This window comes from Camellia sinensis, chromosome 6 (genome assembly GCF_055761805.1).
Source record: "Camellia sinensis isolate YWXY chromosome 6, ASM5576180v1, whole genome shotgun sequence".
Classification (NCBI taxonomy): Eukaryota; Viridiplantae; Streptophyta; class Magnoliopsida; order Ericales; family Theaceae; genus Camellia; species Camellia sinensis.
Genome location: NC_138966.1, coordinates 44,636,061 through 44,708,149, shown reverse-complemented (window position 1 = coordinate 44,708,149; position 72,089 = coordinate 44,636,061). Strand labels below are relative to the sequence as shown.

The following is a 72,089-nucleotide window of genomic DNA, read 5'->3' as shown; positions in this document are numbered from 1 at the left end:
AGTGGCCAAAATGCTAAGTGCATGGAGGCAAATGACATGCAAACATGCATAGATACATGGTCCAAGACTTAAGCGTAATGAAGCAACTTTTCGACGCATTTGAAAGGCACAAACATGGACAATTTGCATGCAAATTTTAGAGGCGATAGGTGATGCAAAACAGCCCCGAAACATAACGAAACGAAACGACACGACACTCAACGCATGGAATGAATCCCGAAGTGCAAGATTAGGCACATGAAATGGCTTACAGCTATACAAAGCATGCACAATATGGACATGGAGCATGAAGACAGAAGCAAGACAGCTCTGAGACAAGCATTTTTACAGTTTATGACATGGCCAAACAGCAAGCAAAGATAGGGCTAAAATGGCATACAAAAACGGCCCTAAACATGAGATTATGAAGCAACTCACAGCTGCTGACCCCGAATAGGTTAGGTACCTTCAAAAACATTGAAGAGGGGCCAAAAATAAGCCACTTTACAGAACTGTAAAAACCCTAAAAGCAAACATAGGTATGGCTAAGCTTTTGTGCAAGAAAAAGGGCCAAAAGGTGGCCAAAGAGGCAAGTGGTAGATACAAAGCCCAAACTGAAAAATTCCCTTCTACAACATTGAAGAGGGACCAAAAATAAGCATATTTACAGAACTGTAAAAAGGCCAAAAACAGAAGCATGATAGGCTGCCAAAGCATGCAAAAATGGGGACCAAAGAGAGGATATAAAGGCAAGTATAACATGGAGGTCCCAAACAGTGTTGATCCCTTCTTCAATGTTGAAGAGGGGCTCAAAATAAGCCTATTTTTAGTTTACATCAGGCTCTAAAATAGATCACACGCAAGACAAAAATTCTATGCAAGATTATGGCATTCAAGGAGGATATTGAAGCAAGTGCAAGCTACTGTCCTCAAACAGTAAGAGGTCCTCAATCAAACATGAATAAGACCTCAAAATATGATGAGTTACAGTTTGGGTCGGAGCCCAAAGATGCAAGAAACTATGGCTTAGATATGATGCAAGAATAGGCTAGAAAAGGGAAGAAGAGGACTCACCTTTGTAGACCAATGAACCAGCACCTCTTGGACCAAGTTTAGGTGCTCCTAAGCTCTGGAGAACAGCCTCAAGCTGCTGGAATGGGCGTTGGATGCCTTGTGCTATGAGTTGATGAAGAAATGGCCCAAGAACAAGGGTGTTTGATGGTTGAATGGGAGAGATATAGTGAGAGATGAAGGGATATATGTATGTATATATCAGATATATCTATATATCTCTGGTTTTTTGTTCCAAAAATCCAACCTAGACAAAGGGAGAGGAATGGTGCTTATATAAGGCAAGGGAAGCACTTAACTTACAAGCTAAGTAAAGGGAAAGGGTCAAAGGGGTTCAAGGGGGGTGCAAGGCTTCTAGAGGAAGCTAAAACAGCTGGCCAAGCTTCTCCAAGAAGCTTGGCCAAAGGGTTCAAGCTTCTAGAAGGTTAGGGGGTTCAAAGACTCACAAGGTGCAAAACAACCACACATGTGCGTGGGGGATCGATTCTGTGCATTCCAGCTGGCACAGCTGGAATCCACTCAATCTGCAGAATGCTCCGGAAGGTCGTCGGCTAGCAAAAATTTCCGGTCAGCACAATAAAGTGCCGGTCGGCACAATAAATTGCCGGCCGGATAAATATAGTGCCGGTGGATGGCCGGTAAGGTCAAAAAATGGCCGGTTGCTGTCCAAATTGAAGCCCCGGAAGTTAGCTTTCCAATGGCGCAAACCTTGCATTAAAATTCCTCCTGTGGAAAAAGTTATGCCCATTTTGGTGAAGCCGCGCAGATTCGATCCAACCGGGATGATACCCAACTTCAACCAATCATATCTCCCCCACCCCAACTTGGCTTTAAGAGATTCTTGAGTGCAAAATGAAACCCCGGAAGTAAGCTTTCCGACGGTGGTGGCCTCATAGCTAAACTCCAAGTGTACAGATAGATAAGCCCGATTCAGCGAGGGCTGCTCAACTCGCTTCTACCCGGATTCATGCCGAACTTTTCCCAAACTAGTTTTCTCCTCTCCTTTCCTCTCTTCTTCAACTCCAAACCCCTAAACAAAGTGTTTTGAAGGATTTACCTCTCTCCTTGCCGAAGAAACTGAACATTTGCCCTGCACACCTTTCTCCGCCAAGCAAACCATCAGTGGTGCCCAAGTCTTAAGGGCGGTCAAAAATGGGGTGTCTACAGGTATAATCAATGCTGGAGTAGTGGTGAGTCTAATCTTGAGCTCTTGGAACGACTTTTCACAAGTCTCACTCCACACAAACTTGATTTCCTTTCTCGTCAACTTAGTCAAAGGTGAAGCTAGTCTAGAAAAATCCTTTACAAACCGACGGTAATACCCGGCCAATCCCAAGAAACTACGAATCTCGAAAGCATTCTTAGGTTGTGCCCATTCTTGCACTACTTCTACCTTGGATGAATCTACAATCACCCATTTCCCTTGACACTACATGCCCTAGGAATTTAACCTTTTCCAGCCAAAAGTCACATTTCCCAAACTTAGCATACAACTTATGGGCTCTAAGTAACTCAGGTACTACTTGTAAATGTTCCTCGTGTTCCTCCTCAGAATGTGAATAAATCAAAATGTCGTCCACAAAGACAACCACAAAATGATCTAAGAATTTACGAAAGATCTGATTCATTAAATCCATAAACACAGCTGGAGCATTAGTTAGCCCAAAAGGCATCACAAGAAACTCATAATAGCCATACCGCGTACGGAATGCCGTCTTCGGGATATCCTCCTCCCTTACCCTCAACTGATGATAACCCGATCTCAGGTCTATCTTAGAGAAACAACAAGACCCCTTCAACTGTTCAAACAGATCATCTATACGAGGCATTGGGTACTTATTCTTAATAGTAACCCGGTTCAACTTTCTATAATCAATACAAAGCCATAATGCTCCAGCTTTCTTTTTAGCAAAGAGAGCCGGCGCTCCCCAAGGTCAAGTACTAGGGCGTATAAAACCCTTATCTAACAATTCTTGGAGTTAAATCTTCAACCCAGTCAATTCAGCTGGTGCAAATCTATATGGAGCCATAGAAACCGGTGCCGTGCCAGGCACTAAATTAATAGAAAACTCGATCTCTCGGTGAGATGGTAAACTGACAAGATCCTCGAGAAAAACATCTGAGTATTCACAGACTACCCTCGACAATTCAACCCAAACTTCATCGCACTCACTACTCAAAAAGTTAGCAAGGAGACAACTAAGTTCACTCTGCCCACGCGGATTATACACCGGTGATAAGGCTCTATCCATCCGGTTCCCCAAGAAATAAAAACAATCACTGCTCAAGGTACATACAGTAACCTTCTGACAGTAGTAATCTATAACAGCCCGGTATGACGATAACCAGTCCATACCCAATATGACATCAAAACTTTGCATGTCAAGCAATACAAATGCAAATGGTAATCGACGACCAGCAATCTCAATGTCACAACCCCGACATCCTTGTTTTAAGATAATCTGACCACCAATAGGTGACTCTACACAAATAAGAGATGCTAACTGTGCCAACTCCAAACCCAAAACTGATGCAAACGCATACGAAATAAAAGAATGCGATGCACCCATATCAATCAACATATTAGCAACTTAATTACAAAACAAAAAGGTACCTCTTACTACAGAAGGAGCAGGTACAAGATCTGGCCCTACAACTGTATACATACGTCTCGTAGGCCTCTGCTCAACTTACTCACCCCTCGGAGCATAAGCCTGATGCACAGACTGAGCCGAATAGACTCCCTGATTGGCCCTCGAGGCCTGTGCTGACTGTCTGGCTGGTGACTCTGTGTCTGTCTTGAACCAGACGTAATAGGTGTACCACCTAATTGTGGGCAAAACCTCTTCAGGTGCCCCCCCTGCCCGCACTGATAACAAGTGAGCGGCTGGCCTCTTCCCTAACTCTGGCTCTGAAAACGAGCCGAAGATGATGCTGCTCGCTGTCCTCCTCCTCTCTGAGGACAAGCTAGAGACTTGTGGCCCAACTGACCACACTTAAAGCAAGTAAAAACTCCCTGGCCACCTCTCTTAGAGCCTGAACTCGATATTGAAAAAGTGGACCTCGACTGAGTTCCCTGAGACTGCTGAGGGTAGGAACCCCTCTGCCTCTTACTGTCTCCCTGACTATCTTGACTCCTCCTAGAGCCCTTCATCCTTTCATCTTCTGCTTGCATAATAGTTTCAAGATGGGCTGCAGCCTGCACAAGGCGCCTATAATCTCTAGTCATGGAACCGGCAACTCTATAAATTAGCCCAGTCCTTAACCTCTATTTAAACTCCAAACAACGGCGCTCTTCAGTTGCCACCAACTTAGGTGCAAACCTCTACAGACTAGTAAAGGTTGCCTCAAACTCAGCCACTAGCGTGTTCAATTGCAACAATTTAGAGAATTGATCTCTCAACTTCTCCCTAACCGTGGGAGGTAGAAATTTATCTTGGAAAGCCTCAACAAAAGCCTCCTAAGTTCCTCCAATACGCCCACACACATACTTCTACCACTGACCCGCATCCCCCTTCAATAGGAAAGACGCCAAGGTCACTTTCAACTGATCATACTCGATGCTAAGCATCTCGAATGTCTTCACTAACTGTTATAGCCACTCATCTGCCTTCAGTGGCTCCCTGGGATCACCCACAAACTCATCCGGATTCGACCGAAAGAACTCCTTCTTCAGAAAAGATGGCCCTGCTTCAGCTTCTTAGGCCTGGACCTGATTCTCAGCCCTGAGAATGTCCATAGATTCCCTCAGTGCTCCGGCCATTTCACGGGCTAAGGCACCCATGGCCTGATGACCAACCGGTTCAGCCACATTGGCATGACCAATTCTTTCCTCTTGTACCGGAATGTCATTCGGTATCGACATTTCATGCCATGTAGGTCTACCACGTCTACCACCACCACGTCTACATCCAGACATCCTAATGAAGGTAACAACAGGAGATTAGCACATTCACACATGTGATGACGTTAACTTACTTGTGTTCTAATACAATGGACAATAGTAAATCACTCCATGTAAGCACATAGTCACAGAAACACACACGAAATAGCAGCGATCAAGTGCTCTTCCAATAGGACTTCCACAAACCCGTAGACCGAATCAACATCTTAGGAACCAAATCCCATACCCACATAAGCACATAAGCATGTTATCACATAAGCGTACAATACATGTTAACGACTCAATCAAGTGAGACAAACTCATTGTGGTACTAACCACTTCCCACGTACCCAAAGTATTCAAACCCGGTACGCTTTGATACCAAGTTGTAACGCCCCCAAAATAATATGGTAAATATAGCTCATATGCAGAATAAATATGAGAAACAACATACTTTCATACATCAGAGTTTACAGTTTAACAAACAATTAAATGCCATATAGGCTTATATCTTTCCAAGTCATTACTTGGTTACACAAATTGAGTCTCGCTCATTACATCTTAAGCCCTTGGCTATACAAATAATCAACATCAACACAACAAGACATAGATAAGACGCTCTTGCTTCCTGAAATCCATCCACGCTATTGCCTTGGAGGAAACACCTCATCTGCACCTGAAAAATGGTATTTCCATATAGGATGGGCCAACAGCCCAGTAAAAATAATCTAACACAATTTATGAAATTTAGCAAAGGTATAAATACCATGTATATAAACAATACCGATATGGAAGCATCCACAAGGCCTACATATCCATATGCCACTAAAGCCAATCTTATTCCATTTTCCATCAGTTCATTTCCATTTTATATATGCTACTCAAATCATGAGTTAAATTTATTATCTTTCAACAACCAAAATGAGACTACAACTCAATGGTTCTCCAATTATGCAAAACATACACATAAACACTTTAAACTTGTCATTTTACTGATATTTCGCCCGAGGGAATCGGCACCCATTTATATAAGAGATTTTGGGTCTTTTACCCAGAACACTCAGGCCAGCTTGCTTCAAATGGAGTCCATACCCTTTCTCGTCCCCAAACAAATATACATATGCAATGCATTTATAAACATAATCATATATGGAATACATCCCCTTTCTCCTCCCAATAAATATACATATACAATGTATTTATGACATCATCAATTATGGAGTACATCTCATTTCTCCTCCCAATAAACATACATATGCAATGTATTTATAACATGGTCATATTCAATGACAACCAACAATAGATTAGCATTATATCGCCTAATCCTCATACAATTTCTACAACAATCATAACTATCATCCACCGATAGCCCAATGTAATTATTTCCAAGAAATGTTCAATTTCGGAATAAATAGATTTTTCAAAACTTTCATAGGTGAGATAATACATATCCAATATCACTGTCTATATCAATAACCATCCAATTTAACATATTCAATGCTATATCCAATTATTTATACAAAATAATCATTTTATCAAATTAGGGCAAAAATCTTCATTTTTCCAATATTGACCCAAACAACCAAAATCAACTATTTTGGTACACCAAGATCTTATATTCAAACCCCATACTCATTCATCTCTTATAAATCAAAAACCCCTCTTTTCATTTCACACCCAAATCTTAGATTTGTCCAAAACACAACCAAATCTCATCATCTATACACAATAGCAAATAACTAAGCTAAAAACCATACTAGAGTGTAGAAAATCCCTACCTTAAGTGTAGAAAACCCAAGCAACAAGGTTGAACTCCAAAGATGACGAAACAAATTTCTTCTTGGATCAAAACGAAGCTCTTGACACCATCTACCTTATTCTCGAGGACACTAGGGTCAAGAACACAATGGATCTAGATGAAACCTTAGAGAAAAGGTGAGTTTTAGAGAGAGAGACAGCCAGATTAGGGTTTTGGGGAAGAAAGGGAATCAAAAGTGATATAAAAGATCACTGCTATGAACTGATACGCACAGGCTCGCTTGAGCGAAGGAAGCGTTGCTCATGCGAACAATGCAAAGCTTCAGGTCTGCAACACAGAAGCACGCTCGAGCGAAGGAAAGCTCGCTCGAGCAAAGAACACCAACCTTCAGGTTTTACAAAGACGCAAACGCATGCTCAAGCGAAGGAAAGCTCGCTCGAGCGAAGAAATATTTTCGCAGAGCTTGCTCGAGCGCAAGAAGCCTCGCTCGAGCGAAGAGGCAAATTTCTGGGCAGTAAAGTTTTGGAAAAACAACCAACCAACCTGTTCCAAACGCACAACTACAACCCAATAACCAACATTAAGGGGAAGACAAGGGAAACAAGACGCGAACCACCATCCAAACATACAAACCCGAGTCCGGAACACTACAAGAGACGGGTCAAAACCAGAGTCGCTATAATTTTGGTGTTTAGAATGAGATTAGGAAAAAAATGGGTTTTGCCCTAAAATGTCTTGAATAATTATTTTGTATAAATGATGAAATTGGTATTAGAAATATGAAATTGGATAGATGATAATATAAATGGTGGAATTAGATATGTATTATCTCACACCTATGGAAATATGGACATTTTATCTGTTATAAAGATTGTATATCTATTTAGAAATATCTATGTTGGGCAATTGGTGAAGGATAGCTAGGATTGTTGTAGAAATTGCATGTGGATTAGGCAAATTGAAACAAATCCCTTAGCCATTATCATTGAATATGATTATGATTTATATACATTGTACATGTATGATGTTTGAGAGGAGAAATGAGATGTACTCTTTGTTTGGGAGAAGAAAGTGGCTGGACTCCATTAAACTAAGTTGGCATGTGTATTCAAGGTGAAAGTTCCAAAAACCACCCGTATACATGGATGCTAATTCCCGTGGACAAAATTTTAGTAAAATGGCAAGTGAATGTATTTTGTACGATAATTATGTTGGTTGGAGGCCTATGGGGTGTATCCTCTATTGAGTTGATTAAATGAAGTAGGTATAACTAATGGATCAAGATGTAAGTCTGACATAATATGGTTTTGGAAAAGATGGTAAAAGATTAGTTATTTGGGAATTGAACATGTGCATTATACTTATGTTGTTGTTAATATTCATATATTATGTTAGATTGTTTCTACTAGGTTTTGGCTCACCCTACTTAGGAAACCATTTTTAGGTACTAGTGACATGCCTCTTCTAAGGACGTAGCTTGGGAGGTTCTGGGAGCTGAAAGCCCTTTTTTTGTTGTTTTGTATTTAATATTTGTACAAGCCTAGGGCTTTATATGTAAAGAGCTTAAGACTCTATCTTTTGTTGTAACCAGGCATAGTCTTGGAAGGATGTAAGCCTGCAGGGCATTTTTTTTTGTTGATCTTTAAATTGGTATCACATGCTATAGATTCAGGGTAGAGCTTATGAATGTATACCACATGTGCCATTTTGTAAATTAACTCCAATTAATGAAAGATAACTACTTTATTTATGTCGTTGTGTATATATTGTTGGGAACTGATTTATAGTATTTATTTCAGGGCGTTACAACTTGGTATCAGAGCATACCGGGTTTAAATACTTTGGGTACGTGGGAAGTGGTTAGTACCACAATTAGTTTGTCTCGCTTGCTAGAGACCTAGGAAGCATAGATACGGACACGAGATATGGATACGACACGATACAGGTATGACAATACGACAAAACCTTAAAAAATAGGATACCGCTACAGCTAGGATACGTTTGTGAAAAATATATTTTTTAAAATTATTAATAGTGATTTACACATAAGTTAATGAACGTTGAGAAACCACAATACAATTTTATAATACAAAATACTAACCTTTAAGAATTTTGTATTAATTTAAGCTAGTAGCTTGTTTACTTTTTAAATTTTTAATAGGTCTTGCAAATATTTCATTTCAATAGCAAGTTTAATATATTTATATTACAATAATAGAACAATTCACAACTTGTCCTTATGCTTTTTCCTTTGACACTAGTGAAAAATATATTGTATTCAAGTTTACTTGCTTATTTATTTATTGATATTTAATTTTACCATTGTTATATTCTCTAGTTAATTCTTACTTTCTATGTAGTTATAGGGGACATGCATGAAATAATTAGGATACATCAATTTGATAAATTATATCATTTAACTCACTATGCTCTTCTTATCGAAGAACTTAACAAAGTATTAGAAAAATATTCTTATATTTATACTTGCAATTATATTATATTATATTACTATGCAAGAAATCTTACAATTCTAATTTCATAAAACAATTCGATACTCCAAAATTAAGTATTCGATACTCCAAAATTAATAAAAAAATAATTAAGAAGTATCCGATACTTTTAATAAGTTTCCGATATGTATCGACGAGTATCCAAGGAGTATCGGTATCCGATACGGATACGATACAGATACATCACCCTATTTGAAGTATCCATGCTACATAGCTAGAGACTTTAGTACGAATGATATGTGCTTATATGATAACATGCTTATGTGATTATATGGGTATGAGATTTAATTTCTAGGATGTTGATTGAGTCTACGAGTTTCTAGAAGTCCTGTTAGAAGAGCAGTTGATTATTGCTGTTTCTAATTAGAACTCTGGTAACGCCGAGAGATGGTCATTATCTGGGAATGAAATTCGTATGTGATTATGTGACTATGTGCTTATGTGGAGTGAATTATCGTTGTCCACCGCATTAGGACGTGAGTGAATTAGCTTCGGCACATTTGTAAATGTACTAATCTTTTTTGTTACCTTTATTAGGATGTCAGGACGTGGACGTGATGATAGGCATGGTAGGCCTAGACGACAAGAGATGCTGATACCAGATGATATTCTGACACAGGAGGAGGGTGTTGGTCAGGCCAATGTGGCCGAACCAGTTGGTCAACAGGCCATGGGCGCCTTAGCTTGCGAAATGGCCAGAGCATTAAGGGAATCCATGGACATTCTCAGGGTTGAGAATCAAGTCCAGGCCCAAGTAGCTAAGGTAGGCCGTCTTTTTTAAAGCAGAAGTTCTTTCAGTCAAATCTGGATGAGTTTTTTTGGTGATCCCAAGGAGCCACTGAAAGCGGATGAATGGCTAGAGTAGATGGTGAAGACATTTAAGATGCTCGGCATCGAAGATGGGGGTTTGAGGGTGACCTTGGCATCCTTCCAGCTGAAGGGAGATGCAGGTCAATGGTGGAAGTATGAGCATGGGTTCATTAGAGTGACTTGGGAGGCTTTCGTTGACGCATTCCAGGACAAGTTCTTGCCTCCCACTGTTAGAGAGAAGTTGAGGGATCAGTTTTCTCAACTCAAGCAGTTAAGCACACCGGTGGCCGAGTTTGTGACCGCATTCACTAACCTCTTTAGGTTTGCACCAGAGTTAGTTGCAACTGAAAAACGTCGTTGTCTAGAGTTTGAGAAGAGGTTGAGGATTGAGCTCATGTTTAATGTGGTCAGGTCAATGATTAGGGATTATGGACGCCTTGTGGAGGCAGCTGTTCATTTGGAGACTGTAATGCAGATGGATGAGGAGAGGATGAGGGCCTCCAGGAAGAGTCAGGATATGTAGGGGGACAGTAAGAGGCAGAGGAGTTCCAACCCACAGCCATCCCAAGAAGTTCAATCGAGGTCTACTTTTCTAGTACCGAGTTCGGGTTCTAGGAGGGGTGGTCAGGAAGACATCATTTTTTTCAAATATGGTTAGTTAGGCCACAAGTCTTCGGCTTGCTCGCAGAGGGGAGAAAGACAATGGTCTGCACCATCTTCAGCTCGTTCTTAAAGCCAGAGTCAGGGGAGAGGGCAGCTGCTCACTTGTTATTAGTGTGGGTAGGCGGGGCACAAGAAGAGATTTCGCCCTCAGTTGGGTGGTATACCTGGTACGTTTGGTTTGAGATAGATACAGTACCACCAGCCAGCACAGTCCTTGAGGACCAATTAGGGTGCCTCTTCAGCTCAGTCAGTGCATCAGGCTTATGCTCCGAGGGGTAAGCAGGTTGAGCAGAAACCTACAGGGCGTGTGTATGCTGTTACCGTGCCATATCTAGTACCAGCGCCTTTAGTAATGAGAGGTACCTTCTTGTTTTGCAATTTAATTCCTCATGTGTTGATTGATACGGGTGTATCCCGTTCATTTATCTCGTCTGCATTAGCATCGATTTTGGGGTTAGAGTTAGCTCAGTTAGCATCTCCCCTTTGTGTAAAGTCACCTATTGGTGGTGAGATTATTTTGAAGTAAGGGAGTCGAGGTTGTGACACAAAGGTTGTCGGTCGCCGACTTCCTTTTGTATTTGTGTTGATTGATATGTCTAGCTTTGATATTATTTTGGGTATGGACTGGTTGTCTTCATATCAGGCTGTTATTGATTGCTACCGTCAGAGGGTTACTATATGTGATTGATTTTACTTCTTGGGGGACTGGGTGGATAGAGTCTTATCGCCGGTATATGATCCGCGTGGTCGGAGTAAGCTTAGTTGCCTTCTTACCAGCTTCCTGAGTACTAAGTGTGATGAAGTCTGAGTTGAGTTGCCAAGGGTAGTTTGTGAATACCCTGATGTTTTTTTGGATGATCTTACCAGTTTACCACCTCATTGAGAGATTGAGTTCTCTATTGATTTAGTGCCTAGCACAACACCGATTTCTATGGCATCGTATAGATTTGCATCTGCCGAGTTGAGTGAGTTGAAGATTCTACTCCAGAAATTGTTAGATAAGGATTTCATCCACCCTAGTACTTCACCTTGGGGAGCACCGGCTCTTTTTTCTAAAAAGAAAGATGATGCTTTACGACTTTGTATAGATTACCAGAAGTTGAACCGAGTATCTTTTAAGAACAAGTACCCAATGCCTTGTATAGACGATTTGTTTGATCAGTTGAAGGGATTTTGTTACTTTTCTAAGATAGACTTGAGATCGGGTTACCATCAGTTGAGAGTGAGGGAGGAGGACATCCTGAAGATGGCATTTCGTATGCGGTATGGCCATTATGAGTTCCTAGTGATACCCTTTGGGCTAACCAATGCACCAGCTGTGTTTATAGACTTGATGAATAGGATCTATCGTGAATTTCTAGATCGTTTTGTGGTCGTTTTTGTGGACGACATCTTGATTTATTCACCCTCTGAGGAGCAGCACAAGGAGCACTTGCGAGTAGTACTTGAGTTACTTACAGCCCACAAACTGTATGCTAAGTTTGGGAAATGTGAATTTTGGCTGAGAGAGGTTAAGTTCCTAGGCCATGTGGTATCTGGGGAAGGGGTGACTATAGATTCATCTAAGATAGAGGTAGTGCAAGATTGGGAACTACCTAAGAATGCTTTCGAGATCCGTAGTTTCTTGGGGTTGGCTGGGTACTATCGTAGATTTGTGAAGGATTTCTCTAAGCTAGCTTCACCATTGACTAGACTGATAAGGAAATGGATCAAGTTTGTATGGAATGAAACGTGTGAAAAGTCATTTCAAGAGCTTAAGGTTAGACTTACCACTGCTCCAGTGCTGATTATTCTGAAGAGGGGTTTGGGCTATTCAGTATATTGTGATGCCTCACGAGAAGGTTTGCGCTGTGTATTAATGCAAGAGGGAAAAGTAGTAGCCTATGGCTCGCGGCAGTTGAAAACCCATGAGAGGAACTACCCTACTCATGACCTGGAGTTAGTGGCGGTGATCTTTGCCTTAAAAATTTGGAGGCATTACCTATATGGTCAGAAGTTTGAGGTGTTTTTTGATCACAAAAGTCGGAAATATCTTTTACATAGAAAGACTTGAATTTGAGGCAGAGGAGGTGGATGGAGTTTATAGAGGATTATGATTTCGAGCTCCATTATCATCCGAGAAAGGTTAATGCAGCGGCCGATGCCCTGAGTTGGAAATCAATTGGTAGTGTGGCTAGTGTTGCCATCCGGGAATGGGAGATGTTGGGTACTATTAGGGAGTTTGACTTGCATCTTGGCGAGTCCATTGAGTTTGTAGCATTATTTTTGGTAGTTACACAACCTACAGTTGTGAACCGAGTGATAGAAGCACAGAAGGGTGACCTTGAGGTAAAATCCCTCCGAGAGAAGATCCCCAGTGGGAAGGTGGAGAAAAGCTTGAATGTGTATCTTGACCTGAGTGTGAGATACCGTGACCGTTTGTTCGTAACAGAGTTTTACCGAAAGGAAGTACTCCGAGAGTTTCACCATTCACGCCTTGCAATGCATCCGGGAGGCACAAATATATATCATGATCTTTGTCACCAGTTTTGGTGAAGAGGTATGAAAAATGATGTAGCTGTGTTTGTATCGAGGTGCCTTACTTGTCAACAAGTGAAGGCTGAACATCAGAGACTAGTGGGTTTGTTGCAACATTTGCCTATAGCTGAGTGGAAGTGGGAGGATGTCACAATGGATTTTGGTGTGGGCCTTCTGAGGACTCAACAAGGTAGTGATGCAATTTGGGTGGTAGTTGACCGGTTAACCAAGTCGGCACACTTTATACCTATACGCGTAAGTGACTTGGGCAGTGACGATTATACCTATCTTGTCGACCTCTATATTAGGGACATAGTGAGGTTGCATAGGGTCCCAGTGATGATTATTTCAGATAAAGATCCGTGTTTTATAGCTCAATTGTGGCAAAGTTTACACAGTGCCTTGGGCACTAGACTGACTTTTAGCACAGCGTATCATCCTCAGATTGATGGGCAGTCAGAGCGTACCATTCAAATTTTAGAGGATATGTTTCGCGGTTATGTCCTTGACTTTAAGGGTTTGTGGGAGAGACACTTGCCCTTAGTGGAGTTTTCCTATAACAACAGCTTCTAGTCGAGTATCGGTACGACACCGTTTAAGGCCTTGTATGGCTAACCGTGTAGATCTCCTATGTGTTGGGTTGAGGTGGGTAATGCACCCATGTTGGGTCCAAAGTTAGTCTAGAAAATGATGAAAAAAGTCGCACTTATCCGTAAGAGGTTAGCTACTACCCAAAGTCGTCAGAAAAGTCATACCGACCGTTGGAGGAGACTCATGTATTTTGAGGTAGAAGATCATGTGTTTTTGAAGATATCACCTATGAGAGGTTTGATGAGGTTTGGAAAAAGTGGGAAGTTATCCCCTTGGTTCATTGGACCTTTTGAGATCCTTGAGAGGATTAGAGAGGTAGCTTACCGTTTGGCCTTGCCGCCACAACTTTTCAGGATTCATGATGTGTTTCATATTAGCATACTTTGGAAGTATGAGCCGAATCCATTGCATGTGTTGGATTAGACTGACTTAGAGGTAGATGAGGATGCCTCGTATGAGGAGAGACCGATGAGAGTCTTGGATACTCGGGACCAAGTCTTACGAGGCAAGATAATTCCCTTGGTTATGGTATTGTAGAAACATCACAGGGTTAAGGAAGCAACTTGGGAATGCGAGTTGGAAGTCTGCGAGAAATACCCTGCCTTATTTGTTAATGTTTGAGCATGTACTGGAATTTTGTTATATTAATGAAATATGAAAACATTGTATGTGTTTTGGATATATGGGAACATTGTATATGTTGTATATGTTTTGGAAACATGAATTTGATATAAACATTGTAAATGTTTTGGGAAATTTGGATTTTACTTTCAATATTAGAACTTGTGTATCAAGTTGATGAAAATGGATGATCAGAGAATGGATCATGGTATGGGAATTGATTATCTATCACTCTTGTGTTTGGTTTAAACATAACAGTAAAACTTGATTTGAAATTTCGGGGACAAAATTCTTTAAGGGGAGAGGTTATAGCGATTCTGATTTTGACCCGACCCGTTTGATATTTCAGACTTGGGTTTTATAGTTTCCGAATGTTGTTCATTGTCATTGCCCCCATATTCCTACTTGAGTTCGGTTATTGTGTTGTGGTTACGTTTGGGACAGGTTGATTGCTTAGTTTCCAAACTTTTGTTGCCCATATTTTTACTCTTACGCTCGAGCGGACTTGGCAAACTCTCAGTACTTTTGCAGGTCTGCAAACTACTGGGAGAGTGTATTCTACACTCGAGCGGTGTTTTTTACGCTCGAGCGGATGTGCGCTAGAGTGGCTATTCTTGCACTCGAGCGATGTTCTCTTATCTGCAAAACTACTGGATGTGTGTATTTTGCGCTCGAGCGGTCATTTCATGCGCTCGAGCGGTACAACTTATTGTGTCTAACACTCGCACGTAAACTCTTACGCTCGAGCAGACTGTGCGTACATCAGTTCACAACAACCCACTTTTTCATCTCTTTTCTCTCAAAAACCCTAGATCGGGACCCTCTCTCTCTAAAACCTACATTCTCTCTATTTTTTCATCTAGATCTAGTGATTTCTCCACCCTTTTGCCTTTGTCAAAAAGGGTGAACACTTCGAGAGCTTCGTTTTGATCCGAATCAATCTTGGTTTTGGCTTATTTGGAGTTTCTTCACTTTTCCCCCGATCTTCTAAACTTGAGGTATGGACTTTCTACACTCTTCTATGAGTCTTAACTAGGTTAATTGTTAATGGGTAAGAAACGTTGAGACTTGTTGTGATTTTGATCAAACCTAGGGTTTTGGGTTAAAATCAAAACAGGGGTTTTTGAATTAATGTATTGGAATGGTTATGGGAGTAGATATGAGCTTGTGTTGTGTTGAAATGGTTGATTTTGGTGTTTGGAATGAGATTGGGAAAAAAAAGGTTTTCTCCTAAAATGTTTTGAATAATTATTTTGTATAAATGATGAAATTGGTATTGGAAATATGAAATTGGATAGATGATAATATAAATGGTGGAATTAGATATTTCTTATCTCACACCTATGGAAACATGGACATTTTATCTGTTATAAAGATTGTATATCTGTTTAGAAATATCTGTACGGGCTATCGGTGGAGGATAGTTAGGATTCATATATCTGTGTTGGGCTATCGTTTTTAATATTCATACATTGTGTTAGATTGTTTCTACTGGGCTTTGGCTTGCCCTACTTGGGAAATCATTTTCAGGTGCTGGTGACATCCCTCTTCCAAGGACATAGCTTGGGAGGTCCCAGGAGCTGAAAGCTCTATTTTTTTGTTTTGTATTTAATATTTGTACAAGTCTAGGGCTTTATATGTCAGGAGCTTAAGACTCTATCTTTTGTTGTAAGCAAGCATAGTCTTAGATGGATGTAAGCCTGTAAGACATTTATTTTGTTGATCATTAAATTGGTATCACATGCTATAGATTCAAGATAGACCTTATGAATGTATACCGTATGTGCCCTTTTGTAAATTAACTCCAATTAATGAAAGATAACTACTTTATTTATGTCATTGCGTATATGTTGCTGGGGGCCGATTTATAGCATTTATTTCAGGGCATTACAATTAATAAGTTAGATTATGCGAATTTGATTAGCAAATTTGTAATTAAAAAAGTGAAAAATGCGATGTTTAAGTGATATTTTGTCAATCTAGAAAAATAAAAAAAAAACTAATATTTTGTTACAATTTATTTACTTATTATTTGATACTTTCATTTGGATTATTTTGATCTCTTTTTTTTTTGTTATAAATTTAAATAAATTTTATGTCAAATACAAAAAATAAAATACAAAAAATTGGATATAAATTCCATTGATCACATTCATAATATATATATATATATATATAATAAAATAAAATAAACCCTTAATGTATGAAAGGTCCATATTGGGAGTTTGCTTTGGGCCCAAAATTGTTTGAGCTAGGCCTGAATTATAGTTCTACCCTTTGCCTATCCTTCTTTATTTGATTTGTTTGTTACATGCTGTTGGTCCTTCTGGTCTTGTTGATTCCTTTCTTTAGGCGGATCCTTAAGTGTAGACAGATATATATATATATATATATATATAATCAGGACGGATTCAGAATTATTGTTATAGAAGTGTAAAAGTATGTTTAGGGATACAAGCCTTTATAATTTTAAATTTTTTGATATACTAGTGGTTGGGCACGTCTATTGTACGTGGCACGCGATTTTCCATCAACCGTTAGTATTGTAATTATGTGTGTCTCTTAAATTGGTATTTGATATGTAAATAAAGTATGGAGACTTGCATGAGTAAATTGATCTATATCCAAAATATAACTAAGCAAGAAATGAATACATATTTGACTGAAGAATTTAAATGATAAACAAGAAATTTTATAAACAAAAACATTAATTTATAGTTAGATTGTTGACATCATAATTTTATCCTAAACAATAAATAATAAATAGGTCATTTAAATATATAGTATTACACAAATATTTTTCTATTAACTTTCTACTTTAAATTTTCACAATCCGTATCTGTAATACAATTGAATGTATGAAATTAATTGCATAATTATACAATTTTGTTTAATAGTTCATCTCATAATATAAATTTATTGAACCCATTATTACATATTATTTCCGTACTTTTGATGTAAGAATGCGTTAATATCAATATGTAATATATTTTTATACATTAAGAGTTGTTGAGTCTCGTTTCTATGTCATGAATATCTTCATTATGAAAAATATAATATTAGTCATTAGCATACAATTGCTATGCAATTGTCGTGAAAAAATTAAATATAAAAAGTACAATTATTGTCGTGATGTAGGTGCTTTGCAAATTCTTGGTTTGTTATTGAAAGTGTTTATTATGGACATTTGTTTGTATAACATATATGTATATATGTATTGAATATAAGTTGATAGGAGAGCAATACACAATTTTATAATTTTTTCCTAACAAATATAACTACGCTATTAAAGTGATACATGTTAGAAAATTAAAATACCTGAAAGTAATATAACATTACAGATTGACAATGCATGAATACAACAACATATATAAATTTATATTTATATATGTAGACATTAACATATATAAGATATTACAAAAATAATATTTGAAATCTTTTGAAATAATATAATACAGGTAACAATGAGAAGTTAATTATTTATAATTAAATAGTTGGTCATAATGTAAATGTTTAGTATTAAATTTTATGTGTATGCACCATTTTTTTAATTAGATAATTAAATTCACATAAAAATTGAAAATAATTTGTGAATAATTTGTATAAAATTAAATAATAATAATAATAATAAATCAATACATGTTTAAATTTATAGATTTTTTTACAAATATTTTAATTTTTAATTCTATTTAGATTATTAGATATTAAATTTTTATATAAAAATTATAATTTAAATATAAAATATGAAGAATTCCAGTATCTTCAATCACCAAAACTGAGAAAATATAAAAAAAAATCAAAAATTGCAAAATAGATTTAAAAAATAAACCAACAAAAGTGGTTCATGTTTGGAATTTTGACATTATACCTTGATTGTTAAAGTATCATGTAATATATTACAGTTTATAAAATATAATTTAAACAAAAAGAATGTCTTTGAAGATAACCTGCGAAATTTTGAGATGCAACACAAATCTCTGTTTTAAAAACGCATGCACTTTCCTCTGTCTAGATTTAAACGAATACATATAACTTCAAGATTTAACCAAAATTATTCACAGTGATTTGATCTACAATGAACAATTATAAATATTATGCATATCAGTATAGAAGCAGATACAGGAAATAAGAAAGAGTAATTATTTTTTTGTTCTTCAATCGTCATCAACGTAAAAAATGTGGAGATATTTATTTATTTATTTATTTTCCCATAAGAGATAGTTAGTTTATATAAGACTCTTTATAACTTTAAAAAATATAATAAATTTGAGAAGGTAAAATTGAAATTTGAAAAAAGTAGAAAACATGACCGACTCTTGACATTTTTATAATAGTAATAGATTATATGATATTTTTAAAATTTTTTGGGGGTATGGTCATCCCATCCGCACCCCCCTTAGATCCATAAAATACAACAATATGAACTGAGTTCTCCTACGCTTTCCTATTTTGGATTGGGCTTCTGTTTGAAAAAGTAGAGGCAACTATAGAATTTTTTTTTTTCATTATTTAAACCGTTTATTTTGTAAAATCTTTTATATATATTATCTATGAAATTAAATTGATTATATAATTGTAACTTTTTCATTTTATTGTATTTATCTCAAAAAGATAGATTTAATTCTTATATAATGTTATAGGGTAATGCTAGGGACACCAAATTTTCTACCAAACAAATGATCAAATGTCTCACATGGGTGTGGGGTTCGCAATTTTGTGGGGCCCACACCCATGTGAGACATTTGGTCATTTATTTAATAGAAAATTTGGGACCTGTAGCATTTTCCAATGTTATATACAGAGTACTTACTTCCACGTGGATATCTTATACTTTGAAGTGTAAAGGCATCGAATGGACTCTTTAAGATAGGCCCATTAGCTATTATAATAGTATCTTTTTATTTTACTTCGTCTAACAGACAAACTACTACACTAGTTATTTTAACAAAAAAAAATTCCAAACTAGCTATATTTTGAAAAATTTTAACAGCCTCTTTAAACTATTTGTATGGATAAATAAGTAAAGTAAAAGTATCATTGGAGAACATAGATAAAAAAAAGTAATTAGGTAGAATAAATTTTTCCTTATTTTTGTATTTTGATTAGTGTAAAGTAAAGAGTAGTGTTGGAGTTTCTTTAAGAATAAAATATTATTTTTTCTTAGTTTAAAATACTGGGTTCACAATTTTGGCCGACGGCATTACACATTTTGGATATAGAACTCATTATCCCCTCAAAGAGTGTGCATTATATGCACCTTATAATAAAAGAAGAAATTTATATAATTTCATATTTTTTGAATTATAACTTTAAAAAAAAGGGGTCATAATCAAATATTACATGAGCCATAATCAAAGACCTCAAAATAATGTCATAATTAAAGAAGAAAATTAATTATAACTAAAGAATAAAAAATTGCATAACTAAATGTGCATATGGTATGCCGTGTGTATGATAAAATTCTCCCCATTATTTTAGACTAATTAAATGTTGCGTTTTGTTCAAGTGTGTTTTGGCCTATTTTGGCCTAATTTGGGAACTTGGTAGCCAATTTTTAGCTTTTAACTTATTTTGGATCATATCATCTCTCTATTTATTTACATATTTTTTATTTAAAAAAAAAAAGACAAAAAAACCAATTTTTTATAAACTTTCCAAAACAACCCTTTGGGAATTTATTTATATTATCATGTATTATATCATGATTTTTGTCATTTTATAATGGAAAAGGATTAAGATCCCTTTTTTCTTGACCCCCACCACCCCTAATGTATAGGGATTGGCTAACTTTTTGCTTTTTGTTTTGTTTGTTTGTTTATTTATTTATTTATTTATTTATTTTCTCTGCTATCACTCACTGACATGTATCTATAGGGGTTGTAGGGGTCAAGAAAAAAAGGGAGTCTCGATCATTTCCGTGATATAATAGTAATCTATTAAGTTTTATTAAAATATCATATATGAGTCAAATAGAAAAAATATGTTTATTTTCTCATTAACTAATTTGGTGGATCCGACTTTGATGGTGATATATGTTTCGATTTTTTAAAACTAATAATGTTAAGATGATAATTTTATTTATTTATAATATTTTATTCACTGTCTTATGTTTTATTATTTTTAGTGCAATTTATTAAATCAATAAAATTATGACATATGAAATAATAAATTAAGCATGATAAATAAATTGATCATCTTAATATTATTGAATTTTGGCAAACAATACCAAGTAGTCCTTTTGTTTTTGAATAATGTTATATGCACCAATTAGTATACCAATTGATGATGTGACATAATTTAAGAGATTTTTGGTATTTGTAATTTGTATAATGAGTGTGGTCAATAATAATGTCATAACACATGTTGGTACATTAGTTAGCACACTAATTAGTGCATGTAGGCTCCGTTTGGCAAGAGCTAAACGAATCCGGATCCTCCGTCGCCCTTTCCTGCGGCGCGTCCTGTCGCCCTCCAAAACGACGTCGTTTTGGAGGGGTTTTTTTTTTTCTTGTTCTTCTCACTGATAACTCTCTCTCTCTCTCTCCCCATACCACTACTTAGCTCTCTCAGTAGCTGGTTTTCGTCCCACAGATTCATCTATTCTCACTCCTAAAGCAATAACAAGTTTACCCAGATTCATTTTGCTTTCAAATTTTCCTTCCTGCTGATCCACCACATAGAAGGTCCATCCATGTTGCCTTTCGTTTTCTGAAAGTGTTTTTTATATTTTCTTTTTGTTAGATTGTGCGTTTCTTAAAAAAAAAAAAAAAGTTGATGATGATAATTATTCTGGACATTGATTTCAACTAGGTATTGAAATTATTCTGGGTTTGATGATGATGATGATCGCAGGATGATGAAATTAGTTCTTGGGTTTGTGGGTAAAAAAAAGATGAAGATTCACCAATCGTGTTCAATTGATTTTCCTTCTAAGCTCTTTGAATCGATACTCAACTCTTACAGAGTCTATGATTCTTCGCCTCGTGTTTTCGACTCTCTATTCAAAACCTATGCGCATATGAAGAAGTTCAGGAATGCCACCGATGCTTATTGTCGTATGAAGGATTATGGGTTTGTCCCAAATGTTGAATCTTGCAATGCGTATTTGAGTTCTTTGATGAATTTGAATCCGGCAGATATCGTATTAGCATTTTATAAAGAAATGCAGAGATCAAGAATTTCGCCGAATGTTTATACTTTGAACATTTTTATTAGTGCTCTGTGTAAATTGGGGAAACTGGAAAAGGCTGTTGAGGTGTTTGGAGAGATGGAAAACATGGGTTGTGTTCCTACAATTGTTTCTTATAATACATTAATTGTTGGACACTGTAACCATGGCCTTCTGAGCACTACTTTGAAGCTCAAGAATTTGATGGAGAAGAATGGGTTATGCCCAAATGATGTTACTTTCAACACACTTATTCATGGGTTCTGCAAGGAAGGGAAATTATACGAAGCGAACAAACTTTTTAGTGAGATGAAAGGGATTGATGTGTCTCCTAATACTGTAACTTATAATACATTGATAAATGGGTATAGCCAAGCAGGTAATGTTGAGATGGGTAGAAGGCTTTACGAGGAGATGTCGAGGAATGGGATTAAGAAGGATATCTTGACTTACAATGCACTGATTTTGGGACTATGCAAGGAAGGGAAGACAAATAAAGCTGCTTATATGGTTAAAGAACTCGATAGCAAGAAGTTAATCCCTAAGTCATTTTTGGGTTTGTTCGATGATGGTGGCTGAGAAGGAGAGGGAGGGCGGTGTTGGGTTTGTTCCGGCGTCGGAGGTGGTGGAGGAAGAAGAGATGAGGAAGTTGAAGGAGATGCAGGCTTTGAAGAGAATGAAGGCTAAGAAAAGGATGGTGGAGAAGTTGATTAAGCAGAGGGGAGCTGGGGGTTCTGATGAACAGAAGAAAACAGGGGCAAAAGGAAAAGAAAGAAGACGAAGAAAGCAAAAGAAAGGAAAAAAAAAAAAAAAAAAAAAAACCCTCCAAAACGACGTCGTTTTGGAGGGCTACAGGAAGCGCGACAGGAAAGGGGCACCGAGGATCCGGATTCAGAGCTAAACGGGGTTTTTTAGCTATTTTAGCTACAAAAGACAAAATAGGCTATTTTAGCCACGAAAAACAAAATATCACATCTAACCCATAATCATTACATTCTTCTCTCACAAAAAAAGTTAAAAAAGCCAAAAAGCCAAAAAATTCTTCCCAAACCAAACTTTTTAGCCCAGACTAAAATAGTCAAAAAGCCAAAAAGCCAACCCACTTCCCAAACGGAGGCGTAGTACTACTGTTTATTTTTTGACTTAATGTAACGTTCCTCATGTTTTAAACCCGAATTACAATATTTAAACTCATATTAATTTTTCCATCAAAAATAAAAAATAAAACTCAAATTAACTGTCCATTTCTAAAAAAAAAAATGGAGGGGAATTTTTTTTAGGATCACTGGCATTAAGATTTTATAGCATAAAGGACATCCAATATTTTCATAATATTTAAGGTCCCTCAACATCGATCTAGAGAAAATTGGATCTAGAGAAAATTAAAATTTCTCTAAGTTCAAATCCAATTCCTAGAAAAGTACAAATCCAAACTCTAATTTCTCCTGATTTCAATTTGATTTGACTTTCTTTGATTTTAATGGCGATGGAAGACAGTGAAATTCATTCTTCCTAATTCCCTCATGTTTGGTTTTCCTGAAAAAGATTGCAAAATTAAAATAATTGGTTTTCCTACTACTCGGCCTACATTTAAAGTTCATCTTGTGCAGGAACCAGGTCCGATCCTGAGATTTTCGGGGCCCAAAGTCAATAATCAATTACTAAAATTTTTGGGGCCCTTCACAATTTTCCTTTTTGCTTCTTTTTCCTTTTTGCGAATCCAGACGGATAATTTCTTTTAAGAGTCATGATGAGCTGAGATCAAAATATTTTTTTAGATCAAAATTCAAAACAAGAGCACCACCACTTAACAAAATATAAAATTTTTAAATTATGTGATGTGAACTATTAAACTTAAATGAATTCTTCTTGATGATGTAAATACCAATATTATAATAGCAAATAATTGGGCAAAAGACAAGGCAAATATTTAATTAATTGAAACAAAAAAAAAATATTTACCTATGCTTACTGTGTTGAGATCAAAATATTTTTTTAAATCAAAATTCAAAATAAAAGCACCACCACTTAATAAAATACAAAACTTTTAAATTATGTGATGTGAACTATTACACTTAAATAAATTTTTCTTGATGATGTAAACACTAATATTATAATAGTAATTAATTGTGCAAAAGATAAGATAAATATTTAATTAATTGAATAGAAAAAATAAAAAATAAAAAAAATTACCTGTGCTACTGGAGCGCTTCTTCGTCTGGCTGCACAGATTCTTCTCCCTCGCTGGTGTGGTGTGGCTATCAAAGGGAAGGTTGATAGGGTTAGGACTTAGAAAAAAAATGGGCCTTTTAAGTTGGTTTGGGCCTTAAACTTTTGGCTTTTTAATAGGTCAACAAAATTAAGTTGATTTGGGGCTTTTTTTTTTTTTTTTGACTCAAAACACATCTAACATATTATACTAACTTATAATAGGAGGGGGCCCTCATTTTGGGCCTATTTTGAGAGGTCCTAAGCCATGGCCTTGTGGGCCTATGGCCAGGGCCGGGCCTGGCAGGAACTTGGAGTTTTCAGTGGGACTCATTTTGGTGGGTGAGATATATCCTGGTGGGTGAGGTACCGTAGACATTACAAAATAATATTGTGGATTTCTCCCATTATAAAAAATAAGAGAGGGACCTTAGACTAATTTTCTCAAAAAAAAAAAAAAAAAAAAAAAATTGAATGATATAAGTGGAAGTCAATGATTACAACGATGCCACAATAATTATAATAATCACAATTAATCTCTTTTCGGTGTATTTTATTTCATTTGAGATTTTTACGGAAAAGGTCATATGCATTACATGTTTCTTATTTTCCAAGCATGTTATGAGTTAATACAAAACTAAATAAATATTGGGTTGGACCGTTTTTTTTCTAAATTTTTTTATTATTTTCTTTCTTTTTTATATATTTACATATATATATATATATATATATATATTATATTTCAAAATTTTGACTAAAAATTCTTACTTCAAGAGTCTCTTCTCATGAGGAAGAGTCTCATTGGAAGTTTGAGAAAATTATGAAAGTATATTCCTATTTATAGGAAAAGATTTTTCAAAAAGAATCTACAAAATTACATGTGAGATTCAATCAAATTATTTGAAACATATTGATTGGAGGGAGAGTTGAAAATTTCATTTCCCTCCAAATTTAATCCTAGCATTCAATCAATTTGTTTGGAAAGAATGTTTAAAAAAATTAATTTTTTTAAAACAAGTGACTTTTTTTTTTATATCAATTATGACTTTATTAAATATTATTAATAAATAATATACAACAATTTTTATTTTTATTTGAGTATTTATATATATTTTTATTTATTTATAATTTATAATTATATTTTTTTAATTATATAATATTAATTATGACGTCACGGTTTGACCGCTTCGACCCGACAGTTGAACCGGTGACCCGTCTACCCGATCTCTTTTCCGGTTTGCTCACCAGTCAAGTTTTCAAAACATTGGTTACAAAAAGATGGGTCTCTATCCTATACAAAAATAAACTCAAAGCTAATACAAAATGAACGACTTGGGGGTGGAGGTGCTGAATCTGATCCTATGGAGAAGTGTCATTTTGCTCAAAAAGTGTCATATAAGGTCGCGTTTGGTAACGTTTATATTTTTTATTTATATTTATAAAAATTTTATAAATTGATTTTTATTTATTTTTAGAAAAATATAAATTACAAACGCGTTTGGTTTGAACAAAATGTTTAAAAAATTTTAAAAACATAAACTAAAAAATATATTTGTTCAGGCCTAAAATATTTATATTTATTTTTATTATTTATGATAATGGGATCACACACATTATAATTGAAAAAAAATTAATTAAAAAAATTATTGAAAAAAAATTTAATTGGAAAAAAAATTAATTGAAAAAAATATATTTGAAAAAAAATTAAAAAAATTAATTAAAAAAATAATTGAAAAAAATTAATTGGGAAAAAAAATTAATTGAAAAAAAATCATTTGAAAAAAAATTATTTGAAAAAAAAAATTGAAAATAAATTATTTGAAAAAAAATTAATTGAAAAAAAATTATTTGAAAAAAAAAGTTAATTGAAAAAAAAATTAATTGAAAAAAATATTAATTGAAAAAAAATTATTTGAAAAAAAAATGGAACACTGAAAACGTAAACTCATTTTTTGAGTTTATGTTTTTTCCTCAAATTTATAAACTGAGATAACCATTTATAAATAAAAAAAAATTATCACACAAATTTTTATGAACTGAAAATGAAATAGTTACCAAACATGCTCTAAGCAATTCAAATTTTCCTCAAAAAGTTCCCAATTTGCCGTGCATGAATAATATAGTTCCAAAGCCCCTTCTTTCTTTTTTTTTTTTCTTTTTTTTTTTTTTTGTTTTTTGTGAAGAATATGAAAAGCAGTTATATTGAAACAAAACAAACAACATATAAGATTAAAATAAAAACAACAAAATCTTAAAGGGCCAAATAAACAACCAAACAATCAACTACAAACAACAAAAATAAATTCGTCAAAAAAACAAATACGTTCTTAGAAAAATCACCCATCTTTTCATAGGTTATGAGTTCCAAAGCATTTTATGTATATTTAATTTTAGAATTCTCTAAAATAATTATCTATATAGTAAAGCAGGTATGTTTTTGAAAATGTGTCAAATGTCTAAGAGATATATTTTGTATCAATGGCTGAGATTAATTTCCAAATTCATCATAAGGTCAAAATTTCTTTAATTCCCACTCACTCATATTCTGTTCTCTCCTTTTTGTTCACTCATGCATTCTCTCTCTCCCCCTGTCCATCTTCTTCCTCTCCCATGCCCACATTCCTCCTCTTATTTTTTTACTTTCATCCCTTATTTTTTATTTTTTGCTTTTTTGTTTACTTATTTTTTTTACATGGTGCCGTTAGGCATGAGCATATACTAATAAATCAATAAAACATATAATTTAAACACATAAATATAATATACAAAGCCTGGAGGGTCTATTTCTCAAATCTCAAATTGGATCGGGTACTAGTGTAAACAAATCGAGACGATCAATCTCAAATTGAATCGGGTATTAGTGTACACAAATCGAGACGATCAATCGCCTAATTTTATTTTTTTCCAACCATGGTTCTTGTTGAAGTAATATAACTTCTTAGGGTCCTTTATGATAATTATTTAAGATATTTGGGACCCATAATACAATACTTAGAAGTTTAAATTTGCCCAGTCATTACATACAAGATGGAGAAATTTGACAATATCAAAATAACAATGACACCAAACGTTTTTTCAAACAAATAGTTACCTTGCAATGTTCTTGAAGAGAATGTGTGCACCATGTTGAGGTTGCAAAGATATGTACTGAATTGGGGCGTGAGCATACGAAGGCGACACCGAGAATGAATATCGTCTGACAATCATAGCTAAAACAATTTTGGCTTCCACCATAGCCAAATTTTGGCCTACACAAGTTCTGGCACCCAAACCAAATGGAACGAATGCACCGAGTTGCTTTCGAACCTCAGTGAATCTCATTGGATTGAACTCATTGGCATCTACTCCCCATATCTTAGTTTCATGATAAACAGCAGCGAAGGCCAGGTAGAGTTGGGTGTCAACTGGAATGTTGAGCCCGCCTAGCCTCACATTTTTTGTTGCTTTCCTCATCAACATCACTGCTGGAGGGTAAAGTCGCAGTGTTTCATTGAGTATCATATTTATCTGCCGTAAAGATGTATGTAACCAAATCAAATCAAACTAAATTTTATGTCCCAATCAAGCGAGGTCAACTACATGAATAAATGCTAATAATTAAATAATATTAACGGTGGCTTTTGTAATGTGTGACCAAATAGTGAACAACCATTAAAGATGTTAAGTTGGATAGAAAAACTTATGCCTGTGTCGTTCTATTTTTTAATCCTTTCTTTTCGATGACTGTTTCTCTTAGCCTATTCATGGGCAAAATTCTTACAGGACGTTGGTTCTACAACCTTACTTTAATTTTAATGGAGACAAATGATAATGTGACAATCATGCAATTGGATGCATTTATTTGAGTAGAAAGCGATGTTAACAACAATCTCTTTGGTTGTGCTTCTTTTTCTATTTTTGTTTTTATTTTTCAAAAACACATGTATTTGGTAAATTGCTTTCAAAATTTGTTGTCGAAACGGGTTTATGAAAACAACCCCATTTCAGCAGAACACAAAAAGTTGTTTCCAAATTTCTTGCACATAAAAGTGAAAATGATATGAAAATTATGGGTATTTTCAATACATTTCATTTTTTTTTCCTAACAACACAAAAAACAAAAATAAACAAATGAAAACAATTGGGTATGCCATAAAATTGTGACACAAAAACTTGGCAAATTGTTTTCATAAAAAAAAAAATTGAAATTACCCAAATTTAGGAAACAATTTTAATAGCTGATTTTCATAAACTCTTTTGGCAAGAAAATAAAAGCAATATGAAAATCTAAGTGCTTTCAAATTTTTCATTATTTTTGTTTTTGAAAACATGAAAAACAATCATAAATGGGTAAATTACACTAATATCCCTAAGATTTGATGAATAAATTACAATTAACTCCACAACTTTGATATTATTTAACTCGTATAACATTTTTCCCCATTCTATTAACGAGTCATCAATTAAGTAATCATTTTTTATGATATCATGCTACACATTTTACTACATGTCCAAATTACCCTCTTGAACCCATATCATACATAATCACGTTTACATACATATAACTCACATGCATACATAATTGTTTAGACATACATACATAACTCCCAACCTCCCTTACAACCCAACACTCCAAACCACAAACTAACTCTCTTTCTCCAACAAAACCCCTTTTTCCATGCTGTTGATGTTGGAACTTGGAGTATCGAAATAGGTACCGGGTACAAAATGTCAATCTTTCGTTGCTTCTATTTGTTTATTATGCAAGTACTAGTTTTAGGATTTGATGGTGTTGGTTTTGATAAGAGATGCTTCACATGGAATGGTACAAATTGGGTCTTCTAATTTTCTACCCAAGGTTTAGTTTGATTTGTGCCAAACTTTTCAATCATTCACTATAAATTCAAGGTCACTGAAAAAATACCCATTGTTATTGATTATGTGTTGAGTGTAACGATTAATGGCATTGATAGCCATCTTGATGATGTAGATGCTGAGGCGTTTGGTTGGCAATGGTTTTTGTGTGGTGGTGGGGGTTTTACAGTGATGAAAAGGGGCAATAGAAGGTAGGGGTAGCGACATACGATGGTGGAAGGGTATATGGGACATATGGTGGAAAGACTATGTAGGTTGTGTGGGATTTATTCCACATCTCACCAATGCGAATGGAAGCAAAACCACACAAATGCCAAAGAGAAAAAATAATCACACAGATTTCTATCATTCAGCCCAAATTGCCTACATCCATGGAAGAGTGAGCTTCCATTATCAATAAAATAGAAAATACATATGAGATAATCGAAGCACTCAAAATCCACACCACTAGCCAAATCCTATACTCAAGGGTAGTTAAGCCCTTGCTAATCCCGATGCCCATGGTTTTTTTCTCTCACTCCTTACATCTCTAATTTTCCCTCGCTACTCTGTCAATCTCTCTTAGACCCTATAGTCTACATGACTATTTATAATAGTCTACCCATAAGAATCCTAGTTCCATACAATTAGTTAACCAAATCCTACACATATTAGGTTTCCTAGTAAATTCCAGATTCTACTATCCTAACCCAAATACATGTATAAATCAACAAATAACTATATGGAACCTGCAGACACTCCATTTTGATTGATTTTAAGACTTAGGGCGCTTGTAAGCAGCCCAATGATGAAACGGTAATTATTTCATCTTTAGAATGTGTGAGATTGTTTGGAGTTACTATGCAAACCTATTTTAGCCAAAAAACAAAAAAATTAACTTTTTATGAAAATGACCATTTTACCTTTGAACTCGTTTTTAACCAAAAAATCGACATTTTAACCCCAATATAAAGAGGGAAGCCTAATTGTGTCTTGATTAATGATGTTTTCCAAAATTTGTAGCCAGATTTATCAAAAACATTGATCGATAGGTAATTCAGACCTACTTAGGCCAAAAACAAGTCAATGGCACCGGACCATGCACTTATATGCATGCATTGATGACACACATACCGAGATAGGCTGTGCGTACGCACATTTATTTATGGCAGAGCCAATTTTAAAAACTCAATTTTGGTGCAACTAAGAAGGGAAGTGGCAAGAAAATGCGATGGGAAGCCCTCAGGTGCTCCCCAAGCTTTCCAATTGCCCATAAAAGGAGCCCTTTCCCCTCATTTGAAAAGGGTTAGACTTTTGAGAGATTTTTATGAGTTTTGGAGAGTGTTTCATCACCCTCTCTTCCTTCTTTGCCTTAGCTCCGAAAATACACTCTCACACAGCAACTTTAATCAACTAAAATCATCTAAGGTTTGAAGAACTTGAACTAACTCATAAACCTTTGCTAGAGGGAGGCTTGCAAGTAAGAAAACTTGAGTTTTCTTGCACTCTTCTTCGCGCGCCTTCGATTTATCCAAACTAGCTAGTAAAACACTTTTCTTTATCAATTTTAGTACTCTTTTAGTCTTATTTTCAGTAGCCTATCATTGCTAGGATTTCAATTCATCATTCAATCATGTAGTTTGTTCATTTTACTCACTTTTTCACTTTATTTAGCATGTTATCTTTATTTCCATTAAAACAGTATGTACATGTTTACTTAATCATGTAGAAAACATGCATTAAGTCCGGTTTGATCATCATGTAGTTTAGCATATTTTTCTCTTTTTATTTTTTAGTTACTTTTCTTGCATAATTATCATGTTAGTAGCCTCAAACTGGGCTTAGATTCATATTTTGCCTATATAAGTTGCATATTAGGATCATATTTACTTTATGACTTGCACGTAAGACACTTGAGTAGGCATCCAAGTAAGTTTTCCATTTTGCATAACATGTTCTTGCTTCATGGCATTGTTTTTCAATAACTCAAGTTAAACGCTTTGCTTGCAAAATTGTATGTTTTGGATGTCTTTATGAACATTGTTTATTTTAGGTTGGGTTTATGGTCATGAATCATTAAGAATCTTCGTTTCATTTGAAAATCATCATTTTTAGAAAACATGGCTCTATTCTCTTAATCTAAAATAAATGGTATTCGCCTTTATTCAAATTACATAGTTTTAGGGTAGTAAACGTTTAGGCTTAAAATGAATTGTATGGAATAATTATTCACTAAAATCATAAAATAGAGAATTAGTAGAGGCCAATTTCCGAATTGGGCAAAAAGGAGTGCTTTCATTCTATGACATTTCCCTTTTTTACCTTAGTTCTAGAATCGATAATCTCTAGTTATGATGGATTAGGTCTTTAGCTTAGTTTTCATTGTTAAAGGTTTCTTAATTCCTCATAAAATTAAGTTGTGACTCTTTCGATGTCAGATTAGCAAACTGGCACAACATGGGTAGAAACGTGCGTTATACTTGAAAAGGCACGACGTCCACATGACCCACCTTTATCAAATGGGTAGACTAATCCTAACAATTACCCCCTCCATCCATGTGGGTTAAATGTTATATATGCACCCTCTAACCTCGGTGTCTTGGTTTTCAAGACACACTCCACATTTACCTAGAAGACGTTACACCCCCTTGAACCAAATGTCCATACTATTTGCACCTCACGTAATAATGCCCAAACATGCCCTTTGTAGCTTCCTCTGTCCTCATACTCAAGCTCATGAGAACTATCGCATCTCCCTAGAGTGTCTTTGTTGCCACAATTAAACCTCAATAGAAAAGAGACCCAAGTCCTACCTCGGTGTACACCTTCTTGTCGTGACCTCTATCTCAATTTCTATGCCTAAAGATCTTTTTATGTGAACAATTTGCAACCTATTGTTTTCCTCCTTGGCCAGTATCCTCTGTAACTGTTGCTCACACCATTCACCAAAGACTCGTACTAATTGTCTGATGTTTGACAATAGCTTCCTTCTTGTCACAACATACTCCACGAGCCTGTACAAGTTGCCAATCATGATGTTCAATCAAACAAATGCCATCTGATTGATCTCGCAATGACTGAACTTCCTTGTTGATTGAATCATACTACTCTTGGACCACCTAGATCACATGCAATCACTATTGATTGCCCTTGAATCTGTTCAATCCCTTTAAATCCTTTTAGAATATGAAAATTCTAATTGTACCAATGAAATTGCAGCACTTGAAAACCTTAACAACCATCATTGCCATGAATTTTTCTAATACACATACACCGATCTATCAAAAAAAAAAAATTAATCATTAATTTTTGCAAGCTTGCCCCACTAGATTACTTCTTGTTGTAACACAAAGCCAAATCAATGTTTTGGTCTTCCAATAAAGGCCACACTTAATGTAACCAACTATATATACGACCTAATGCCTTCGCCATATATATATTTTTTCTGTACCACCATAATTTATTTCTTCTTTGTGTGAGTCCTCCATGTTCAGTAATGCCACCATTTGCTAACCGCACTAAGGATTGACAACTATAAACTCTGATACCACTTGTTGGGATTTGTTACACATCCACCAATGCAAATGGAAGCACATACATGCACATGCCAAAAAGAAAAAAATAATCACACAAATTTACGTGATTCGGCCCAAATTGCCTATATCCACGAGAGAGAGAGCTTTCACTATGAATAAAATAGAGAATACATGTGAGATGACCAAAACACTTACCACTACTCGAACCCTATGCTCAAGGATAGTTGCGCCCTTGCTAGCCCCAGTTGCCCGTGGTATTTTTCCCCTCACTCCTTACATCTCTAATTTTTCTCTCACTATTCTCTCAATCTCTCTAAGAGAAACCCCATAATCTATATGACTATTTATAATAATTTATCCATAAAAATTCTAATTTCATACAATTAGTTAACCAAATCCTAGGTTTCTTAGTAGATTTTGGATTCTACTATCCTAACCCAAATATATGTATAAACCAACTTAATAACTATATGGGACCCACCTTTGTCACATGAATAGACTAATCCTAATAGGCTAGAGAGAGAGAGAGAGAGAGAGGGAGAGAGAGAGCAACAAAGAATAAAAGTAACAATAAAGGATAAAAAAGTAATTTTACTTTTTAAGTTAGTTCCATTTAAACTTCTATTAATAAAGGGGATGTGTGTGTAATTTACTCAATATAAAAATGAAAAACAGAGACATCAATTTAAAAATAAAAAATAAAAACTATTGATTAAACTTACAGTCTTGAAGTCATTTAAATTCTCTGCGGTTGGGAGCTCACTATCCTTGCAAATGCAAAACACTTCTTCACGAGCCTTGCTTTGCCATTCTTGATGCAATGCTAGTAGCAGAAGTGCCCAAGTCAAAAGATTTGCAGTAGTTTCCTTTCCTACAAAGTAGAACGTTTTACATTCTTCTATGATTTCCTCCACTCTCAATCTCTCTTCTTCCCCGTCCTGATTCTTATAGCTAGACGATAACAAAGCTAGTAGATTTTTCGAATTTTCTTTTGTTTTGTTGTTAATCTCAATTAACGCCCTTATTGATTCTCGAGTTTCTTTCTCCAACTGCTGCCTCATTCTATTCTTTTTAGTAGGTAAGAACCTGCATATAAAAATTTGTTTTTAGAAATCAAAGAAAACAAGATTAGCCAAAACAATAAAGTCAAGACTTGAATTTGTTAAGGATTTCTAGTAAAGCATTTGTAAAATAAAACAAGCTTCACAATCCATTTGTTGTAAATGAAAATTCGTTTGTTTCGTATTAGCTTAAAAGTGAGGTTTTCAATATTTGTTTATTTATTTATAAGAAATTTAAGGCTCCGTTTGGTAAGCCTCTCAAATTATAGTTTCACCTATTGATTTGAGTGTATTGTTTGTTTTGAGGTTTCAAATCATAATTCTACCATCATTTCTTAAAACTCAATTCAAAACATAATCATTACTTTTCAAAACTCATAACCAAACACATAATTCAAAACTCTTTTCAAAATTCAATTTAAATCAATATTTTAATTTTTTAAATATTTAAATATTTTAAAAATATTTTAATTTTGTTAAGATTTTAAATAAATTCAAACTCTATTTTATAAAAATATTTTTAAATATTTTAATTTTTTTGTTATGTGTTTAGTTACGATTTGAGTGTAGAGTTGTGAAAGTAGTATGTAGTTTCGAGTTATGTATTTGGTTACGATTTGAGTGTAAAGTTGTTTTTAAATTTAAAATATTAACATTTTAAATTATTTAAATTTTTTGAATATTTAAATTATTTAAATTTTTACGATTTAAATTTTTTGAATATTTATTTTAATATTTTAATTATTAAATTTTTTAGATTATTTAAATTATTTAAATATTTATGATTTAAATTTTTTGAATATTTATTTTGAAAAATATTTATTTCCTTTGTAGTATTTTCAATTAAAAAATTAATTAATGTTATTTTCTGTTAATAATAAATTTTTTTAATTAAATTTTAAAAAGAGTTTGGTTATGAGTGTTGATCAGAATTTTTAATAGTGTGAAAGTAGTGTGTTTTGTTATAAGTTATAACAATTTGAATTAATTTTTGAAAACTCTTTCCAAAACTAATAACCAAACAAATTTTCTTACTTCACATGTCAAATCAAACTTTCAAAACTCAATTTCATACTCAATTTAAAATTCAATTCAATACTCTATTCAAAAACCATAACCAAACAAATTTTCTATACTCAAATCATAATTCCACAACTCACAAACTCAAAATACAACATATTTACAAAATTCTACCAAACACAATCTAAAAGTCTCCAAAAAAAAAATCATATGTATGGATTTTTGTGCTGTCCCAACTCCTAATGCTAACAATTTATCTTTATAAATATAATACTCTTAGCTATTCAACACAATTTATGTGTAATTATGTAGGTAAAATCTAAATGGGTTACCAAAGACTTGTGCTTTTTTTTTTTTTTTGACTTTTTATATCAAGGTAAAAAGCCAAACCCTATTTTACTTTTTAAATCAATTTAGACTAAAGGACATTGAAGATTAAAAAATATCTGGAAAAGGTTTAGTAAATACGAAGAAAGAGAGAGAGAGAGAGAAGATTTTAGAAGTATTTTTTTGATAAAATAAGCCTTTCATCCTTAGTAGGCCATTTTCAAGAAATCTTCCTTCTTTCCTTTTTTTTTTTTTTTCATCAATTTTTCAACGTTGTCTAGTCCAAACAAATCTAAAAAGTGTTTTAGAAGCATTTTTTTGATAAAATAAGCCTTTCATCCTTAGTAGACCATTTTCAAGAAATCTTCCTTTCTGTTTTTTTTTTTTTTTTTTTTTGGTCAATTTTTCAACGTTGTCTAGTCCAAACAAATCTAAAAAGTATTTTTTTTTTTTTTTTTTTTTTGCATAAAATGGAAAACAGCAAACAAAAAATTGAAAAAGACAAAATAAAAAAAAAAACATATATAAATAAAATTGAAAGAAGAAGATTAGTGCTTTTACAACTGAGGCATTTAGTGAGAGGTTCCTCCATTTTATTTATTTATTTTTATTTTTTTTTAGTACAAGAAAATCCTCACATCCTTCTACAGGTTGAAGGCAACACTTGAGTCAAGATCACTAAGGCATTCTGTTGTTCGTTTTGGACTAGAGATTATAACGTTAGAGTTTGCAATGACCCCTTAACACAAATTCTGCTTAAGTTGGAACTTGCACATTAGAAAAAAATCAAACCCATGCCAAGTGCTATATTGGTAGCAACTTGAGACCCCTTTTTCCTAACCAACAACGCTGCACCCAGCGGGTTAGACGTCCCATCTTGCAAATTTCTATTAATTTAAGTCTTTTGCAAAATAATTTAAACTGTTAAGTTCCATTAAAATTTGTACTACGAACATACCCTGCTAAAATCATCGCCTCTGTGACTATACTAGCTTTCTCTACTCCGCTTTAGACAGCCGACTTCTATCACTTCCATTCTCTAATAAGGCTATTATTATTGTACGGGCACGAAATATTCTTCCCGTATAATTCTGTTGATCAAGTCTGCGCTCCTCCGTACGTCGTCGCTTTACTCCCTGAAAACACAAACGTGAACTAGCAGGCGGGTGTGTGCCGGATACCTCTCCGATGCCTAAGTCAGGAAAATAGACAAAGACAAAAAGCTTTATGTATTCGAGAATCAAAGTTGTGTGTTACCTCTCCATAAGTGATATTTGTGAGCTTTTGTAGGTTCCGCGTGGCATAATCCTAATAGAACTCTTACTCCTCCATGTAGAGTCCTCCTAGGATTCATAATCCTGAAAGATAATGTTTATCCTTCAGCACTCCCCTCACTACTTAAACCAAGTGAGATGGTTTTACCATGGCCAGATTCCAATATGACCGAGGTAAGCATGGCTATGCTAAGCCGCAGACTAGACCGAGCTAACCTTAGCTCGGCTCTTCCATTCACTACTCTTACCCCAGTTTCCCCTGTACAAACCACAGTATGATTGGACCAAGCTAACTATTAGCATGGCTCCAACCGATCTAATACCACTGCGCCATGACCGGTATAACTTTTAGTATGGTGACCGAGCTAACCGTTGCTCTTTTAGGACCAGACTAATTACCAAGCCTGTTTACTTAGTCTGGCGGCAAGAGCCTTACTTTGCACCGAGCTAACACTTGACCGTGGCCCATCTCCCTAGCCTTTTCATTATGGCCCAAAGAACAGCCCATTGCTCAGCTCGGCCCAATTTACATATAAATTACCCTCTCAATTGCCCCTTAATTCCATCTGCACTGCACGATAGGGATTACCTGTCACCAGCCGTGCTAAAAAGTTTCATCCTTCCAACCGAGCTAAAACCATTTAGCCTTTCCAGCCGGGTTAAAAACCCTTTTAGCCTTTCCAGGCGAGCTAAAAGCCCTTTTAGCCTTTCCAGCCGAGCTAAATTCACATCGGGCTGTACCTGTCCGGTCAAAACGTCTCTTCAATCACAGCAACTGAAACGCTTCTCATTTCATGGACACGTGGCATGCTCTTATTGGCTGAAGGCAGCTGTCACGCCGCCCTCGTACCTCGCATTTTTTGAACAGTTCCCGCCTTTTTGACCTTCCTTCTCTTTTCACAAAACAATCCTCAAGGTTTAGAATCATTACTCATCTCCTTCTTTCTCTCTTCTAACCTCCACTGTCCTTCAACCTTGCAACTGTGAAGCTTGTGTTTTTGCTGCTGCCGTTTGCCCCCATCCTCTAGGCTGTTCAATCTTCATCAGGTAAGCATTATAAATCTGTTTTATTTTTCTTGTTTTCGTACTTGTTCAATCCACTGCATTTTGTTTTGTGTGTTTTTGCAAAACACACTCTTTTCCATTTTTGCTTTGCTTTGCGTCTACTGAAAAAACTTATAAGAACCACTTGAATTTCATTAAACAACCTGTAGGACACTGTAATTGATCCAAAATCACAATATAACCGAACTAATAAGTAGTTTGTAGTTGATGTTAAACCAGCCTGACTAACTAACCGAACTAGAACTCCATGCTATGCCATTAGTTTCAAGAAATAAAACCTCCTTGTGATTCGACTAGCGGATCTTTTGAACCGTACTAGGCCTACGCAATACTATGTTTGAAAGCCTCAACCACGACCGAGCTATGACTGAGACTAAACCAACCTTCGTAGTTCAACCGAACTACGAGTGCTGCCCCTAGAGGCTCAACCGAGCTAACAAAACCCTTGCACGAACTGAGATAACGAACCCCTTGTATAAACCGAGATACCAAATCCCTCCTCAAAACCGGCCTTAGACAAGTAGCATTTCACATAGCCGAGCTAAGATTTGATATATCTTGCCTTTATTTCTCTTTAGCACGGTCCAACGGTCTGTGCTTAACACCTTTGTTTTTTCACTTTGCAGACTTTAGGTTGCCCAAGCACTCCTTTGAGCGCTCAACCGAGCTACTCAGCCCACTTTTGCGACCGAGCTAATCACAAGTATAATTTATTCATAACTTAAGACAAAATGGGTAAATATAGGTTTTTAGTAGAAACACCTGGTGGTCTGGCCGAATTCCGAAGGGAGTGTAACATTCCTGACGACGTCCATCTCACCTTAGCCGAACAAGATATCATACCTTGGGGAAACCCTGGTTTTGTTCCCTTCACCCTCCTTTCCATTGTAGAAACCGGCCTAAGATTCCCTGTACAGCCCTTACTTTGTGAACTCCTTAGGCAAACTAGGATATGCCGAACTCAGCTTTCCACAAACTCATACCGCATAATAAATGGTGTTGCCGAGCTAAACCGCCATGCTGGTATTAACCTCAGCTTAGCCGAACTTTTTCACCAATATTCTATAGGCTCAAAAGAAGATGGGTGAGTTTATTATTTAAGAATACGACGCCGGCGTGAGAAAATAATAAAGGACACACCGGACAAAGACTTAAACGATGACGATTTTTTCTGGGTATCTGGCAATTTCGAAGACCACCAAGCCCAGATCTCAGGCCGCAGTATAAACTAGAATAAAGGAACCCTTAGTATAATTACTTCAGTTTCTTTGCATGCTTCTGTTTTATTTCGATTTCCTATTCCTGAATCGATCTAACAGTTGTCTTCTTTATGCAAATTTAGCCCATCTTCAATCGCTATACAATTACCCCAACCTAGACACACTTCGCGCCGCACTACGATACTCTGAAAGAAGTTGGGCCAAACTACTAAATTTTGAGCCGACGTATAGATATAGCAGCCGACGAAAAGCCAGAGTAACAGATTTTTTGCTAGAGGCCTCTCCTGAACCGGACCCGACCTTGCCACAAATCAACCTAGTCCGTACTACTGCTGAAGAAGAAATGGCAAAGAGGAACAGAGTGAGGGCCCTCCTAACCGAAACACACCCAGCCGAAGTACCACCAACCACACAGACTCAAGAGACCGTGGTGGCTCTTCCGTCTCAACAACCCTCCTCATCTCGCCCCAGCAAGCGTGCTCGGACTACCCAAACCGAGCAACGCCTTGTTGATGAAGATGAAACCACTCTTCCACCGAGCCCTCCACCGATCACTCAGCTGGAGCGTTTTGACCGGGCTAGCTCCTCCAAGTAGGCTCCCAAAATGTCTTTCCAAAACCGCGCTATTCATGATACTGACTCAGTGGTGGCTGACAAAGACCATATGCTAGCCTTCAATCTGGCTAAGAGTGTTTGTCTGCCCCCTGATATGGAGCATCACAACCAGTTGACCGAGCTCAAGGCCATCCAGTCTGCAACAAATCAATGATCCTGGTAAGCAGCCCCTCTGGTCTCTCTAATTTTTCTAACTTTTTGCTCAGTTTTGTCATTAGTTTCTTTCCATTCTTCTTCAGACCATACAAAAGAGTCAAATTGCTCACCAGCGTGTGTTGGAGCTCCAAAAAACAGCAAGGCAAGCCATGGCCGAAGTAACTGAAAAAACTGTCGAGCTAGAAGAGGCTAGGAAGCAGCTAGCCGAGCTAAAATCCGAGAACGGTCGTCTGGCCAGTCTCATTAGCTCGGCTGATGCAGAAAAACAAAAGCCTGCAGCCGTTATCAAAGATAAATATCTGCGCGAACTTGTTAAACTTGAGGGTAAGAAAAACGCCAAGATAGAGCAGCTGAAGAAGGATGCTGTTGACGCCGAGCTCCGGGGTTACAAGGAGGGGGAGGCGACTTACATTAAACAATATAAAGCTGCCAAGGATCTCTTCTTCAAATGCGGTTGGAGGGCGGCTGTAGAACAGCTAGGTCACGATCGAGAGACCGAAGTCTTCCACGCTCCGGCATACTTCATTCTGAGCTCTATGACGGAATATGCTGCTGCCCTTCAGCAACAATTTCTTGAGGATTCAGATGATGACGAAGACACCGTGCTCAAAGATACCCCGGCTGTCAATGATCCTGTTGATCAGTCAGTTCGGTCGGAGCTAATGGAAGATCTGACCAACAAGCTGCCTATTGAAACCGTTCTTCCAATCGAGACCGTGCTGCCGAGTGAAACCGGGCTCCGAGTTGATATTGACGCCGATCTAGACGCCGAAATAGATGATCTGTTTAACTGACTTTGTATTTTTCTTCTTTTTGGAAACAAATTATAACCGGGCTGAGGCCCCACCCTTTATACTTGGTTTTTAATTTTGAATGAATGCTTCTTTTTTGTTCAAACTCTTATTTCGGTTGATCTTTATGCTTATACCTTTACTTTCTAACTGATGTCTTGCATGAGGTACAACATTCTCTTGCCGAGATACTTTATCTCGGTCTTAATCATTGCAACTATGAGTATACCTGCCATCATTCTTTAGCCGAGATCCCTACCTCGGCTGAAGAATACTAAAAGTTGGTTTAATCCAGCCAACCACTCTTTACCGATGTCCTTACTTCGGCTGAAGAGTACTAAGAGTTGGTTTAGTTCAGCCAACCGCTCTTTAGCCGATATCCTTACTTCAGCTAAAGAGTACTAAGAGTTGGTTTAATCCAGCCAACCACTCTTTAGCCGATATCCTTACTTTGGCTAAAGAGTACTAAGAGTTGGTTTAATCCAGCCAACCACTCTTTAGCCAATATCCTTACTTCGGCTAAAGAGTACCAAGAGTTGGTTTAGTCCAGCCAACCTCTAAATTGGTTATTCCTGTCAATTTAGAATAAAATGTTTGGTTATTCTGACCAAACGTCCTGCAATCTGGATCCTTATCCTGGGCTTAGGAGGGGTATTAGTTTTTCCAGCCAACCTCTAGATTGGTTTTTCCAGCCAACCTAAAGTAAAGTGTTTGGTTGTTCCGACCAAACGTCCTGCAGCCTGGATCCTTATCCTGGGCTTAGAAGGGGTGGTGGTTTTTCCAGCCAACCTCTAGATTGGTTTTTCCAGCCAACCTAGAGTAAAGTGTTTGGTTATTCCGACCAACCTTGCTATTGATGTCCCTAACTTACTTAATACAATCTCGTTTTACAGAATAAAACATTTATGCTGAAAAGAAAACTACTTGTTTTATTAGGGAAAAAAGAAAATTACAAGTATTTTGAAGAAAAGCTAAAAATAAAATAGTTTGAGATTGGCAGTGTTCCATGGCCTAGGAATTGCTTTGCCGTCCTCATCTTCTAAGTGGTATGCCCCATTGCCAGCTAATCCGACCACTTTGTAAGGTCCTTCCCAATTAGGCCCTAATTTGCCATCTCTTGGGACCAAGGTGTTTCCCATTACTTTGCGCAGCACCCAATTTCCAATCTTGAATTGCTTTGGATGCACTGTTTTGTTGTATTTCCTGGATAACTCTTGTTGGTATGAGGCAATGTGAACCAGTGCTCTGTCTTTTCTTTCCTCTGCAAGGTCGAGCTCCAATGTTATGGCTTCTCCATTCAAGTCTGGATCAAAATTTTCGCTTCTAATTGTGGAGAGGCCAACTTCCAGCGGGATTACTGCTTCCATGCCATAGGCTAAGGAGAATGGTGTTTCTCCTGTTGATCGTCGATGTGTGGTACGGTAAGCCCATAAAACATGAGGAAGCTCGTCAGCCCATTTGCCTTTTGCTCTTTCTAACCTTTTCTTCAGTCCATCAGAGATGACCTTGTTTGACGCTTCCACCTGACCGTTGGCTTGGGGATATGCCGGTGTAGAATTGTAGAACTCTATTTTGTATTCTTCACAAAAGCCTCTAAAGATTCTGCCATCAAACTGGGTGTCGTTGTCTGATATTAGGGCTTTAGGTATGCCGAATCGAGTAATGATATTCTGCCAGACGAACTTCTTCACATCTTTTTCCTTGATTGATGCCAATGCTTCTGCTTCCACCCACTTTGTGAAGTAGTCTGTTGCTGCGAGAAAGAACTTCCTGCTTCCGGGTGCTGTTGGAAGTGGTCCTACTATGTCCAAACCCCACATTGTAAAGGGCCATGGGCTGGACAATGGTAGGAGTTCTCTGGCTGACTGATGTATTTGGTGTGCGAACTTCTGACATTTCTCGCACTTCTTCACATACTTCTCTGAGTCTGCCTGCATGTATGGCTACCAGTATCCTTGTGAAATAGCTCTGTAAGCTAACGATCTTCCTCCTTGGTGGCTTCCGCACGCCTCTTCGTGTATTTCGAACAAGAATGCTTCTACTTTGCTGGGGTGGACACACTTTAGATAAGGTCCTGAGAATGACTTTTTGTACAATGCCATAGATGGGGAGAGCCAAAATCGTTGCGACTTTGCTCTAATTTTGTTGGCTTCTTTTTTGTCTTCCGGTAAGACGCCGTGTTTTAAGAACAGTATGATGGGATCCATCCATGAGCGGCCTAATTCAGCGCAACACACATCTTCTACTTCGGGGTCCTCAATGCTTGGTCTTGGTAGGTAGTCAATTAGTAGTGGGTGAGGGATGAATGTATCTGCCATTGACGCAAAGCCTGCTAGTTCGTCTCCTCTGCTGTTTTCCTCCCTGCCAATCTGTTCTATTCTTACTACTTCAAATTTCTTGATCTCTGTTCTGACCAATTCTTGGTACTTGGCCATCCTGTCATCCTTTGCTTCATAGTCGCCAGAAATTTGATTTACCACCAGCTGTGAGTCGCTGTAGACCATTAGTTCGGTGGCCTTCATGTAGAATGCTGATTTGAGTCCTGCAAGAAGTGCTTCATATTTCGCTTCGTTGTTTGATGCTGGGAATCCAAGGTTGACTGCTTGCTCCACAACCAGGCCGTTTGGTGAGATGAGGACTATGCCAAGTCCTGCACCATGCCGGTTGGATGCTCTGTCCACAAAGAGCTTCCACATCTCTCCAATGAACAATTTCCAACAAGTGGAGGGATCAGATGATGCCATGCGGTCAAGGATGTTGTTGGTGTTTTCTTCAAGGTCCATACTGGCTGTCTGCTCCTCGCTATCTGATTGAACCAAGTCTTTATTTGTTGGTGAGTCTTGGCTTGGTATAGCATGGTTTGCTTCTGCCTTGCTTTCTTTACTCTGGTCTACCTTGGGGTCTGACTGAATATCCTGCACCAGGGGTTGCACTATTCCGGCATCAACTTCTGTCCCTGGTTCGGTTGTATCAGTCAGGTCGACTGGGCAGATATGATGACTTCCTGGGGTGAATTCTGCGACAAAGTTTGCCAAAGCTTGGGCCTTTATTGCGGTTCTGGGTTGGAACTTGATGTCGAATTGTCCCAACTCTACTGCGTAATTCATGATTCGCCCAGAAAAGTTTGCCCTTTCAAACAAAGCCTTTAATGGGAAAGCTGTGAGAACGACTATGGTGTGGGCGTGGAAGTAGTGCGACAACTTTCTTGAGGCCATCATTAAGGCCAATGCTAGTTTCTCCAGTGGCAAGTACCTCGTTTCGTCGCCCAGCAATGTTTTGCTAACATAATAAATGGGTAGATATTGGATCCCTTCTGCACGGACCAATACTCCGCTAATTGCGTGCTGAGAGACCGCCAGGTACAGGAAGAGTTCTTCTCCAGGTATTGGGGTAACAAGTAGTGGTGGAGAAGACATGTATTTTTTCAAGTTTTCCAGAGCGCGGTCGCATTCTTCGTCCCACTCGAACTTAGCTTTCAATGCTTAAAAAAATGGTCGTAGTCTGTCTGACGACCGGTTAATGAATCGGTTGAGTGCAGCTGCCATGCCGGTGAGATGCTGTGCTTCTTTTACTGAGTTAAGCCTCTCCAGATCCTAAATAGCTTTGATCTGGGAGGAGTCTGCTTCTATACCCCGGTTGGTCACCAGGAAGCCCAGGAGTTTGCTAGATCCTACACCAAACGCACACTTAGATGCATTAAGGCGCAACTTGTGCCTTTTCAGAATCTGGAACATCTCACCTAGGTCCCTTAGATGGTCGTTCTCATCCTTGCTTTTGACCACCATATCGTCGATGTAAGCTTCCATTGTTCTGCCTAACAACGGCTCAAACATCTTGGTGACCATTCTCTGGAATATTGCCCCTGCGTTCTTGAGGCCAAAGGGCATGACCTTGTAGCAATATAGTCCTCTTGGTGTTGTAAAGGACGTGACCTCCTGGTCTGGTTCGTACATGGCGATCTGATGGTAGCCTCTGTACGCATCTAGAAAGCTAAGTCGGTTGTGCCCCGCCGTTAGGTCTACCAATTGATCTATCCGTGGTACGGGAAAGCTGTCCTTTGGGCATGCTTTGTTGACTGTCTTATAGTCGACGCAGACACGTCATTTGCCATTCTTTTTTGGCACCACTACTGTGTTGGAAATCCATCGGGGGTAATGCACCTCTCTGATAGCTCCTGCCTCTAGTAGATTTCCCACTTCTTCCGCCACTATCTCGGCGTGGTGGAGTGCCGATCTGCGAGTGCGTTGAATGATTGGTCTAGCGGATGGGTGGACATTGAGTTGGTGACAGATGAAGTTTGGATCAATGCCTGGCATGTCGTAGGGTGTCCAGGTGAACACTTTGATGTTAGAGGTCAAGAATTCTAAGACCTCTAATCTCTCAGTGCTGGACAACGACGAACCGAGCAAAAAGAACTTATCCGGGTTCTTTTCATCTATTCTTACCTCTACCAAGTCTTCCACCATTTTTTGATCAGCTGCTTTGCCGACATCTGCGAACAGTTCATTGCTCTCAGGTTCTTCCACTGAATGAACATATCCCTTGGCAGCACGGCTGCCATTAACCGTGACAAAGCATTGCTTGGACATAATCTGGTCTCCAAAGACCTCTTCAATTACCCCGGCGTCGTTGGGGAACCGCATTACTTGATGGTAGGATGATGCTACTGATTTCATGGCATGGAGCCATGTTCTTCCCAAGATTATGTTGTAAGTGGAAGGGACCTTCAACACCCAAAATTCCACTTGTTTTGTCACGCTTCCTGCCTTGACTGGTAGGATAATTTTGCCGACTGGCCATTCTGGCATTGAGTTGAATCCGATCAGGGGGGATACAGCTGGTGCCAGGTCTTTGTCCTCCAATTTCAGTTGTTTGAAGGTGTCGTAGTACATTATCTCACACGAGCTACCTCGGTCTATCAGAATTCGCTTGACGTCATAATCCTTGATGTGGAGGGTGACGACCATTGCATAGTTGTGAGGGTAATATATTCTTTCCAAGTCCTTGTCTGAAAAAGACATGACGTTCGTGGCCTCTGTTCTCCCCTTTTTGATGGTAGGTTGGGCACTTAGTACCTACCTTAAGTGCTTAGCCTTCTTGATCGACCCTCTGAGCTCGCATACACGCTTAGGTTCGAATACTCCATGTATCACATTGATCACACCTTGAGGTGGGGCATCAATTGGCATTCCATTGGGGTTATTGTGGTCCTGGGGGACTGGTTACGTCGCTCCTTCAATGTATTTATCCAGGTGACCGGTTGCCACCAACTCCTCCAGATGCTGTCTTAATGGCATGCAATTTTCAGTGCGGTGCCCCTTTTCTTTGTGGAAGGTGCATCGCGATCTTTCGTCGTAGTCTTTCTGTGCTTCTCCTAGCTTAGCTGGCCATCTGACGAAAAGCTCATCACGTATTTCGCTCAGAATCCAGTAGATTGGTTTCTTGAATACCGTGGTTATGGCAGTGCGAACTCTCACCCATCTTTTATCCTGGTCCTCTCCGTTGTCTCGCATGCCGCGTCTGTTTCTACTTGGACGGTCTACCATGTTGACCTTTGCTGAGGCCTTTTTCTCTGGTATTGTGGTAGTGCCAGATTTTGTTTTGGCACGGGCGCTATCCTCTTCCATCCTGATATGCTGATGGACTCTTTCCATCAAGGCCTTCATGGTGAGGGGCGGTGTCATGGTGATTGAGTCCCTTAGTCTGTTCCTGACTGGAAGGCCTCTTTTGTACTGTGCAATGGCAAGATTGATGGGGCAGTCCCCAATCTGGTTGAATGTCTCCTAGTAGCGACTATTGTAGGATCTTAGTGTCTCCTTTTCGCCCATGTCGATGGAGAGTAACTGGTCAATCTCTACCGGGGTTTTGGTGTTCGTTCTGAACCTTGTGAGGAATGCCTCTGCCAATTGTGCCCAGGAGGCTATGCTGCCTTCTGGAAGTTTTTCAAACCAAGTCAAGCCTAGGTCACCAAGGCTTGATGGGAAGAGGATGCACATCAAGGCCTCGTTTCTCCGATATACCGCCATAACCTGGCGGAAGTGGCTTAGGTGTATGTAGGGGTCCGTCTTCCCTTCATACGTGGTGAATTTGGGCTGCAGGAAGCCTGAAGGTAGAGGTGCGTTTTCAATTGCCGGAACGAACGGCGAGGTCTGCAGCCTTGCTAATGCTTTGTCCGTTGGTTTGTAGGCAGGGCGTGTTAACGGCATTCCGACCTCAACGCTTCCATGCGTTCGAGGAGCCAACCGCTGAAGAGCAGATACCCTGCGAGGGTTGTGCGCCCTAGTATCCTCCTTCCATCATGCCTTTTCTTCCAGCATGATCCGCAAATCGGATGATCTTGGCAACTCCGTCTGCCTGGATGATGTCTGGTGCGAGCGCGAGGGTCGATAGGTACTTCCCTCAGTGTAAGACCTTAATGATCTCGTTCTCTCAGACCTGGAGTAACGAGTTCTGGAAGTTCTGGATTGAGTATCGCCTGTCCTGAGGCTTCTGCTCTCTGCTTGTGATGGTGTGGAATGCCTTCCACGGTCTTCTGAGCGGCGAGGGGGCGTCTTGTTTTTGCGCCCCTCTCCTGTCGCCACTTATTTTCCCTTCATTTGGCGTTTCATAATCTCCATGTCTGCTGCCATCCGTCGTATTAATTCGTCCTGCTCTTTTACACGGTCCTCCAAAACTTGAGGATCAATCCTCCGCCTTTGTCTGTCAGGACTTTGTGAATGAGAGTGACGGGGGCTGTTGTTCCGCCTCCCCCTTGTATCCCTCTGGGGATTCTGTCACTGGGGCTCTAAGTCCGCCATAGGAGGGATAGAGGGCAATCCCTCGCGCCTCCCACCCCCCTCTAGGGTTTGTCCGTCAATGGCGGACTGTGGCAAATCTTCGTTGTGCGCCATTCAATTAGCGAGGAAAACTTGATCAAGAGGTTTTGTTCTTTGTCTGGTATTCCCACAGACGGCGCCAATTGTACGGGCACGAAATATTCTTCCCATATAATTCTGTTGATCAAGCCTGCGCTCTTCCGTACGTCGTCGCTTTACTCCTTGAAAACACAAACGTGAGTTAGCCGGCGGGTGTGTACCGGATACCTCTCCGATGCCTAAGTCAGCAAAATAGACAAAGACAAAAAGCTCTGTGTATTCGAGAATCAAAGTTGTGTGTTACCTCTCCATAGGTGATGTTTGTGAGCTTTTGTAGGTTCTGCGTGGCATAATCCTAATAGGACTCTTACTCCTCCATGTAGAGTCCTCCTAGGATTCATACTCCTGAAAGATACTGCTTATCTTTCAGTACCCCCCTCACTGCTTTAACCAAGTGAGATGGTTTTACCATGGCTAGACTCTAATATGACCGAGGTAAGCATGGCTATGCTAAGCCGCAGACTAGACCAAGCTAACCTTAGCTCGACTCTTCCATTCACTGCTCTTACCCCGGTTTCCCCTGTATAAACCACAGTATGATTGGACCGAGCTAACTATTAGCATGGCTCCGACCGATCTAATACCACTGCGCCATGACCGGTATAACTTTTAGTATGGTGACCGAGCTAACCGTTGCTCTTTTAGGACCAGACTAATTACCAAGCCTGTTTACTTAGTCTGGCGGCAAGAGCCTTACTTTGGACCGAGCTAACACTTGACCGTGGCCCATCTCCCTAACCTCTTCATTACGGCCCAAAGAATAGCCCATTGCCCAGCTCTGCCCAATTTACATATAAATTACCCTCTCAATTACCTTGTGCATGTATTATTAGGGGTGAATATTTGACACCTAATTCGTTAATACGATTTGAATCATATGTATAATTAAAGGGTTAAAGTTAATTATTTTTTGATTTGAACCCAGATATAATACGATCCGAAAACACGAATATTAAATAGGTCATGTTTGGCTTGCACACATGAAATTCGAAATTGACATGTTTGACCCGCGTAAAAATTTATGTCGACACGTTGACATAAATCCACTATTGTCTCGCATGTAACCCAAATATAGCCTGAATTTAGTGACCATAAGATCTTGAGTAAGTAGTTCTCATCCATTACATTAAAACTTAAATCTCCCTGCAATATATATCTAATGAAGTACAATCTTAAATTAATGATAAATCGACAGAAGTCAAGATTGGTAGATAAGAGAATTTTTGAATGTGTGACAATAGTAGTATTTTTGTAGCAGAAGTCAATATAAAAGAAGGAAAATGAGTGGGAGCTCTAATTAGAGCTACCACTAGTGATGTGGCTGTGGGTCTCACCCACTGCCACAGTTTGTATTGTGTCTGTGTCTGTGTCTGTGTTTTTTTTTTTTTTTTGCCACCTCATTAGTGATGGGTTTAGAGCCACTAATTAGTGGTCTCTAGCACCACCGATAAAACAATCACAACAATGTTATTTTGAATGTGACATAGCTGTAACATTATTATTATAATTATTAGTTTGATATATATTAGATGAAACTTGTTTTGTTTTAAAAATTTTATTAGATATTTAAATATTAATGAGTGATAATAGTTTATGTTGGATGTGTAATAGATTAGTGATATATATATTTAATTATTTTCATAGATATTGACATATATATTATCATTGTATGTCAATATTTAAACAAGTTATTTTTATGCATGTGATGTAAAATAAGTGTCTTTTTTTTTTTTTTCTTTTTTTTAAATAAACAGTATAATTTGCTTATAATCTAAAACATAAACTTTTATTAATCGTATTACGTATGTTGTGTTAGGGTTAATACAATTATAAGTATTTTAGGTTAGTATCAAGAATTGATACGTTTAATTAAATGGATCGTGTTAATGTTTAATTATTTTACATACAAACCCAATATAACACGACACAAAAATGAGATCACACAACATAATTTCCACCCTTATGTGCTATCAGTGTCAATTTTTATGCTGTGTGTATATGTATATATACGGTTGTTATTGACTGAATTTGTCGCCCATAAATTTTTCGAACTTGTTTGAATGGAAGTAAACTATTCATTAACAGGAGGTGTGTCTCAGACTTTCATCACTGCTATCACAGTTATTGGTAATGTAAAAATATAAACATTGTATTGAAGATACATCGTCTTCGTTTGAAAAGTGAGTTCTTTTTAAATTTTTTATTTTTTAACTATTTTAATCTAGATTAAAAAATTTCTTGTAGGATTGACATTTTAGCTTTTTATTTTTTATTTTTTATATTTTTGTGAGAGAAAAAGTGAAATGATTATACTTTAGATGTGATATTTTACCTTATTAACTTTTTAACATTTTTTTGTGTGTGACTATTTTAACCCCAACCTCATATGCCAAATGAAGCCACTGGTAGTGGGAGTCATTGCACTAATATTATGTTGACAAATAAGATGATAAGTATAATAATGGTAAAAAAATATGATAATGTATCAAATCAAAATTGTTTACATCTTATTATAATATTTGGTTGTTTAAAAGTAGTAATGATTATAATTCATTATGATTGAATGAAACTGAGAAATTACTCAATTTTATTAAAATAAAAGATTCCAAATTTCACGATTTCTCTCCCTCTTAACACACTAGAACAAACTAGAAAATTGTACAAAAAAATTGAATAGAAATGACAAAATTTTCAATTTGCACAAAATTTCACAGTTTCACAAATTGAAATTCTTAGTAATTTTCAGTAGTTGCTTTACCAAAAAAAAAATTACTTTTTATTTTTTATAATTTTATATTTAATATTGATTTTTTTTTTAAAAAAATAAATTTCGGAAAGGAGGATTCAAAAAATATAAATTAAAAAAAAAAAGAGCAAATGAATGTATAAAATAGAAATTATAATATTTTAAAAGTAAAAATATATATTAAAAAAAAAATGCTTGACACGCGCGTCAACCATGAACACATCCACAAGGGGAGGCGTGGACAACCAAATTTGCTTGAAAAGGTAAAACAGCCTACCAAGTATGGAGTGTTGAAAAATTAGGACAGCATAGGTAAAAAAAATACGTGAGACACGAGTGTCGCATCTTGATTAATGTTGGGATCCTAAGCTAATCGATCGGGTAAAGACACAGTAACCTGCTAATAGTCAGATAGGAGTGGGATTCGAACCTGAAACCTAATGAAGAGCATACTCATAGGCTCCTGATCCCTTACCTTCAACCAATTAGACTACTCTTACGGGTTAAATACGTGAGACTTAGCATAGCAAAGGCTTCACAAACAGGACTTGTATGTAATTAATCCTTTAAAAAATGATGAGGATTTACCAGAATTTAGGTGAAACAACTATGGTAGCAAAACAATAAAGTTGACGGCAATTGTAATAATAAGGAAATAAGTAATTGAAGGTTTCAACTTAATAGTCACCTGAATCCAGGAATGTAGACACTCCTTATAGCTTGTAACACTAGACTTGTTTGGCGTTCTTGTAATTCAAAAATGCGCTTTCCCTCTTCAAAACTGCTCCCAAAGGCCGTTCGAGATATGATATCCGCAGAGAGGTCATGAAGTTGTTTGTGCACCTCCAACTCGAATTCGTCCCTCCATCCTCTTTCTTCCTCCCATTTCTGGAGCATATTTATGGTACTGGCCACAATTTCCGGCACCCAACTCTATCATAAACAATATCAAATTAATAATATTGATCGTAGAGCTAATGTTAAATTTGCATTAGAATTGCATTGGACTAGTGGCAAAATATTTGTGTTTTTAGGTGTTGTGCAAAGTGTATGGCAAAATGTTTAGCCAAGCCTACCTCTCAAGTTGATCCCATCTGCTTCTAGTTTTTTTTTTTTTTTTTTAAACTTTCATTTTCTAGAGTCCTTTTATTGTCTTCTAACTAAACTAGAAAAATGGCAGTCACTATATGCACATAGTAAAATTATATATATATATATATATATAAAGAGCTTAAGGTCACTGTTAAATGAATGATACATCAAAATTATTCTTATACAAATAAAATTATCTTGTTACCAAGGATTCTCTCTAAAGTAAAGAAATTCGAAATAGAAATTGAATTCTCATTTTTTTTTTGAATATTTTTAATTCTATTTTTTAAAAATTTTATAGAGCTATACCGACTCGAATGGTGGTGTATTCTTTTTTTTTTTTGGTCATAATATCCTCACACACACAAAAACACATTTCAGAAATATTTTTTTGGATAAATTATACTTTATCCTTTTTTATGTTTGATCAAATTTTTACTTTAGTCCCTAAGGTTTTTTTTTTTTTTTTTTTTTTTTTTTTACTTTGACCTTTCATGTTCCAAGTTTTTTCTAATTTACTCTAAAACTAACTTATGTTCAAAATTATAAAGAAAATGACACATTGACAATTATGTAACATAAAAATATATTATTATTTATGACTCATAACCCTGATATAATAATATTATTATTATGTCATGTGGCAGTTAATGTAGCATATTTTTATAATTTTGAATAAAAGTTAGTTTTAGAAATAAATTGAAAAAAATTTGAAACATGAATGATTAAAGTAGAAGAAAAAAATTGAGAAAATATTCAAACATAAGGGCAAGATTTACCCTTATTTTTTAGATGAAAAGCATCAACGAGAAACCTAGTTGGTTATTATTATTATTGTTGTTATTATTATTTTCTTCTCAGTATTTACAAAACAAATAATAATCTTACAAAAAAGTCATAAAAAAGACAAATTATTAAAGTTTATTTTTTATTTTTTTTACTTTGGCCCTTCATAGTCAATTTTTTCTCAATTTACTCCTAAAGCTAATTTTTGTTAAAAATTACACAGGAAATGACACATAAATAGTCACATGGCACAAAAATATTTTATTATATATAACTCAAATTTCTAAAATAAAGTTAAACTCCAATATAATAAACTATATATTTTTTTTTTATTACGTGACAGTTATTATGACATTTTTTGCCTAATTGTGAACACAAATTAACTTTATGAATAAATTGAGAAAACTTGAAACATAAATGGTTAAAGTGGGAAAAAAAACTTTAATGCCAAAGTAAGAAAGTAAATAAACATAAAAGGGCAAAGTGTAATTTACCCTAAAACAAACCCCAAACACTTGGGCTCTGTTTGTTTAAAATTTTCTACTTTTTTCTTACAAAATTCCCATCTTAATGAAATGTTTGTAAGAAAATATATTTTCTTTTCTATTTTTTTTCTTTCACTTCATTTTCTTTCACTTTCACTTTCTACTAAATTTTCTTTCTAATCAAACGAAACCTTAAGAAAGTCTTAAAACGTTCATAATTTTTTATAAATAGTTTTCTTTTTTTCCAAAAACAATTCTCTAAAATTCAAAACATCTTAAATGTTTATTAAAAATAAAATATTTAAAAAATAAAAATAATTGCATTTTTTTTTTTTTTGAGTTAGTTGTCAATAGGATAAACAGGAAAATAAAGAAAGTTAATTTGAATGAGAAAAAAAAGTCAAGAAACTGGACCAGAATCTACATGGTTTATAGGCTCACTAAAAAGATACTAAGAACTCATTTGGGAATAAATTTTTTTAGTAATTTTTAGTTAAAATATGATATAAAAAAATTAGTATGTTTTAGAGACTTTTAAACTAAAAAATAATGTTGTCAAATGAGACCTAAACTCTTTAATGTTGGATTTTAACCCACAATTTCAAATCACAAAATAATAATACACAATCTATAAGCAAAATATTTAAGTTTTTCTAAGAATAGTTGTCTATATATATTTTTTAATCGGATAATCGTGGGACCCTTACGAGTCTAATTCGAATAATTATTTTATGTCACGGTATTTAAATTATTTATAAAAAAAATAAAATAAAATAAACAACAAATATCTATAATCATTAATTTGGAATTCATAATGGACTTCACTGGTGCAAACAACACCGTCCACCAACACTGTTGCAAATAATATTTTTTCTTTTCTTTTTGTAAATAAAAACAAATTACAACCAAACATAAATTTTTCATTTATATTTCCGACAACATAAGGTGTGGAGCTGTAAATAAATTGAACTGTTCACAAATAGACTCGGCTAAGCTCGTTTAGTAAATGAATTGAACTCGAACTCGAATAAACTCGATTCATCAAGTTCAGTTTATTTATTATTATTTAAATGATATAATAAATGCATTATTTATATATTAAGTAATATAAATAATATTTTTTATTTAAATAATATAAATAATATTAAAAAAAATCTTATCGACCCGAACCCTCCATTCTAATTACTACTCGAGCCGAGCTCCAGTTCAGTAACAAACTCGATAAGCTCAAATTTTTTCCTGCCAAACACCCACAAATATCCCTAGAAACATGCATAACTTATTAGAGAGAGAGATGAGGAATGACCTTAACTCTTTCCATGTTGAAGGCCTGGCTTGTAATCCTCCTATGAACAGCCCAGGTGTCACCGGTCAAGCCAACAAGTCCTTGTCCAAAGAGCAGCTTGGACAAAGGGTTGAACTCAAGCCTCTCAAAGGACCCACTCTTATTCAGCAACACCTCCTTAATCATCTCGGGTTCGGCTATAGCCAACCGAGGCTTCGGTCCAAACCAGTACAGAAATGTCTTCCCATAAACCCTTGACCAGTTGTAGTAGTGCGGAATCGCCCTCTGAACGATGTCATGGTTGAAAGTTATCGGCCTCGATTCAGCTTCGGCAATCATACGCCGACCGATCTCGGCCGAGTTTCCGAAGATCGGACGGTAGCTAGGCCCCCCTATGCCTTGCCTCCTGAAGTGTCGTTGAAACTTCAATGGAACCCATATGATTGAGTGTATGAGTTTTATTAAGAGGACTGAGATGAGGAGTAGCAAGATCGTCATCAGCAGTAGAATAGCCATACACTTGAAGCTCTGTGTGTGTGTGTGTGTGTGTGTGTGTGTGTGTGTGTGTGTGTGAGAGAGAGAGAGAGAGAGAGAGAGAGAGTGGAGGATAGGATTTGGAAGGATAGAAGCGGAGGAATTGGAACACAAATCTTGGATGCGCTCCCTTGCCCCATGCATTTATTTTATTGGGCCACGTGATCACTATTGTTGACGTAATGAAATCATTAATAGTAATGTTGTATTTTATTACATTTAAAAATAATCGGCTTGTTGGTTGTGTTTTTCAAAAACGCTTTTCGAAAAATTTTATTTTCTAATTTTTTGTGTTTTTTTTTTGAATTTTTTAATATTTTAAATAATTTTTATTTTTATTTTTAACACATACTTGACATAAATATACCTAAAAAGTAAAAAATTTATGAAAAAAACTTTTTAAAAATTCACTAAATACCAAAAATATAAAAAATACGAAAATTTAGTACATTTTTTATATTTTTATGTATTTATTATATTTTTTAAATATTTTTTCACAAATTTTTTACTTTTTAGATACATCTAAGTAAGGTGTATCTAAAAAAATAAAAAAAATGTTTAAAATTTTAAAAATATTCACTAAAAATAAAAAAACACGAAAACTAAAAAACTGAATTTTTAAAAAACTTAATTCAAAAAATTCAAATTAAACACACTGAATGATGTTCAATCAGAGAGACTTTTATTACATTTAAAAATAATGATGTTCAATCACAGAGGCTAAAAATGTGAAAGAAGTATGAGATGGCTTTATATGAGAGTAGGTTAAAGATGAAATTGAAAGGATAAAAATTTAAAGATATAACATTACTTTAATAATTAGATTGTGAATCTCACCTCCATATTGAGAATATGCTAATCTCACTTTTTGGAGATTAATAATTCTATAAAACTTTTAGTTCTTTATGTGTTTGTTTTTTTAACTAAATAAGATTTGGGTTTGACCGAGCGTTTTAGTTTGGTAAATTCATTTTGAAATCAATTTTTGTGATATGAACCATCACTTCTTTTTTCTTTGAATAGAATATTTATATAAAAAAATAATATGATTTGAAATCAATAGTTATGAGGGTCGACCCCCGGGTAGAGGTTCACTAGGTCATGGCTTAGGATCCCTCAAAATAGATTCAAAAAAGGGACCCCTCCTATTAGGGATTTTTACTGGCCGGTCCTACTTTTTATAGTTATTTCCATCTTAGTCTTGAAGATTGGTTTTATGCACCAATAAGTCCTGGAGTTCTATTTTTTGTACTGTTTTACCCCTGTTTTATTTTCCCTTGTTTTTGTTATAATTTGTCACTGTAAACTTACCAGTGTATGAACTTTTCATTTCTAATAATTGAGCATTCATGGAATTGATGAATAATGATTATTTTCGTCATTACGAAAGTTGTTCATGTATAATTGCGGGAGCATGGAATTCATCATTGATAAAATTCATCACTATACAAATTTTGTGTGGATAATTGAGCATGCATGCATATTCATAGACTTGATGTACATACATATATATCCAAGGCAATCTGTGCATTTACAGCCTAAATGCGCTGAATTATAGATTATCCAAGAGAGATATTACCATGTGTATCTAGAAAATATATTAGACTATACATGAAATTTGCAAGCATTATCCAAAAAATATATCAAAATAGATAATTTATCATGTCCATGCTTGCACAAAGTGTCAACACCAACTCACCATCGTCACAAATTAACACAAGATTCAAAAACATATTCAGTGATAAATTTATCACTGACTATTTGTTAAAAAATTACAAAAAGAAAATTTTGTCATCATTGTCACAAATCAACACAAGATTCAAACATATATTCAATGTTAAATTTATCACTGATAAATTTCTCATTGACTATTTGTTAAAAAATTATAAAAAGAAAACCTCGTCATTATTATCACAAATCAACACAAAGATTCAAAGACATTTTCAGTGATAAATTTATCACTGATAGACACATTCACATAAATTTCTCACTGACTGTTTGTTAAAAAATTATAAAAAGAACGTCACAAATCAACACATAGATTCGAAGATACATTCATTGATAAATTTCTCACTGATTGTTTGTTAAAAAATTATAAAAAGAAAATCTCATTATCATTGTAACAAATCAATACAAGATTCAAAGACATATATCAATGATAAATTTATCACTAATATATTAAACCTTTATTTGCAACAGATTTTGTTTGAGAGAAATAAAGAGAGAGGCTGTGAGAGAGAGAGAGGCGAGATTTGGAGAATCAATGTTGCTTGTAGTCATTTGAAGTTGATTTCATAATAGAAACAACTAGATTGATGTAGATCTAGGACAAAGTAAATTTCTTCGGATGTTGTTCCAAATCGCTAGAGATCTCTTTGTTTATAGGAAATCCGCTGAGAATTCGCCTGAGAAATCGCATTTCAAATCACATGGCTTCTTCACATGTTTGTGAAAGAGAGATTGTGGAATTGTGTTTCCGCATGTGGTGGTCAAGAATAAGGGTAAATTGGGAATACAAAAAAGTAAATATTAGGCCAGGAGTTTATGGGTATTAACTCTAGTCCAAGGGACCGGTTGGTAACTCCCCCTTATAGTTTAGTGTAATATATTAGGCTTGTTGTAAGTCGAAAAAAAAATTAAAAGATCCAAATTAACTTAAAATAAATTGACCTATTAAAAAAATTAAAAAGCCCATTCAAAATTAAAAGGGCACATTCTCTCTCCCTATTTAGTTCTTAATCCTAACTCTTAATTCAAATTTTCCAAAAACATAAGAGAAACGGCACAACAAAGAACTAACGAATTTCTCAAGAATTCAGAGCAGCAGCACGCCATAGGTAGGTACCAAACAGAATTAGCTTTGGTACTTACCAAACGGAAATAGCTTTGATGTTTATCAAACGAAATTAGCTTTGATGTTTATCAAACGGAATTAGCTTTTGGTACTTACCAAACGGAAATAGCTTTGATGTTTATCAAACGGAATTAGCTTTGATGTTTATCAAACGGAATTAGCTTTGATGTTTATCAAACAAATTCAGCTTTGGTCTTAATCCAAACGGACTTAGTTTCAGAACGACTGAATGGAATTTAATTTTAGTTAGCACTCAAACATGCCAACTGGAATTGCTTGGTGGAATTATGTTTGGCAACTAAATTGGACTTTAGCCAAGTGGAATTGCTTGGTGGAAACCGCACTAACATACTTCAAGTAAACATCTCTTGAGCTCACAGAATTTCTTAAGTACCGTTACATCAAAACTTTAGTATTGATGCGTACAAACAGAGTTGGAACAAACTTGGCTAAACTCTATCAGGAGCAAACTTCCAGCACTAGTCTTACTCAACTCCAGGTGGGGGCAAACAATTATTTTCTTTTCAAACCAACCTGGACCTGAGTAAGACACCTCTTTTTACCCTTATCTCATTCAAATGCACTTATGCTATCAAAGTTGCAACAGACTTAAGCAGCTCCGCCTAAAGAACACAGTCATCAGTACTGATCTTACTTAGCTCCAGTGAATTGTTTTTCAGAACCAACCTGAACCTAAGTAAGACCCTCTTCTTTCATTACAAAACCAAGCACAGCCATGCAACGTATTCGTTAATCAGACCGAGCATCTATTCAACCCTGAGGTCCCAACAGTGCTTGGTCGGGGGCAAATAGTACAGAACTAGACCGAGCATCTATTCGGAACAATACAGAACCAGACCGAGTATCTATTTGGCCCTGAGGTCCCAACAGTGCTTGGCTGGGGGCAAATAATATAGAAAACATTCAGACGTAAAAGCAAGAAAGCATCAGATTGCAAAATCAAAAGGAAAATTCCATCATCCAACAAAGGCACAGATGGCCTCATAACTAGTAACAAAGAAAAGAAGAAAAATTGTCTTGCCAAACATAAGGGGGCAACTCGTGAAAGAAGACCGAGCCGCAGTACATCAGAAATTTGATAACAAAAGAAAGTCAGAAAAAGCAGAAACTTCGAGTCATTCCTAATAAGACTTTAGCTTTCATCAACGAAAGGAACCTCAGGAGCAGCGTCCACAATCTTGTCCAGGCCATTTTGGGGAGGAAAAGTAGAGGCAGCTCCAACTTCTTGAGAAGTAGAAGCTTCCTTAACCACATCTCCCATGGCTCTAGTCTCTAGGGGTCCACCCCCTTCAACATTCACTGTCTCAATGGCAACATCACTCTCTTGAGTCTTGTTTGCAGAATCTATTTCCGGGGAAACCTCAGCTGGAAGAACTACAGGGGTAAAGGCAATCTTTGAACCCAAGGACCTTGAGGGAAATAGGACATCCTGAAACAGGGGAGAACCTTCAGGAACCTAAGCAGTGGCTAGAGCAGTTGACCAACCCTTCAAAAAGAGCATGTCCCGCAGCACCAGCACCTCCTCTTTATAGGCAGCCCCAGCCTCATCCCAACCTTGTTGCCAATACTTGGCCTCCAACGCAAAACGCTCAGCAGCCATCACCGCGATAACGGCCTCCAGCTCTGCCACTTTTCCTTCAAGTTGAGCCTGCACGACAATGGCAGCCTCCTTTGACTTTTCAGCTGAGGCAACAACCTTGTTCAGACGGAATGCCTCCATCTCAGCAGTTCTGTGTCCTTCTTTCTTGACCTTCAGGCTCACTGTCAGTCTCTCAACATTCATAGCAGCCTCCAGTACAACCTTCTCTAGTTCATTCACTCAGGTGATGGACGGATGCATCCTCTGAATACACTATAACGGATTGCAAAATATTAAAGAAAAGAAAGCAATAGCATAACACCAAAAACAAGCAAAACAAGAATGCACTTACAGCAATCATCATCTGAAGGGTCCCCTTCAATACAGGAATATCACGGGGCCCGTTATGATTAGCCATGTCCACCGGCATTAACAGAGTCTTGGTCAAATCAAAAGCAAAATCTTTGGAAGCAATAACCGAATCAGAAATAGAAATGGGCTTGCCTTGATGCAATATTCGCGGCTCCCACTTCTCAAACGCCTCGTCCTCAATAGGATCCTCAGAAACTTCTCCAACGACTGCCTTGCCAGTCTCTCTGCTCCTCTTCTTCACTCTTGCAGCAACCAAAGTAGAGGGCTCGGCAGCAGTAGCATGAGTTCCAGAAGCTCCCACCTCCAATTTAACATCCATGAGGCTCTTCTCCTTGGCCTTCACCAAAGAAGCCTCTAAAGTATCAGAAGAGCCGAAAGCCTCGCCTCCAAATCCACCAGCACTCTTCTCTTCGACATAGACCCACCCCCTGTGAAACTGGGGACAGGAGAGGGCGTCCTCTCAGACGGCGCACCCTGGCTTCCGCGGCGATTCATGACCAAAGGGGTGAGAGATGTATCAGTCTCAGTGTTAGAATCTAGAAGGGATGTAGCAAGCCTCGCCTTCTTCGGAATGGTGGAGCGGTAAGTCGCTTGGTAATCCAACAGCTCAGGTGCGGACCTCTTCTTGTACCTCAAAACGGCTTTGATGGCCTCAGTGTTTTCCCAGTCCAGCCTGTGCTGAAAACGGGAAGCCTCTGCAAAAAAGAAATGCCACATTAAAGCAACATTCAAAACGAGGCAGGAAATACAAAAGACATTAAAGGGAAGGACTCGAACCTGGGTAGCCATCCTTCTGGGGCATGCATTCGGACTGGAACTCAGTTGTAACGCCCCGAAATAATTCAACATGAACTACCCACATTAATAATCATTCACTAAACAATGACAGTAATCCTTCCCTCTCTAAATATTAGATATGAGAGTTTATACAAAAGTTTCAGATGCGGATATACATTCAATGATCCAAAATACACATGAATTTATAGCATGTGAAACACCAAATCTCAAAACCATAAAATGCCCTTAAGGGCTTACATCTTCCAAGGCAATAGCCCGGTTACGCAGAAGTGGTCTTTCAGACCCATACACGTTAGCCCTTGGCTTTAAAAAAAGAAATCTCAACAAAAGAAGAGCCATGTGCTCTTTACAATTATCCACGCCCTCAACTTGGCAGAATCACCACGTCTTTACCTGCACCAATTCCCATAGGGGTGAGCATAAAGCCTAGTAGAGAAATACCAAACAAAGTATTTACATTTATGTCAGATGGCCAAAATTTAATGCAAGTGCACATGCAATGCAAAACTCCTTTCAAGGTATTATTCATGTCTTTCTTGAGAAACATCATGCATTTCATTTACAGTTACAATCTCATCAATTTCTAAATTTCAACTTTTTAATCACAAGGGGCGGTAAATACGACACTGGTAATCCTTGGGCTGGTGTCTGCAAGTAGACTCTACGAGTACTACCAAACTGTCATTTTTACCGGTATTAACCGGAAGGCTCGACACTTATCTGTGCGGTTTTCTGGTCTTTCACCATGGACACTCAGGCCAACTTATGAAATTCATTTATACCCCCTAACCGGACTTACCACCGTATTTACCCCATACACAGCTTCATAGTTCTCATTACAGTGTAATCCTTCTCCAAATAAACATGATGAGAATGTGCAATAATAATAATAAAACAAATGGGAACATGACGCAATACAAAATATCTCAAAACATTTTTCCGTCTCAAAACGTTTCTATAACAAAATCAATTTACTACCTTATTCATTCCTTCCTCTCAATAATATGTCACAATTGGCCATATTTTCAATTTAGAGCAATATCAATCTCTCATCATGCCCGATCCACAACAAGTTAGCCCCTTAAGGCCACATGTGTTGCCTTTCAAACATCACTCCAATGTTCACAATTTTCACATTTCAAGATGCAAAATCATTTGTTACTTCATAACAATGCACTTTCAAATGTTTAACAATGAGGTTAGAGTGGTCTTTCATTTCTCATATATCAAGTAAATTGTCATTTTTGCTAAATATAAGATGAAAGTTCACTCCCTAATATTAAAACAACAAGATGCCCCCAAGACATGTTTTCATCTTTCAAAATCCCTAAAATTTCTAGGGTTTTTATGTCAAAACCAAAACAAACATCTCCTCCTTTTTTGGAAGGGTTTTTCTCTCAAGACAACACTCCCTCCTATTAAGTTACTTAAAGAAAATTCTCAAGAGTTAATTTAGGAAGAAAGAGAGACCAATCCCACCTTCATAACCCTAGCATTTATGAGCCACAACCAAACCTTCAATATCATTAATGAAATCCTTAAATCAACAGAATCTAACATATATATATATATATATATATAACTCAAGGAGATTTCCCTACCTTAAAGTTGGATGGAGAAGTGGAGTAGAAACCCTAGAGTTCAAGGATGAGAGAGAGCTTGGGTCTTCACCACAACAAGTGAAGCTCTTGCTCTAGATCTTCAAGGTTGTGAGAGATGATGATGATCTAACCTAATGGAGCAAGAATCAAAGGTTTTTGGTGCTTTGGTTAGGGTTTTTAGAGAGAAGGAGGAGAGAAAATGTGTTTAGAGAGAGAGGGAGATACATTAGAATGAGACACAAACAGCCCAAAAGAGTAAAAAAAATAGGGTTTTCGGATTGACCCTGCCCCACACGTGCGGCACGTGTCCCCGCACGTGCGGCTGACCTCTCCCGCACGTGCGGAACTGATCCCCGCACGTACGGCTGGTCCCGCACTTCCCTCTCCGAACCTGTAATTTAAGTAGAGAGCAAGCCAACAATCCCATGAATTCCGCACCTGTGACCCAAGGCCCCGTACATGCAGCCCTTGGTTTCTAGCCCAGAATTTTCCCATCTCACCCCCGGGCATTCCAGGCTCGGGCATGCACCATCCGAATCAAAAGATATTCAAAACCAAAAACAAGACAAAGACAAGAGCTACATTTTGAGAACCATTTCCGAATGAGTCAAAACCAACGAAGGCAAAAAGGAGGGCGAAGCGAAGGAAGAACTGAAGGAAAGAAATGAAAAGAAAGGAAAGGACCCGGTCGTCACAACCTCCCCACCTTATGAAATTTCGTCCCCGAAATTTAAACAAACCATCAAACAAAATTGTTCTAGCAGCAACAATCGTTTTAACAACATTCTCGAATTACAACACCTATGTTCAACCAACATTTACGTTTTCCTTTCATCATTATTTCATCAAAACAACATTTGTTTACACAAAACATATGGAATAAAACATCTATAGCAAAATGTCATTCCTTCACAAGCTCATGCTCAAATTAATAATACATACAACAACATGAAATGAACAATATAACACTACCCCTTTCATCACTAGGGAACATCACAATTAAAACAAAACAATTAGGCATGCTCAAAAAGATCCGGATACTTGGAGCAGACTTCCGCTTCTCGTTCCCAAGTCGCTTCCTTAATCCCATGGTGTCTCCACAGCATCTTCACTAATGGTATGGTCTTACCCCGCAATACTTGCTCCCGGGTATCTTGGATACGAACCAGTCACTCTTTGTAAGAGGCATCCTCGTCTACCTCCAAATCAACCCAATCTAGCACATGAGAAGGGTCGGGTTCGTACTTCCTAAGCATAGACACGTGAAACACATTGTGAACCCTCGAAAGTTGTGGCGGTAAAGCTAACTGGTATGCCACTTCCCCAATTCTCTCCAATATCTCGAAAGGCCCAATGAACCTCGGAGACAACTTCCCACCCTTGCCAAACCTCATTAGACCCCGCCTAGGTGAGATCTTAAGGAAAACATGGTCACCTGCTTCGAAGGACAAGGATCGTCTCTGTCATGACCCGAACCTGCCCCCAAGGGTTAAGGACATAACCGGCCAGTAATCATGAGATGACCTACGGCCTCAAACCAAACCGGACATAACTCGTCAGAGTAAATGGGCCAAACGGAAGCAAATTTTAAAATTTTGTCCATAGAGCTGTACTTACAAGGCACGTCATAACAAACCATACACATACATGTTAATAACTCACTTCAGAAAATATAGTAGCATAAGGTTCTGTACAGATAGGATCATTTAAGTCTAAGTCATCATGAAAACTATAAACAACAGATTCAAAGTCTTCGCCAACATGAAAAAATATAATCACATAACAAAAGGCGAAGACGAGTCTCGTACGTAAGACGCAAGGGCTGACTCTTCAAAACCTTGGTTGTTCCACACAGACTTCACTGAGGCTGGGTCTGGACCTCTCGTGGCTCACCTACAAACACATGAATGAGCGTGAGCGAAAGCCCACTGAATAATATCAATTGAAGAAGATGCATTGGAACAATATACATCGGACAGCCTCGGGCCCAATCCATTCTGGTCAAACTGGCCTTTGGCCCATTTGTCTTTCATTCATGTCAGACTGGCCTCTGGCCCATTCATTCTCTCATTCAGATCATACTGGCCTCTGGTCCATTCATTCTATCATTCAGATCGTACTGGCCTCTGGCCCATTCATTTTATCATTCAAATCATACCGGCCTCTGGCCCATTCATTCATTTATGTCAGACTAGCCTTCGGCCCATTCTTTCATTCATTCGTGTCAAACTGGCCTTTGGTCCATTCATACTTTCATGTCAAACTGGCCTTTGGCCCATTCATTTGGCATAGCAAACATTGTCCACCAATCAAATTAACAAACTTATAAACTTACATGGAAGTAAGCAATTGGACAACAATATATTTCAGATATCTTTGTCAAGATATTACTCACAGTGATCGGTTGGTTGATTTGCCCTGGAGCTTGACCCTACACATCACATAACACATACGAGTCACAAATGATTCAATCCGTTCTTTAATTCACATATTCCTCTTTAGGCTTTATTCTTATCCCTTTAATTCATTTACTATGCTTAATGCATGCCTAAGAGTACTTAGAAGTGAAAGAGAACGGAAAACGAAACACAGAATGCACTTTCAAAATTTTCAAAAACAGGGTCCCCGCTCGAGTGGACCCATGAGGCCTGCAAAAGTACTGGTTATGTCAATTTTACGCTTGAGCTCGAAGTCTGGCGCTCGAGCGGAAGGCCTCCCTACATGGCTCCCCACTCGAGCGTGAACTTACCCGCTTGAGCGGACATCCATGTCTGCAAAAATACTGGGAACACGAATTTCCCGCTCGAGCGGACATCATAAATTCTGGGTTTTCCAGAATGGTTCTTGAGCTCAAATTCATCATTCCAACCAACATTTCTTGCATATTATGGCTCAAACTTCATATATACATGTACTCACATGGTACAAACACCAAATTACAACACAATGAAGCTCAATTCCTTGAATTACCTACATGCATGTTCCCAATTACACCAAACTTGTTTCCATCATAACAATTCCATGTATTTCAAACTTATATTCTCATGGATGGTACATGCATGTGGAACACAACTTCTATTCTCAACTTAGATGATGAAAAGATGGTAAAAAACATGAGCTTCAACTAAAAACTTACATGGATTATACATTTTGTGCTCAAACATGCAAATTCAAAGCAATTACACACATGCATGCATACATTGACCTTCAATTCAACATGATCAACTCAATTTCATTTCAATTCTTACTCTTGATTACCCAACTAGCTTGAATACACAATTTACAAACTTATACACTTGAATTCATGCTTACTTGCTTACTTAGAGGTTCAATCTTTCCAATCTATAGCAAATTCTTGAGTAATCTTCAAGATTTCCAAGCTTCTTGAGAAAACCCTCAATTCCCTACACTCTCTCCCTCTAATTCAGCTCTCTCACACTCAAGAGCCCAAAATCAGCCAAAATGAATCAAAAAGAGAGATATTGAGTGTATATGGCCCTTTATATAGCCCCACTAAGTCAATTTATCAATATTAAATAATTGAACACTTAATTAATCGTTCTGAATCTAATTATTTTGATTCGAATCAATTTTCAATTAAATTTTACCATAAGCTCTAAGAATTACGTTAATCACAATGACGTAATCAATTTCGGGTTTCGTGGTCGATAAGGCCTTCAATTTAATTTCCAAAGTAGATAATCAAACAGATATTCCTACGGTGAACAGGTAGAAATTCAAAACCACATATTTTCACATAATGGCACACAAAATCATATTAAACACATAATCACATTTATAATAAGGACGAATTAGCATAATACGGAACAGGGTTGTCACAATCTTCCCCCCTTTAGGAAGTTTGGTCCTCCAAACTTATTTTACCTTCGTCGGGAAACAAATATGGATAGCGTAGTTGCATTTCCTCCTCTTTTTCCTACGTGGCATCCGTCCCATAGTGTTCTTTCCATCCACTTTCACCATTGGGATGGACTTTCTTCTTAGTTGTTTCACTTGCCGGTCAACGATTCGCTCCGGCCATTCGGTGTACTCCATATTTTCATCAATAGCTACCCGGTGATAATCAATCACATGAAACGGGTCTCGGTGGTAACCCCTCAACATCGACACATGAAACACATTATGGATTTGTTCAAATCCCGGTGGCAAAGCAACTCCATAGGCAACTGGACCAAGTCTTTCCAGAATTTGGAATGGCCCAATGTAATGGGGCGACAATTTGCCTTTCTTTCCAAACCTGACTTGGCCTTTCATCGGAGACACACGGATGAACACATGGCCTCCAACCTCATACTCAAGAGGTCTTCTTCGAACATCTGCATAATTCTTTTGTCAGTCCTGAGTTGTTCTGAGCCTTTGTTGAATGATTTTGATCTTTTCAGAAGTGTCTTGCACAATTTCAAGCCCAAGTAAAGCTCTATCCCTGACCTCTGTCCAACAAATTGGTGATCAACACCTTCTACCATACAAAGCCTCGTATGGTGCCATACCGATGCAGAAGTGAAAGCTGTTATTGTATGCAAACTCTACTAGTGGCAAGTAGTCTTCCCAACTCCCCTGAAAATCCAAAGCACACATCCGAAGCATATCTTCCAAAGTTTGTATTGTTCGTTCTGATTGCCCATCTATCTGTGGATGGAATGCAGTACTGAACCTTAGCTTTGTTTCCATGGCTTCCTACAAACTCTTCCACAATCTAGATACAAATTTTGGATCTCTATCCGACACAATAGATACCGGAACTCCATGTAAATGGACAATCTCATCAACATATATTGTAGCCAATCTATAAGCATTAAACGTAGTTCTAACTGGTAGAAAATGTGCAGATTTAGTTAGTCTATCAACTACAACCCAAAAAGAATCCAAACCTCGAGGAGTCCGAGGTAGGCCAACAAAAAATCCATAGTTACATGCTCCCACTTCCATTCAGGAATAGGGAGAGATTGAAGTAGACTGCTTGGTTTCTGATGTTTAGCTTTAACCTGCTGACATTGGAGACACTTGGACACATATTTTGCAATTTCTTTCTTTATTTTAGGCCACCAATAGGTTTGTTTCAAGTCCCGATACATTTTATTATTACCCGGATGTATAGCAAATACTGATTTATGGGCTTCATCTAAAACCCTTTTCTTTAGTTCTGGAATATCCGAGACGCACATTTAGTTTCGAAACCTTAACACTTCATTTTCAATACTAAACTTTGCTTTTGGACTTGTCTCAAATTCATCAATCACCTTCCTGAGGAATTCATCATCTTTTTGTTTCTATTTAATTTCCTCAATGATTGCCGGTTCAGCTAAAATAGCGGCTATCAATCTGCCCTGTTCACACAACACTACTTCAATTTCAAACTTCTCAAAATCTTGCAAGATCTCTTTCTGTTCAATAAGCAAACAGGCCATACTACCCATTGATTTTCTACTAAAGGCATGAGCAACTGTGTTAGCTTTTCCGGGGTGGTACTGGATTTCAAGATCGTAGTCTTTTATCAATTCAAGCCATCTCCTCTGTCGCATATTCAATTCCTTCTGCGTAAAGAAGTATTTCAGACTTGTGTGATCCGTGTAGACTTCACAATTTTCCCCATACACATAATGCCGCCAAATTTTCAAAGCAAAAACAACTGCAGCCAATTCTAAATCATGCGTTGGGTAGTTTTTCTTGTGTGGTTTCAACTGTCGGGAGGCGTAAGTAATAACCCTTCCGTTCTGCATTAGTACACAACCCAAACCTTTATAAGATGCATCACTGAAAATTACAAAGTTTTCCATACCTGTGGGCAATGTCAATACTGGTGCAGTGGTCAGTCTCATTTTCAGTTCATGAAAAGTGGGTTCTCTTTCGTCATTCCATTCAAATGGTTGCCCTTTGCGTGTTAGTTGGGGTAAGAGGCACAGCTATTCTCGAAAAGTCTTTCACAAACCTCTTGTAATACCCTGCTAAGCCCATAAAGCTGCGGGCTTCTGTCACATTAGTCGGTGTAGGCCAATTCACAATTGCCTCTATTTTCTATGAGTCCACTGAAATTCCCTCCCTGTTGATCACATGCCCTAAGAAAACAACTTCATCCAACCAAAACTCACATTTCTTTAGTTTAAAAAATAATTTCCTTTCCCTAAGTATTTGCAGGACAGTTCTCAAATGATGTTCATGTTCAAGTCTATTCTTGGAGTACATCAAAATGTCATCAATAAAAACCACAACAAATTCATCAAGGTAGGTTTTAAAAATTTGGTTCATTAAGTCCATAAATGCTGTCGGAGCATTAGTCACTCCAAATGGCATGACAAGAAATTCAAAATGACCATACGTCGTTCTGAACGCGGTTTTCTCAACATCTTTTGCCTTTACTTTCAGCTGATGATACCCGGATCTCAAATCAATCTTGGAAAACACTTGTGATCCATGTAACTGGTCAAATAGGTCATCAATACGGGGTAGGGGATATTTATTCTTTATTGTTACCTTGTTCAGTTCTCGATAGTCAATACACAAACGTAGGGTTCCATTTTTCTTTTTGAAAAACAATACAGGTGCACCCCATGGCGAAGTGTTAGGTCGGATAAACCCTTTGTTAAGCAAGTCCTGCAACTGTTCTTTCAATTCTTTCATTTTGGTAGCACCCATTCTGTAGGGGGTTTTAGAAATAGGTTGGGTGCCGGACATAGTCTCAATTGTAAACTCTATCTCCCTGTCCACCAATTCCCTTGGTAGTTCATTTGGAAACACATCTGGAAATTCTCTAACAATAGGGACATTATTCAATTCAACATCTACAGATTGTTCAGACAACACATAACACAAGTAACCCTGGCACCCTTTCCTAATCAGTTTACATGCTTTCATTGCAGATATCAAATAAGGTGGAGGCACTACCTCGTTACCCACAAACACAATTTCTTCTTGTTTTGGTGGTCTAAACACAACCCATTTTGTCACACAATCAATGGTGGCACAATATTTAGTTAGCCAATCCATGTCTAAAATTACATCAAAGTGCCTAAAGTTCAAGGGTAACAAATCCACATATAGAATGGCATTCCCAACACGCATGTCACAAAAACGATATACAGATTCACACAATACAGATTCTCCGGATGGAGCAGATACACATAGCAGATATGGCAATAATTCTAGAGGTCTACTTAGTCTAGATGCAAATACAGATGTCACAAAAGAGTGTGTTGATCCGGAGTCAATTAACACGAAGGCATCCTGATTACATATAGAAATAGTACCTGAGACAACTGCGTTGGCATTCCGCGTATCGCCCGGAACAAGCATAAAAACTCTCCGTTGTCTCACGGTGTCCCTGGTGGTAGCAGGTCTCATGGTATTTCCCGGCTTCGGAATCGATGCAGTGGAACTAGCAGCTATATTCCCACTGTTCTTATTACAATCTCGGGCCATATGCCCTTGTTTCCCACATTTAAAACAGGCTCCCGAAACATGGTAACAAACCATACGGTGCCTTTTACTACAAATGTTGCACATGGGAGATGTATCTCGGGAAGAATTCGAAGTACTTGAGGAGCCCGTATTTTGATTTTTCAAAAATTTCTTCTTTAAGAAGAAACCTTGCCTTTTGTTGCCTTTCTAGTCAGTCGTCGACTTAGTTTGTCTAGCTATATTAGCTTCTGATATTATGGCCCTGTCTAGCACCCCAATGTAGGTTTCCAGCTTCAAGACATTCACCCTTTCCAAAATGTCGCTTCGAAGCCCACCTTCAAAGTGCCTCGCTTTCTTATAGTCAGTATCAATCACATGCGGTGCAAACCTAGCCAACTCAGTGAATTCAGCTTCATACTCTGCTACAGTCATACTGTCCTACCTAAGTTACATGAACTCTGACACTTTCCTATCCCGAACACTTTGTGGGAAGTACTTGTCATAGAAAATCTCCAGAAATTTCACCCAGTTAACATCTTTATGATTTTCTCGCATTAACATCCACCATCTCCTTGCTTCATCCTCTAGCATAAAAGTGGTTAGAATCACTTGCTGTGTCTCCGAACACGGGAACACTTCAAACAATTTTTCGATGCCGAGAACCCATGCTTCGGCCTTCAACGGATCTAATCCACCATGGAACTGTGGTGGTTTTATTTTTCTGAATTCTTTGGTGAGAGCTATTATCCGATCATCGTTTTGATTATCTGGCACGGGTGGTACCGGAGGTGGAGGTGGAGGATGTGGCTGCTGCCACTGTTGTTGCCACTCTTGTTGTTGTCTCAATGTCTTTGCCATTTCCTGAATCAATATTTCCATTCTATCTATTCTGGCAGTAGAAGGCTCCTCTATCTCATCACCTTTTCTTCTCACCATCTGATTAAACTTACATTATACTTTATACAAAAGATTCACAAGTATGCATATACTAGAGAGCATACATATTCAAATAATTTGCAATGCAAGCAAATCACAGCTTATGGCCCATAATTGTTCATATCAAAACATTTAAGCATATTCTCGATGCTTCCAAATTCGTACTTAACACATGAATGCATCCTAGATCTTTTTTAGACGCTTACTGCTCTTTTAGACAAGTGTGTGAGTTATTAACTCGTGCTCTGATACCACTCTGTCATGACTCAAACCCGCCCCCAAGGGTTAAGGACATAACTGGCCAGTAATCATGAGATGACCTACGGCCTCAAACCAAACTGGACATAACTCGTCAGAGTAAAGGGGCCAAACGGAAGCAAAATGTAAAACTTTGTCCATAGAGCTGTGCTTACATGGCACGTCATAACAAACCATACACATACATGTTAATAACTCACTTCAGAAAATATAGTAGCTTAAGGTTCTGTACAAATAGGATCATTTAAGTCTAAGTCAACCCATGAAAACTATAAACAACATATTCAAAGTCTTCGCCAACATGACAAAATATAAACACATAACAAAAGGCGAAGACGAGTCTCGTGCGTTAGACGCAATGGCTGACTCTTCAAAACCTTGGTTGTTCCACATAGACTTCACTGAGGCTGGGTCTGGACCTCTCGTGGCTCACCTACAAACACATGAATGAGTGTGAGCAAAAGCCCAGTGAATAATATCAATCGAAGAAGATGCATTGAAACAATATACATCGGACGGCCTCGGGCCTAATCGATTCAGGTCAAACTGGCCTTTGGCCCATTTGTCTTTCATTCATGTCAGACTGGCCTCTGACCCATTCATTCTCTCATTCAGATCATATTAGCCTCTGGCCTATTCATTCTATCATTCAGATCGTATTGGCCTCTAGCCCATTCATTTTATCATTCAAATCATACTGGCCTCTGGCCCATTCATTCATTTATGTAAGCAAGGTTAATTTACAAATAAACCGTCTTATAAATTGCACTTTACCCAGAAAGCCTCGCACCTCCTTTTCATTCCTTGGTGGTGGCATTTCTAAGATGGCCTTGATTTTGGACGGATCTACTTCGATGCCCCTCTGTGTGATAAAAAAAGCCCAGCATTTTTCCTGCTGTTACATCGAAAGTACACTTCTACGGATTCAACCCCAGTCTGTATTCTCTAATCCGTTGAAAGAATTTCTTCAAGGTGGTGTAATGGCCCTCTCTTTCTTTGGACTTGACAATTATGTTATCCACGTACACCTCGACCTCTTTGTGGATCATGTCATGCAGAATGGTATCGCAGCCCTCTGATAGGTAGCCCTGGCATTCTTTAGCCCAAACGGCATAACCCGATATCAGTAGGTACCCCACGGCGTTGTCCTCGAGCGCCATTAGAATCTGTTTATACCCGAAAAATCCGTCCATGAAGGATAGCAATGCATGACCTGCAGTGAAGTCCACTAATTCATCGATGTGCGACAAAGGGAAGTCGTCCTTCAAACTGGCTCTGTTTAGATCCCGGAAGTCCATACACACCCGGATTCTACCATCCTTTTTCGGCACTGGGACGATTTTGGCCAACCAAGTTAGATATTCAAATACTAACAAGAAACTTGCCTCGATCTGCTTGGTAACCCCTTCTTTGATTTTTAACACCCAATCCGGACGGGTTCTGCGCAACTTCTGCTTGATGGGTTAGGTCTCGAGGTCAAGAGGGATTTGATGCTGTGCAATCTCAAGATCGATTCCAGGCATGTCTTTGTAAGACCATGCGAAAACATTTTTGAAATCTTTTAATAAAGCGACTAAGCGCTCGCGCTCTTCCAAAGACAACGTAGACCCGATCTGGACTAGACGCGGATCCTTCTCAGTATCCACATTAATAGCAATGATTTCATCAGCATAGGGTTTTGCAAACCTCTACTCCTCTCAATTAATCAAGTTTTTCAAAACCAGAGGAATTCTTTCTTCTTCGTTTTTCATTAAAATTCTAAAAATCTTGGTCAACGCAATAAACAAACAGCATAGAGAAATACTCAGAATCAGCAGCGACAGTCTCATTCATAAGGTTCAGCTCTTCCAGCTCTTCGGTTACAACCGACTCAATAGCAAAAGAAAAAGAGGACCTAGACAAGAGCTTGGCATCCGGGTTTCACCCCCAGGAATACCAGACTTGGACTCAGAAGAATCGGAATCTGATTCCAACTCCATAGACTTTGTGGAATCAGATTCTGGCTCATCACATGACTCGGAACTAGACAGGTAGCCCTCCTCTAGTTACCAGACAAGAGATGGTGCTTCAAATGCATCCAAAATGCTGCTGGACGAGTTCACACCCAGTTGGTCCCCGATCATAGAGATGGTAAGGTTATCCCCTAAGTTCTTTGAGTCGGCTGGAGGATCTGTAAGGAGACATGCCAGTGCTGCCCCTACTCCAAGCTCGTTATTGTTTGAGTCACTTTCCATGCTCTTTTCATCTTCAATACTTGGTTCAGCGTTTTCCTCAACATCACTTTCTTGCAATGGTAGATCGAAGAAGATTTCGAAGCCAGGAACACGCTGCTTCGTAGAAGTCGTCCAGGGTTCGAGAAAGCCGCAAAAGGGGAAATCTTCTCCCTTCCAAACAAAGTGGCCATTCAACATTCCCCGGATTGGCCTGTGAAAGAGCTGATAGTGTCTCCCAGCCCGCTTGGTTCTGGCTCTGCCTGTCGTCTCTTCTCTTGTCCTGACCCAATCCTCTTTGGTGGGTACTGTGGAGAAGTGGTTTGGAAATACTCTTATGATCCTGGGGAACACTCGTGATCCTCTTCTTGTCACCTGAAAAGAAATGAACACTCCGGTCGGGGGTGCTGGAATTAGCACTCCGACGGACAAGTCAATTCCCACACTCTCAAGGATACTTGTATTCTAAGTTAAGCACTATAATTCTCACATACCTTTCTTAGTCTGTTGCCCCTTTATTTATA

The 72,089-nt window shown here is 37.4% G+C and overlaps 2 protein-coding genes across 3 annotated transcripts; one reads left to right on the top strand and one right to left on the bottom strand.

Annotated features, from left to right (window-relative positions):
• Positions 1 to 21,156: 21,156 nt before the first annotated feature.
• LOC145792271 (uncharacterized) lies at positions 21,157 to 22,369 on the top strand. Its single transcript, XM_082873046.1, has one exon. The coding sequence runs from the start codon at positions 21,258 to 21,260 to the stop codon at positions 22,149 to 22,151; it is 894 nt and encodes a 297-aa protein (XP_082729172.1). The 5' UTR covers positions 21,157 to 21,257; the 3' UTR covers positions 22,152 to 22,369.
• A 4,268-nt stretch (positions 22,370 to 26,637) lies between these two features.
• Positions 26,638 to 53,638, bottom strand: LOC114286635 (cytochrome P450 734A1). 2 transcript variants are annotated; one of them, XM_082873761.1, is made up of 4 exons: positions 53,008 to 53,638; positions 50,027 to 50,271; positions 32,872 to 33,235; positions 26,638 to 27,287 (listed from the first exon to the last, which is right to left on the bottom strand). In XM_082873761.1, the coding sequence occupies exons 1-4, from the start codon at positions 53,500 to 53,502 to the stop codon at positions 26,868 to 26,870; spliced, it is 1,524 nt and encodes a 507-aa protein (XP_082729887.1). In that variant the 5' UTR covers positions 53,503 to 53,638; the 3' UTR covers positions 26,638 to 26,867. The 2 variants fall into 2 exon arrangements, with proteins under 2 accessions (XP_082729887.1, XP_082729888.1); XM_082873762.1 differs by having other exon boundaries at positions 53,014 to 53,580.
• Positions 53,639 to 72,089: the final 18,451 nt, after the last annotated feature.

Coding starts and splice junctions, on each gene's coding strand:
- LOC114286635 (XM_082873761.1), bottom strand. CDS start 53,502: ATGGCTATTCTACTGCTGATGACGATCTTGCTACTCCTCATCTCAGTC. Junction 50,272..53,007: donor TCAACATGGAAAGAGTTAAG/GTCATTCCTCAT, acceptor TGTTTATGATAG/AGTTGGGTGCCGGAAATTGT. Junction 33,236..50,026: donor GTCTACATTCCTGGATTCAG/GTGACTATTAAG, acceptor TTTTATATGCAG/GTTCTTACCTACTAAAAAGA.
- LOC145792271 (XM_082873046.1), top strand. CDS start 21,258: ATGATGAAATTAGTTCTTGGGTTTGTGGGTAAAAAAAAGATGAAGATT.